The following is a 72,089-nucleotide window of genomic DNA, read 5'->3' on the forward strand; positions in this document are numbered from 1 at the left end:
TTCGCACATCCGATATGTTGTAGTATTCCTGTGTGTCGCACCGTTTACTTGTAGTCTGCAAACGCTTAGTGTGAGGTCATCAGATAATGTATTTTAGAAGTAAGTCAACTTGGTGCTGATAATGCTTTAGATAAGTAGGTTTGTTATACGTACAAATCTCTTCTCACAAGAATGACACTGTTTAAGTGTAATATATTTTGGAATAGATATCCACGTAATGTCTTCCAAAACAATTCAATTTTGTTTTGGTTTTTTCTTTTTAGATGGCGATCGGAAATGGACTTGCTGGAAGCTGATTTGGAGGAATATGTACTGGACATCGAGGCTGACCTGGCAGAAGAGCTGCATCTCTTCGAGGTGTTCCCTGACGAGATGGATTATTCAGATACAGATCTATGGTGGATTGACGAACTTATGCCAGAAGAAGATTGGTTAGCCGATGTGAGGGAGATGGTGGAGGACGAAGACGCTTCTCCTGAGGGAGAAGTAGTTGTCATACGGATACATTTCATTGGTGTAAAGGAATTTGTAATTCCAAAACGTAAAGTAATGGCTTTCTTTGAGTCTTTACTAGGTCAAGAAATAAATAACGTTTCTTAATTTTTTGTAACTGTTTTCATTACTTCCATGGACGAATAGCTGTAATAGTAATGTAAGTATTCTGTGTTCAGCCTCCAGAAAATACTAAAAGTTTCGTATTTTTTGCATCTCTATACAGTCGCTTCGTTCGCCTTTCGTCAATGAAAATTGAAGTATCGATGTGAAAATTATAACATCGAACAAAACAAGAGCAGACATTTCATTGACAAGCTATTTACTCTTAATTTTAATATTACAGCAAAATAATGGAATAACATTTTGATAATATTGATTTCAAAATATTCTGAGATTACATTAAATACATGGTGCGAAGCTTTGTGTACAGCTTGGATAGAAATCAGACTCTACTTGTAAAATTTAAAGAATACAAAATACACGCATCGGCTTAAAGAAGGGTAACACATCTTTCTAATCCATCCTTGCACGTGTTTTTCAACATACTTATGGAGGAAGAAATAAAGCAAACGAAAGATAATTTGGTATCTGAATTAAAGATGGGGACAAGAAATAAAAGCTTTAAGGTTTGCGGATAACATTGTCACTCTGTCAGAGACGGCAGTGAAGTTGAGGAAGATAACTTGAACCGAATGCATAGTGTGTAGGAAACGGGTTACGAGAACTTCAGTAAAAGTGCACATAGGTATGTTCTACCGACTAGATGCCTGTGTTGGACAGGGGGAGTTTAAGAAAAGTGTATTACCTGCAAGCATATAGCACCGTTCGCTGTTTCACATCAGAGTTCACTACACACGCCTACTAGAAATCACCCTACTGCCTGGATAACCGAAGCCAATACACGCTATCACAGCTGATGGAAAAAATGCGTCATAGTTATAACTATACTTCGAAATTCTCGCGAATAAAACTAGCACACGTACTGAACAGGTAATAATGCATCACATGTACTGGGGAAAGCGTCGTCCTAAAAGACTGCAGTGTAACATGTGTTCTCCACCATGTACAATCGCAGGCCCCAACGCCTCTAGATCTAAGAAAAATAAAAACTTTTGTTGAACGTCATGTAGGACACTCCAACAGGGACTGGACAAGAGCCACAGTATCGTGGAGAACTAATCAGCCATTCTGTGAGGGATTATTTAACATCAACTCTACTCCTATAATGAAGCAGATATCAACAAGGAGGGAAAAATCATTCACAATGATGATAAGTGTTCTCTTTCCACGAAAATAGACAAAGTCCAGTTTCACTTAGCTTTATTAGTAATATCTATATTGTTTTTCACATTCAGCTGAGAAACGTATCATGTCTGTTAATACATTTACATTGAAACTAGATAGAGAAAATAGAGAAAACTGATATTTTCACCCATGAACACTAATGTCTGTGACGTAATAGATTAGAAATCACCCCTATAATTTACATAGTCAAATAAGGTGTTTCTCACATCTAGAGAACCAGCACACGAGTCTTCCATGTGCTAGGTGCACACACCACAATGGATCTTCTCTCAACTCAATAATGACGTGAAATGCGAAGAAGCAGCCAGCAGAACAATTTACATGGGAGGGAATAATGCCCAGTGCTAACACACATCCATATTGAACCTTCTCAAATTACCACTTGATCACGAAAGCTGTCCAACACATACTAAATATTAGTTCGCTATTCGACTGTGTACAAGACTACACGGTTAACTGAACTACATTCCTGCATTGCAACAGCACTCTCGACTTAGACGGCACCTGCCATTAGCGGCAAACGTGAATCATTCCTGCCATAGGCCACTCATTGACAGAATCATCCTATGAAATCGGTTACATATATATTTGATCGCTATACTTAAATTCAATGTTACCATTGCGGATTCAGTTGAGTGACATTCAACAATGAGCGAAGTATTGGAAATACAACCTGTTGACGGCTGTGGCTCTGGAAATAGAAATATCTTACCATTCTTATGACTTTGCATACCCTTCCCTTTGCTATCACAGTATTTGACGTCAAATTCATACCTGCCTTATGACTGGACATAGTCATCTCGTTTGCACATGTCAGAACACAAACACATACTTCATAATCGTAATGCTCATGGTGACCTGTCATACATCCCCTACTACTAAGTGTAATACGTCGTCAATGGCTGATTGCCGACGATACGAAATAATACTGGCCGAAAATCAACCATTGGTGGGCATGTCTCACGAGTTTTTCTTGCGAGTGGTACCACTGTGTGTTAGAAAGCGAGGCGTAATCGTCTTACAAACCGTCAGATGTTAAAAAACACGACCATATTACCATCACAAGCAGTTTGCTTCTACAGGTGCATACAACTATCCATGTTAGAAGCTATACTGTCTGTATAAATCGAGGTACGACATAACCTGTGCATGAGGTGGTTCTTTTGTCCAGACAAATACCGTGACACAGAAGATAGACGGTGATCCCTGGAGTATATTGTGTCAGACCAGCAGTGAGGTTACAAGTCGCCGATGGTGCAACCTCGTAATACAATTACCCAATTTACAAAGTGATTCACCTAAGGAACGTGGTATGAAACCAGTATTTCTAACTCCCTCAGGCCACCGCCACTAGATGTTTCTCCAGTATCTGTAATGAATTCTGTCTCGATGCCATGACAGAGGTGATATATCCAGTGATATATCCACAGAGCTATAGGTGATGGTTGATTGAGAAGGGTCACAAACAGTAGATGCAGAGCTGATAGAGGTCATAAGAAATCTACACAAACTTTTCAGATCTCTAATGCCATGCTATCCGCTATCTCCCCATTGAAGCACATACATGCGTTGGACCCTATGGAGAAGTCCTTCAATGATTACAGTCCTTAGTGAACCATATTTTTGGCACTCTCATATCTCAAAATGAGTTACCTTTCTCGAACCTATCTGTACAGTAAAATTCCAGCCTCCTTTTTGGTAGTCCCTATGCATCCTGCAACAGCACTCTCAGACCTTGCGCTACCATCCCTGCAGCTTTGCGCATGTGATCGTTCCGATGTAAGTCGGAACTGAGCAGAAGTCGGACGTAATTACATCTACCACCTTCTGCATCCCGTGTAGAAACAGGCTAAGCTGCGTTACTGCGACAGGACTGTGTTTTGAGCTTTACATGGAAATGGAAACAGGTTGAAGAACAAACATTTTTGCTACTGCACTGTCGTGCGTCCGCAAACTACATACAAGTACCACAGATCCGTGACCATTCCCATCTATCTCCCCAATATGAAATCTTCGTTATCTGTACCAACCAACAGAGAAAAATTATGAACTATAAAAGCTCCACTAACTTCATCCGATAGATAACTCGATAAGATTTTAAGAGCGCCCCTTCCTCCCACATATCGAAAACTAATTCCACATGCATGCAGGTTTTGAGCGTACGTGACGATCCTATTAAATATAGAGGTATTAATCAACTGCACAGGCCAGTTTAATGTTTCATCACCTGTACTGTAGGAGGATGACCGTACCCACGGATTATGCTGTAAGTCGCAAGACCCTGTCACCCTGTCTCATTGTTTGAAACGTTGCTTTTTTCTCCTCTAACATGCTTTGTACACTGCCAAAGATTTGATTTTTCCGCCACGACTTCGAGGTCAGTATCATATTCTAAACTGACATTAACACGTTCTGGTCCGCGGCCTCTCGCAGAAAACAGAAACTATGAGCAGCCGACACTTTCTGCAGGACCTGACCATCATTTTGCACCCAAGTACATACAGTGCAACTTGTTCTTGATTTGTTTGATTGATGGAGCTGCTATCTGCTATACAAACTACTGTACTCCCCTCACTTACGCCCTCGTGAGTTCGACTAGATTTCTAAACTAAAGGAAACACTTCACAGCATTCGCTTCAGAACTGTTACGAATTCGTCTGCCAACAGACCGTGCCGCTCGAACTGTCAAGAATATCCTACGACTTCCACATTGCTGGCAACGGGTTATACACAATGATGGTGACTACTCTGAACGTCAGTAAAACTTTAAAACACGTATCTATTTTTTATGAGCTATAAATAAGTAGCTGCCTCTATTAAAGTTCCAACGCTCTTACTTAGAAAAAACATAATTTCTGTACAGTTGGGGTAGTTGGTCGATAGTACCCGTAAGGAGGGATCCACAACGCATTTTTCTTACTAGTGGAACGATGTAACATTCTAGAGAGAGAAGACGAAGTTGCCGCACTCCCACTAATTCTGTATTTGTAAGCAAGCTGTTGTGTTATTGTTTCGTGTATGTGTAATGTTTAATCCCATTTAGCCTACAATGAACTTTTTTCGATTGTTCTATCCGTTGGTATCAGTTGAGGGAGATTTACTGCTTTTGATGCATGTACCATGGAGGAGAATGAGCGATCAGCAAAGAGAGAGAGAGAGAGAGAGAGTGAGGGAGGGGGGGGGGGGGGGGGGAGGGAAAGGGAATCAAGGGTGGCGATCCTGAGATGCTGTCAGTCCCGACTGCGTGCCTACTCCTCGGTACGATTCTGTACGGTAGGTCGTGTCCATCACACAGCTGAATAATCAGGGTCGGTCAGATAGTTGTATCTGCCTGTCTGCCTGAGACATCTGTAGCTATTCACTTGCGAGGGTTCAGTTAGTTTACAAATTACCCCGTCGCTGCGCTTGACCGCCGAGGACACAGCTAAGTATGCGTTTTTGGTGTGCTGAGTAGCACTGTGCATATTGCTCGTTGCTGCTGGACGCTACACCCCCAACTCACGACTCTGGCGTATCCACCTCACGGCGCAAACATTATAGTATGCGTCCAATCAATTTTAGAGGATTGCCTGATCAATAGTGTAGAAATAACGACAAATATCTGATAGTATTCTGCTGTTATAGTGAATAATCATCGTCAGTAAAAAGCAGTTCCTCTTAGTGGTCGTATTGCCTGACAAAAACGCATTCCAGTGTTTGTCCTACATAGTTTTAGAAACACAAATACAGATTTATGTAAGGTCCAAACTGGCTTATTCCGGAGTATTAAATACTGTAACCTGTGTGGTAGTGCTATGTTCCATAAGATCAGAGTCTATGCCCTGTATGATTGTAGTTCTAATTATTTAACATGGGAACCCATTACATGAGCCACCAAACAGCGATGCTGACACCTCTACCGTGTACTGTACGTAGGATGGATGGCTGTCTTTCTGTCGAAAGCAAACCAGTGTGGGCCGCATTACTTTCTTAGTGGCTGTTCTGATAGTGTTAAGAATATTTGAGAGTCTAGTGACATCAAATATGAGAACGCACGGAATAACTATTCATCCCAAGCTGGAGTGACTGTCTTCGTGGCAGAAGTAGGCAAGAATTTATACGTCCCCGACGCGTAATGGAGATAATTATGTTGAGCAGACCTACACTATGTGATCAAAAGGGTCCTGGAAAACTCCAAAATCATACGTTTTTCACATTAGGTGCATTGAACTGCCACCTAGTGCCAGGTAATCCATATAAACGATGTCAGTAGTCAGTAGACATGGCAGAATAGGGTGCTTCCCGGAAATCACGGGCTTTGAATATGGTCAGGTGATATGGTGTCACATGTGTCATACGTCTGAAAGCGAGATTTCCACACTCCCTAGCCCCACTGTTGAAACGGTACAGCAGATTCCGCTCCATAAGCAGCAGGTTTCGCTGCTCGCTCGCACAGGGAAATAGAAACAGAGGCGGCTCCGCAGCCAATTTTATTACACGACGCCGCCGGCCGCGGGTGCAACAGAACCCATGTTGACGGGTGGAAAGAAATGTGTCAGGCTTCATAATACGTATTTCTATGTGTCGTGTATTATGCATTTCTTGTACGTAAATGAGACTCTGCACAAGAACTTTCCTAATCCTCCTCACATCTTTCTGTAAAGTGTGGCCAAATCTTTGTTGGGTAGTAGTTCTGTAATATAGTAGTGCCAACCATACTCCTGGTAGGGGATCAGAGAGACAGCACAGGCAGGTAAAAGTCAAAGACTTTCCAGTGTCACAAGATTTGAGGTGGAGAGGTTGGTCACGGCCAAGTGGTTCGACCACCCCCACCACCGGGGCCCAGGAAGACCTCCGGGTGCCCGCCATATTCTTGGAAGTGTTACAGAAGCCGGGTAAGTGAGCAGACGTGCCCTCAGTGCGTCTGTCTCAATGTTCAAGCATGGAAGAGAGGTATTTGAATATTTGTACTAATTATTTTATTTCCAGCTTCGGATTGTGTAACGTAATGAATGTGCTCGTTTAATTCCGGAAATTTGACCCCCTGTGATAAAGTATCTGGTCCCCAGTTTGCCCGTTTTCATCCTCACATCGTGAATGTCCTATGTAAAATATTGGGAGACTTTGGTGGTATACATTTGGCCAACGCAATTCGGTCTTACCCGTAGAAATGTGCGTGCAGATTACTATATAATATACACGAGCTATAAGTTGTAAAACTGTAATATCTGTAAACTGAAACAATTGCTGCAATCGCTGTAAAGTCGAGTGATAATGTTTAGAATAAATAGGAAATCAACTGTCATCAATCTTTAACATACGTTAAAAATCACAAAGAAGTCAAGGAAAAGGAATTTATTTAAAATAATAGCTATAGAATGCAGGGACACACACATCAGCGTGTGAGCCCTATAGCCCCTTGCCTAGTATCGTACAGAAAGGACACGCTCTCTAGGTAGCGCTCTCAAGCTCCTCTCCCCAGTTATCCGTTGCGCAATTTTGATTCAGGGCTTGACATCAACTTCCATCTGGCGAAAGTTGAAGATGGTCGTAATGTATAATAGGCAGACATCTACGCAGACCATCACACAGGAATTCAAAACTATATCAGGATCCACTGCAAGTACTATGACAGTTAGGCGGGAGGTGAGGAAACTTGGATTTCATGGTCGAGCCGCTGCTCATAAGTCCCATAGTGCTCAGAGCCATTTGAACCATTTTTTTTGCCCTTATCTAGAGATAAGTAACCAGTATAACTGATCCTGTAATCAAAAAAGCAGCAGCAAAACAATACAACATACTATACTGGTTCAGGTATATGAATGACATCCTCTACTTAATGGATGAACCACAAACAAGAAGTGAAGAATTACATACTGACTTCAACAAGGTGCATAGAAATATAAAATTCACTACACTTTCTGGATATAACAGTCATAAAGAAAAACAATAAGCACATGTCTGAAATTCACCATAAACCTACATCAACTGACATTGTTATCTGCCAGTAAATGAACCACCCACACTCACAACAGCAAGCATACTTCTACATATGCTCCATAGACTCAATACATTTTCACTCAACAAAGAAAACTACCAAAAAGAACTGGGGATAATAATGCAGATAGCCCGAAACAATGAGTATAATAGTGATATAGTCACAAAGCTGAACAACAAAATCAAAAGTAAAATATAATCACAAAAGGAAAAACCATTAACAACATCACAACAGGACCAAACACATCAAAAATCATTCAGTACCATAAAAAACAACACGAAATTATTAGGAAAACATAAGAGAAAACACAAGATGGCACATAATGACATAGAAACACTAACACAAAAAATCACCAACATTTTCGAAAAACAGGGAATATACACAGCATACACAACAAATAATTCTATCACAAAATACACCCCAAAACTGACAAAAATCCCAGACATATTCCAGAAATCAAGTATATTTGAATGAGAGTGTAACACTTGTGATGGCAGATATGTAGGACAAAAGGCAGAACGTTTGATGTGAGATACAAAGAACACATGAGAGCCTAGAAGTATGGACAAACCACTCTACATTTTTAGAACAATTGAGCGAACATAATCTCAAACAAATCACTAGAGAGAAAGATATGAAAATAATTAGAAGCAACAATGAAGGCCATTCATAACGCTGTTAGAAAATTACCACATACAGAGAACCAGAAAAGAAAACCCTGCTGAATGACCAAGTACACATACTAAACAACTCATTGTTTAATCTAATAAATAAAATAATAGAGGAACGCTACAACAGAGGACTATTGTTATGACAATAATGCCCCCAACCCCCATTCCACTCACTTACTGGTCCATGAAACATTTAAACCAAAACTCAAATCAAAAGGAAAAAAAATCCATGAATGTATATTGTCTGTTTCTCTCTCTCTCTCTCTCTCTGTCGATCACACACACACACACACACACACACATACACACACACACACATACACACACACACAGAACAGAGAGATAAAAACGTAAAAAACGAATAGGCGATAGTTTCAGCATATAATTCGCTTGGTTGGCAACATGTACGAGTATGTGTACGTAAACAAACCAAACAGGTTAAGATACACAGCGAACTCTCAGTAGTTATGACTACATCACTGTTATGTCTTCGTAATTGACAGAAGACTGAGTTTGATACTACATCACAAGAACAAGGGCAAACAAAATGAAAAGTGGGAATAAAAATATTCGCAACGCCAAAACATGCTTACGTTTTGTCAGTGGAACGGTAGTGGGACCTCCATTTGACCAGATTAGGGGAAACACCGATGCCAACTAAAAACAGGAAGAACCATAGGTAGTCAATTACTTACATAAAAAGCGAGATACATATCAATACAAAAGTATACAATAACTGTATCATTATAGATTCCAATGATGTGACTTAAAATGAAATAAGGCGAAACGCGTCTGTGAACAAAAAACACAATGCAGCAAGAGAAGGCGTTTTTCACTTACAAAACAAATATGCCGTGTAACATTCGATGTTATGCACATATAAGAGTGCAGACTCTCTCTCTCTTTCTGTCTCTCAGGGATGAGCTGTCATTATGAATTTACAAATTAAGCATCAAACATGCAAATGCGAATAAATATTCAAGACACATTGGTCATCTGCTGCAACAAATTATCACTCACAATAAAAAGCATAAAAAGACACATATACGCAAAAGAATTAAAACGTGACATACTTTTTGCCTAATTCTTGTAGGACACTTGTTTTTGAAACAGTAATGTCTTCAATTAAAGTGAACTTTTCACGACGAATTTTAGGTATCATCATTTCATTACAAAAAACTTTACCAACACGAACGCGCTTTCGAGCTGTTCAAAATCTGCTGGCATTTTGTAGCAGCTTTTATTCGTAGGACATATGATTAATGAGCTGCTGGTTTAATTCGTCTGCTAGAATGCCTACCCTCCATTTGTACGCTCATGTTGAGAACAAACAGATCATATTCAACGATTAGAGATAGGACGATTATAGTCTCAGGAATCGTACATTAGTACGTTCTGTAGAAATGATTAGCAGCTGACTCACCTCAGTTCAGCATGAGTCCTGTTGCCTAATCGGCACACGTTCTACCATGGGCCCTAATAACTTGTTCCTTGCATGATGGCATTGACGTGTAAAAGGTGTGAATAGTGTCCTTTGGTATAAACATCTACGCTACATTCAACTGGTTCTAAAGTTCGTCTCTGGTGGTTGTCAATTGGGCACAGAGCTGCACCTGTCGTTTCACCATATTCCACAGTTTTCCAATTGGCGACAAGTCTGGTGATCTGACGGGCCACTGCAAAAGCGGAACATCCTGTGATGCTAAGAAGACACGAGATCGTTCAGCAACATGTGATCGTGCATTGTCTTGCGGAAAAATGGCATCTGGGATGTTGCGAAGAAAGGGTATGGCAATGGTTCACAGGATGTCATTCACGTAGATCACAGTGCCCTGGACACAGCAGCTGTGATCTGTGGCTGTACCCAATAGTACCCCACACCAGAAGGCCTTGAGTTGGCGCTGATTGTCTTGTGTGAATGCGCTCACTGTGATGCCGCTACCCCTGTCTTCAACGAACCAAAATGTGCCACCATTTTCAAACAAACAGAAGCTGGATACGACCGAATACACTACCTGATGCCATTGCCACCTACCATATTTCTCCACATTCTTCAAAGTTACGCCGAGAAGTGGACGACAAGCATGTAACCCATGCCTTAATAAACGGCGATGGACTGTCATCCCTGATAGTGTACGATGTGTTACGCTTTGCAGCGTCGGTAGAGCCGAGGCGGACGCAGATCTGTCCTGCAACGCCATTTGGATGAGGAGTCAATCATCTCAGGGGTGTGGTCTGTTCTGATGCGACCTGACCCATCTCGTCGTGTTCCACAGCCTTCTATGAACCATTCTGCACACACCAGCTGCACTGCCCAAACACTTCGTCCCATACGACCAGCAATTTCTTGGATGGATGCATCACAGTCTATCATGCTAACAATGCGCCCTCTTTCAAACTCACTGATTTGACGTGAGACTTCGAGTATACATCTGCGAGGCAGTTGGCAGCTCGGTTCAAGTTACACTGATGCATTACCATCGGTTTATAGCGACAACGAGAGTCGGAGGCAAATTTTACTGGTAGGTGGTGTTGCACCGCGATATCGATGTTGACCTTGCAGCTGAAGGCCGTCATGGATCCAATTCTACTCATTTCTGCAGAACATACTATTTTAAATGTCCTGTGTATATCAGCGTCCTATCTCGAGTCGTTCACGGTGTTCTGTTTGGTCTGGAAGTGAGTGTAATTACAGTTCAATCCTGAAACTGGTTTCGGAGCTTTAAAAATAAACTTAATGTACACCGTTGAATATATACGATACTGAGTTCACCGCTGACTAGCTTTAGCTTGTTTTTTATTTGTAAATTGGCAAGTCGTCTCACTTTCGGAGCTGGTAAAGACGTTTTAGGTAAAATATTTGATAAAACTTTTACAGCAAGTTTCCGAGTTGATTCATGCACACACTTTAATCTCTCCCTTATTCAGAGTCTTGTCGGTATAAATGCAGAACTTTACACACCTTATTAACACAGTAACCACCAGGTTAATGAGCTCTGCAGTAAAGAAAAAGCCTAAGGTCCTCTCAACGTGAGGTGAGTGTTATTGTATTGAACGCCATGTTCCCCTCACGTGCTGCAAACAGAACCATCAAGAAAATCAAAATGACGTCACGATTACACTAAGGCCCGTGAACTGTAGGTTACCCTTCCTGCCTGTGGTGGTTTCGACCCTTTTGTAGGCGTCGCAGTTACTGTGGGACTTGCGACCAAGCATTTTCGCACCGTTGGTTTTCCGACCAGAGCCACCTGCTGATTTACACCAGTTGTCCACCAGCAGCGGAAGTGTTGCCACCGTCAGTGTGGCAGTGCCCTCGCCGACATCCTGCGTTTCTTTATACTTCCATAGAGCTAAGCTACTTGAATTCTATATAGGGCCGGTAATGAAAATAATTACGACGAAAGGGAAGGTATGCCTTCTGGAGGTTAGTTACCGCTATCAGGTATAGGGAAAACGTGATGCTTATACGAATTGCTCGTGCATGAACTCCGAATGGCGTGAGTGCCAAGCCCATTTAAAAATTGCAGATGGCAGAATAATGGGTGAACAGCGATGTTCTTGCCCATCTGACAAAGCAGATTTGCATTTTAAGAAAGGAATGTGTAACTGCAGGAAAAGAGTCCATGAAGAAAACACAGTGCTTGTTTTCCAAATTTTGTAAGAAGGGATTTCAAGATTTGAAAGGCAAAGTTTTAATTTCGTCATATGCAGCCCAAATTATGACTACAGCAAGACTTCATTGTGTAAAGCAAGTAGGCATGCTGTTGGGACGACCAAAAACCTTGGCTCGTAATAATACAGGTGAAGAGAACTTTTCATATAAAGTGTAAACCAAAGCTAGCGATTAATCTGGCGTCACTATACATGCATATACACAAAAAGACAGTGATAGCCAAGAGTATGCAGAGAAGCCGGCCGGGGTGGCCGAGCGGATCTAGGCGCTACAGTCTGGAACAGTGCGACTGCTACGGTCGCAGGTTCGAATCCTCCCTCGGGCATGGATATGTGTGATGTCCTTAGGTTGGTTAGGTTTATGTAGTTCTAAGTACTAGGGGACTGACGACGTCATAAATTAAGTCCCATAGTACTCAGAGCCATTTGAACCATTCTTTTTATGCAGATAAACACTAATAATACTACGTCTCACTTCAGAAAACATATTCTCACCGCAGAAGAAAGAAACGACCATACTAATGTAAATAAATGGCTAACTGGAGAATTAATAATAGCAGAAATTTAAAACACAGCAGCACAGATTAAAAAGAAAACTCAGAATGATTGTGATGATTCAAAACTTAAAAATGCGTAGAAGAAATTGGAAACAGAAAATACTGTTATAACAAAAGCTGATAAAGGTAACACTGCAGTGCTCATGAAAACAAAATGATACATAGAGCAAGTAGACGAATTCAACATCAAAAACACCATAAAAAATCTAATATTACATAATGTGAGCATATGAAGAGAAAATTTGTAGATAAAGTGAAATCAAAAGATAGTGGTTAAGTCGACACTATACACACAAAAAACACAGTCACTTGTTTATCCAGGAGTAAGCAACTAGACATTAGTAGCAGTGGCGGCTATTTTGTAAGAGCACAGGAGTACGTGAACACCCTAACTTTTTACATCTTGCGGCTTTATTGGTAATCTCTATTTGAATGTTGTTAAACGCAATGTAGATGTGGTAATCTGAAATACACAGTGCTAAGAATACCGGGCTATATTACATTGCTGTTGCCCTAGACTCGGTGAAACTTGGTATTAGAGTCGCAGGCCCGCCTTCAATGGTGCATGTTTTAAGGAGCTTTTGGGCATGCGCAACTGGCGTGGCGTAATTGTCTCAGCGGCTATATATATTCGACGTGAAGGAACAGCACACGAATTGCTACTTCTTCAAATCGGCATTCTTTAGCAACAGTTGCTGAAACTGATGAACAAAAATCTAAGTGACAAGAATCGTCTTTGCAGTGATAAGAGACGTATGAGGCGAAATGCTGACGTAATCGGCGCTCGGCGCTACCAACGCAAACTGCAACGTTTAACTTCACCACGCAATTTTGACAATACAACTGCTAGGTCGACAGCGTTTGCAGAAATGAAAAAGCAGGAAAGTCGACATGAAGTGCTCCAGACAAATCTGAATTGTGACGAAACCGACGCCGTTTATTGTGCCACTTACCTGCAGTTACCATTGTTAGTTAGCAAAGTGGCAAAATGAGTTAAGCATGCTGCAAGCTTGTTGATGTACTGAATTTCTAATAATAAATCAATACTTAAATGTGTTGTTGTTGTTGTGGTCTTCAGTCCTGAGACTGGTTTGATGCAGCTGTCCATGCTACCCTATCCTGTGCAAGTTCATTCATCTCCCAATGCGTACTGCAGCCTACATCCTTCTGAATCCGTTTAGTGTATTCATCTCTTGGTCTCCCTCTACGATTTTTACCCTCCACGTTGCACTCCAATACTAAGTTTGAGATCCCTTGGTGCCTCAGAATATGTCCTTCCAACTGATCCCTTCTTCTTGTCAAGTTGTGCCACAAACTCCTCTTCTCTCCAATCCTATTCAATACTTCCTCATTAGTTACGTGATCTATCCATCTAATCTTCAGCATTCTTCTCTAGCACCACATTTCGAAAGCTTCTATTCTCTTCTCGTCCAAACTATTTATTGTCCATGTTTCACTTCCATACATGGCTACACTCCATACAAATACTTTCAGAAACGACCTCCTGACATTTAAATCTATACTCGATGTTAACAAATTTCTCTTCTTCAGAAACGCTTTCCTTGCCATTGCCAGTCTACATTTTATATCCTCTCTACTTCGACCATCATCAGTTATTTTGCTCCCCAAATAGCAAAACTCATTTACTACTTCAAGTGTCTCATTTCCTAATGTAATTCCCCCAGCATCACCTGACTTAATTCGACTACATTCCATTATCTTATATCCTCCCTTCAAGACACTGTCCATTCCGTTCAACTGCTCTTCCAAGTCCTTTGCTGTCTCTGACAGGATTACAATGTCATCGGCGAACCTTAAAGTTTTTATTTCTTCTCCATGGATTTTAATACCTACTCCGTATTTTTCTTTTGTTTCCTTTACTGCTTGCTCAATATACAGATTGAATAACATCGGGGAGAGGCTACAACCCTGTCTCACTCTCTTCCCAACCACTGCTCCCTTTCATGTCCCTCAACTCTTATAACTGCCATCTGGTTTCTGTACAAATTGTAAATAGCTTTTCGCTCCCTGTATTTTATCCCTCCCACCTTCAGAATTTGAAAGAGATTATTCCAGTCAACATTGTCAAAAGCTTTCTCCAAGTCTACAAATGCTAGAAATGTAGGTTTGCCTTTTCTTAATCTAGCTTCTAAGATAAGCCGTAGGGTCAGTATTGCCTCACGTGTTCCCATATTTCTGCGGAATCCAAACTGATCTTCCCCGAGGTCAGCTTCTACCAGTTTTTCCATTCGTCTGTACAGAATTCGCGTTAGTATTTTGCAGCCGTGACTTATTAAACTGACAGTTCGGTAATTTTCACATCTGTCAGCGCCTGCTTTCTTTGGGATTGGAATTATTATATTCTTCTTGAAGTCTGAGGGTATTTCGCCTGTCTCATACATTTTGCTCACCACATGGTAGAGTTTTGTCAGGACTGACTCTCCCAAGGCTGTCAGTAGTTCTAATGGAATGTTGTCTACTCCCGGGGCCTTGTTTCGACTTAGGTCTTTCAGTGCTCTATCAAATTCTTCACGCAGTATCATATCTCCCATTTCATCTTCATCTACATCCTCTTCCATTTACATAGTATTGTCCTCAAGAACATCGCCCTTGTATAGTCCCTCTATATACTCCTTCCACCTTTCTGCTTTCCCTTCTTTGCTTAGAACTGGGTTTCCATCTGAGCCCTTGATATTCATACAAGTGGTTCTCTTATCTCCAAAGGTCTCTTTAATTTTTCTGTACGCAGTATCTATCTTATCCCTAGTGAGGTAAGCTTCTACATCCTTACATTTGCCCTCTAGCCATGCCTGCTTAGCCATTTTGCACATCCTGTCAATCTCATTTTTGAGACGTTTGTATTCCTTTTTGCCTGCTTCATTTAATGCATTTTTATATTTTCTCCTTTCATCAATTAAATTCAGTATTTCTTCTGTCACCCAAGGATTTCTACTAGCCTTCGTCTTTTTACCTACTTGATCCTCTGCTGCCTTCACCACTTCATCCCTCAAAGCTACCCACTCTTCTTCTATTGTATTTCATTCCCCCATTCTTGTCAATTGTTCCTTTATGCTCTTCCTGAAACTCTCTACAACTTCTGGTTCTTTCAGTTTATCCAGGTCCCATCTCCTCAAATTCCCACCTTTTTGCAGTTTCTTCAGTTTTAATCTAAAGTTCATAACCAATAGATTGTGGTCAGAGTCCACATCTGCCCCTGGAAATGTCTTACAATTTAAAACCTGGTTCCTAAGTCTCTGTCTTACCATTATATAATCTATCTGATATCTTCTAGTATCTCCAGTGTTCTTCCACGTATACAACCTTCTTTCATGATTCTTGAACCAAGTGTTAGCTATGATTAAGTTATGCTCTGCGCAAAATTCTACCAGGCGGCTTCCTCTTTCATTTCTTAGCCCCAATCCACATTCACCTACTATGTTTCCTTCTCTCCCTTTTCCTACTCTCGAATTCCAATCACCCATGACTATTAAATTTTCGTCTCCCTTCACTACCTGAATAATTTATTTTATCTCATCATACATTTCATCGATTTCTTCGTCATCTGCAGAGTTAGTTGGAATATAAACTTGTACTACTGTTGTAGGCGTGAGCTTTGTGTCTATCTTGGCCACAATAATGCGTTCACTATGTTGTTTGTAGTAGCTTACCCGAACTCCTATTTCTTTATTCTTTATTAAACCTACTCCTGCATTACCAGTTTTGTGGGATTCTTGATGAGATATATAATACAGCAAGTTCTGGATTTTATCGTATACTAACCCATTTGAGGCGCTGACAATCATAAAGGACATCATCGTCGATTGTGAGATTGTAGCATTTCTTCATGCTTCTGACATATGTTGGTCTTATAGTGGGTCAGGTTTAGCTGTGCTGAAGGCCCACATTACCTAATACGAGGTGTTCAAAAAGCCTCTCCGCAGTGCTGTATGATAGCCGCGCGTGCCGTATGATTGTTCGCCTGCCTGGGTTACTTCCCTTCAAGTGGACTCTCCCAACATTCCACTGTTTCGTTTATTACGAGTTAACGTGAACATTTAAGATTAGTTCCTTTGTTCGTTTGATTCGTTTTTGTTAGTGTTATAAGCTAACCATTGAAGAACATGTGTTATTAGTGTTCCAAGTGTTCAAAGCTGGCGGCAAATACACAGTTTCAGTTAGTCAGACATTTATTTCAGTTTTCCCGCATACAACACTCCCACATCGCGATACTGTGCGAGATTCGATTAACAAATTTCGAAGTATGGGTTCAGTGACAGATACGCGGAGAAGTGGTCGTTCTAGCGTTTTGTCTGAGGATAAACTACTCGATATTTCCGATAAAATGTCCATGAGTCCGAACAAGTCAGTAAGAAAACTCGCCCAGGAAATCGATGTTAGTGTCGGAACGGCCCACACAACTCTAAGGAAAAAATTAGAACTTTTCCCATACAGTGTGACAGTGGTGCATCTGCAGAACCTACATTGAAGCAGGAATGTAAGTACACTCATTACACTATATTTTATATATTTTCCATTCATTTTTCATAATTGTTCCATATTGTAACCGGAAGCTGTGTGATACTGAGTTGCATAGGAAAAGGTTGAAGGCTGTGCCTATTTGTCTATTTACACACATCAAAAAAAGTTTTGCATCACCCCAGTTCCCAGAACTCCTGTATTTAGACATTGACTGTGGATATTGTATCACTGTCCATTTGACTGATCAGAAACGTCACTGAACCCACCCACAGATGTAAACAACCATGCATGAGCAGCACATATTAGTCGGAGGGGGTCCAAAAGCCAATCAGTTTCAGTCATACCACCAGGAAGGAGGTACATGGCTTGTGTTGTCTGTAATTCAACCATTCCTAGACTTCGGTTCGATCACGTCCGCATTGTTACTTGGTGGTAGGAAGGGCTCTCAACAAAGGAAATGTCCAGGTGTCTCGGAGTGGACCAAGCTGATGTTGTCTGGACATGGAGGAGATACAGAGATACAGGAACTCAGGCTGCCCAAGGGCTACTACTGCACTGGATGACAGCTACCTACGGATTTTGACTCGGAGGAACCGTGACCGCAACGCCACCATGTTGAATAACGCTTTTCGTGCAGCCACATGACGTCGTTCTACGACTCAAACTGTGCGCAATAGGCTACATGATGCGCAACTTCACTCCCGACGTCCATGGCGAGGTCGATCTTCGCAACCACGACACCATGCAGCGTAGTACAGATGGCCCCAACAACATGCCGAACGGACGGCTCAGGTTTGGCATCACGTTCTCTTCAGCGATGAGTGTCGCATATGCCTTCAACCAGACAATCGTCTGAGACGTTTGGAGGCAACCAGGTCAGGCTGAACGCCTTAGACAACTATAACAGATGGATTTGGGGAAGTGTGCTTCAATATCAGTGTTATCTAATTAAAGTACGTACTGCAATGTGATTGCCTGAGAGCATTATGGCGTCGTCGCGACGTCTGGAAGTCAGCAGTGTATCTTGCGCAACTGCACAAAAGAACATCCAGAAAAGGTTGAAAATAAATATAATTGCGGAAAATGTGGGATAATATGGAATAAAAAGAGTACTTACATATCTGCCTGGCTGTATTCTTTAGTGGTTCCACTGACTAAAAAACTGTTGTTAACAAATAGATCCTAATTGATGTGACATAACGTAATTTGTTATAAACAAATAGACACAGGCTACAACTTCTCTCCCTACGCTACCCAGCTCCAGAATGGATCCAGTTATAAAGCAGGAACATTGTGGGAAATTGGTGAAAAATACGTAAAATGTGGGATAATGAGAGTACTCACATATCTGACTCGATGTGGTCTCTGCAGTTGTCATGTAATGCTGTTGTTGACAAATAGAACTCAGGTGATATAATTTGTTGTTAAGAGATAGATACATCCTCTTCCTATGCTGTCCAGCTCCACAATAACGCCTCGCACTTAAGTGTCCCAGTTAAAAAACTGTAACGTCTGATGAGGGAGCTTAATCCTCATGTTTGAAAGCGGCAGGGTGTGGAGAGGTAGAGGGTGTTGCCGCCATTTTTATGACATGTGACGACTTTAGAATTACATGATCTTGACTGTAACTTGCACAGTTTCCTTGGTGCATACCCAAGGTGATCTTGACTAGTTCCTGCTCATTCCCTGGGAATAGGGAATGGGAAAAGAAGGACCTCCAGTGTATAACCTGAGACCGGTTGTCCTTACCTAGAGAAAATGAACTAGTTATAACTTATCCAGTGATCACAAAACAGCAGCAAAAGAATCCAACATCCTGTACTGGTTCACGTATATGGATGACATCATCTGCTTAATAGATGAACCACAAACAAAAATTGAAGAATTACATACCGACATCAACAAGGTATATAAAAATATAAAATTCACACTGGAAAGAGAACAACCAAATTAACGTTCTGGATATAACAATGAAAAAGCAAAACAACAAGCATATGTTTGAAATTCACTGTTAACCGCTAGTAACTGACGCTATTATCCCCCAGTACTTCAACCACTCACACTCACAAAACCAAGCAGTACTTCAACAGGTGCTCCATAGACTCAATACAGTGTCAAACAACGAAATCTACCAAAACCAATTGGAGATCATAATGCAGATAGCCCGAAACAAGGAGTACAACAGTGACATAGTTACAACGTTAAACAACAAAATCTATAGTAAAATATAATCAGAAAAAGGCAAAACCATTGACCACATCACAACAGAACCACACACAGTCACAATCACTCAGTACTATAACAACTACGCAAAATTGTTAGGAAAACATAAAAGAAAACACAAGATGGCACATAATGACACACAAACACAAACTCACACAAAAAATCACCAAGTTTTTCAAAAGAAAAGGAATAAACTTAGGATGCACAACAGACGATTATATCAAAAAATACACCCCAAACCTGACAAAAACCGCAGATATATACCAGAAAGCAGATACATTTCAATTACAGTGTAACACTTGTGATGGCAGATACATAGAACAAACAGGCAGTACATTTTCTGTGCCGCACAAAGAACACATGAGAGCCTGGAAGTATGGACAAACCACTCCAAATTTGCAGAACAACTAAGAGAACACAATCACAAACCAACCACTTGAGAAGAAGACATGAAAATAATTAGAATCGTCAATAACAAACATGTCATAACCTTGCAATAAAATTACCACATACACAGAAACGAAGCAGAAAAGAAAACCCAGTTGAATGATGAAGTACACAAACCAAACAACTCATTTTTTACGCTAATAAATAAAATAATAGAGCAACGTCAGAACAGAGGACTATTATCATGACAATAATGCCCCCCAACCCGATTTCCACTCACTCACTGGTCCGTGAATGTCTCCTCAAAACATTTAAACCAAAACTCAAATCAAAATGGAAAAAATTCCGTGCATGTATATTCTCTGTCTCTCTCTCTATCTCTCTTTCTCTCTCTTTCGCTCACAAAAAAAAAAAACACACACACACACACACACACGACAACAGACGACATCAACGAAATAGAAACGAAAAGGCGCTAGTTTCAGCATATACTTCGTTCGGTTGGCAACATGTACGTGTATGTAAACAAACCAAACAGAATGAGATACACATTGAAGTCAAAGTAGTTAAGGCTACATTAATGTTATGTCTGTATAATTGACAGAAGACTGAGAGCGACAGTGCGTCACAAGAACAAGTGCAAACAATATGAAAAGTGGGAAGAAAAATGTTCGCAAGAGTAAAATATGCTTATGTTTTGTCAGTCGAAAGATAGTGCGACCTCCATTTGACCAGATGAGAGGAAACACCGTTGCCAACTAAAAACAGGAAGAACCATAGGTAGTCATTTATTTACATAAGAAGCAAGTATATATCAACACAAAAGTATGCAATAAATGTATTATTATAGATTCCACAGACGTGCCTTAAAAATGAGAAAGGTGAAACGCGTCTGTGAACATAAAACACAATGCAACAAGAGAAGGCGCTTTTTACTTACAAAACGAATACGTTGTGTAACATTCGATGTTATGCATATACACTCCTGGAAATTGAAATAAGAACACCGTGAATTCATTGTCCCAGGAAGGGGAAACTTTATTGACACATTCCTGGGGTCAGATACATCACATGATCACACTGACAGAACCACAGGCACATAGACACAGGCAACAGAGCATGCACAATGTCGGCACTAGTACAGTGTATATCCACCTTTCGCAGCAATGCAGGCTGCTATTCTCCCATGGAGACGATCGTAGAGATGCTGGATGTAGTCCTGTGGAACGGCTTGCCATGCCATTTCCACCTGGCGCCTCAGTTGGACCAGCGTTCGTGCTGGACGTGCAGACCGCGTGAGACGACGCTTCATCCAGTCCCAAACATGCTCAATGGGGGACAGATCCGGAGATCTTGCTGGCCAGGGTAGTTGCCTTACACCTTCTAGAGCACGTTGGGTGGCATGGGATACATGCGGACGTGCATTGTCCTGTTGGAACAGCAAGTTCCCTTGCCGGTCTAGGAATGGTAGAACGATGGGTTCGATGACGGTTTGGATGTACCGTGCACTATTCAGTGTCCCCTCGACGATCACCAGTGGTGTACGGCCAGTGTAGGAGATCGCTCCCCACACCATGATGCCGGGTGTTGGCCCTGTGTGCCTCGGTCGTATGCAGTCCTGATTGTGGCGCTCACCTGCACGGCGCCAAACACGCATACGACCATCATTGGCACCAAGGCAGAAGCGACTCTCATCGCTGAAGACGACACGTCTCCATTCGTCCCTCCATTCACGCCTGTCGCGACACCACTGGAGGCGGGCTGCACGATGTTGGGGCGTGAGCGGAAGACGGCCTAACGGTGTGCGGGACCGTAGCCCAGCTTCATGGAGACGGTTGCGAATGGTCCTCGCCGATACCCCAGGAGCAACAGTGTCCCTAATTTGCTGGGAAGTGGCGGTGTGGTCCCCTACGGCACTGCGTAGGATCCTACGGTCTTGGCGTGTATCCGTGCGTCGCTGCGGTCCGGTCCCAGGTCGACGGGCACGTGCACCTTCCGCCGACCACTGGCGACAACATCGATGTACTGTGGAGGCCTCACGCCCCACGTGTTGAGCAATTCGGCGGTACGTCCACCCGGCCTCCCGCATGCCCACTATACGCCCTATCTCAAAGTCCGTCAACTGCACATACGGTTCACGTCCATGCTGTCGCGGCATGCTACCAGTGTTAAAAGACTGCGATGGAGCTCCGTATGCCACGGCAAACTGGCTGACACTGACGGCGGCGGTGCACAAATGCTGCGCAGCTAGCGCCATTCGACGGTCAACACCGCGGTTCCTGGTGTGTCCGCTGTGCCGCGCGTGTGATCATTGCTTGTGCAGCCCTCTCGCAGTGTCCGGAGCAAGTATGGTGGGTCTGACACACCGGTGTCAATGTGTTCTTTTTTCCATTTCCAGGAGTGTATAAGAGTGGGGACACTATCTCTCTCTCTCTCTCTCTCTCTCTCTCTCTCTCTCTCTCTCTCTTTCCCTCAGGGATGATCTGTCATTATGAATAATTTACAAATTAAGCATCAAACATGCAAATGCAAATAAATATTCAAGACACATTGAACATATGCTGTAACAAACTATCACTCACAATGAAAAGCATAAAAAGACTGACACATTTGCAAAAGAATTAAAAGATCTCTTTCTTTTCGCCAAATTCTTTTAGGACAATTGTTTTTGAAACAATAGTGTCTTCAATTATAGTGCACGATTCAGCACCAATTTTAGGTTTATCTTCATTTCATTACAAAAAACTTTACCATTATGAACGCGTTTTCGAGCTGTTCAAAATGTGCTGGCATTTTGTAGCAGGATTTATTTATAGGACACAAGGTCAATGATCTGCTGGTTTAATTCGTCTCCTAGAATGCCTACCCACCATTTGTACACTCATGTTCAGAACACACAGAACACCTTCAACGACTGGAGATATGACGTTCATAGTCTGAGGAAATGTACATTAGTATGTTCTGTAGAAATGATTAGCGATTGCGTCACCTCAGTTCAGCATGTGTCCTGTTGCCTAATAGGCACAAGGTGCGACATGGGCCCTAATAACTTGTTCCATGCATGATGGAACTGACGTGTACAAGGTGTGAATGGCGTTCTTTGGTATAGACATCTACGCTACATTCAACTGGGTCTAAAGTTCATCTCTGGTGGTTGGCAATTGGGCACAGGGCTGCACCTGTCGTTCCACCATATCTCACAGTTTTCCAATTGGCGACAAGTCTGGTGATCTGACGGTCCATTGCAAAAGCGGAACATCCTGTGATACTAAGAAGACATGAGATAGCGCAGCAACATGTGATCGTGCATTGTCTTGTTGAAAAATGGCTTCTGGGATGTTGTGCAATGATTCACAGGATGCAGATCACACTGGTCACAGTGCCCTGGACACACACCAGCTGTGATTTGTGCCTGTACCCAATAGAACCCCACATCACAAGGCCTTGAGTTGGCACTGATTTTCTTGTGTGAATGCAGTCACTGTGATGGCGCTCCCCCAGCCAGCAGTGAACCAAAATGCGGCCATCATTTTCAAACAGAATCAGGATTGGACCGAATAAGGCTTCACTCAGAACTGCAGAAGTCTCATCTGTTACATCCCCTTTTTGCGTAATACTAGTGTCGATCGTCAATTAAAGCTCATGGTGTTCACATTTGCCACTTGAAGTAAAAATCTGAAACGCGATGATTTTTCTGTTATATAGTAATTGAGAAGCCAAATTAGCCACTGTAATTTACGACAAGTTAGATAAGTAATTAAAGATAATTGAGGGTCACTGTAGACCATTTTGATAATTTGCTTTTTTGTGAAACTTAATTTAAACCTATCGATGTGATATGGCATAGGTCATCCTGCGATCCATTGTAGAACTTGGAAACCCATTCAGGGAATATTCGTTCACATTTTTGTTGAACGCAGTTGGTTTTTACCATCCTGTATTAAAACATTTCCTTTTATCATTAGTGCAATTTATAAACGATGTTTTGTGAGTAGAATAAAATTTCCAATGGTGAACTTAGCTGCTTTTTCGACGTTATTTTACCAGCTAACTAAAAATAGGAAAGCCTTGAACCCCTTCCACTAAATTTAGTTAGTATTAAGATTCTTTTACAGGGAGTGCAGTGGAGCTGACGCTGAAATCATTAAGTATTTGGTTATATCATCGGTAGTCTCACTGGACTCTTCTGAATTCTACATGTCATGTGTGGTCTGGCGTCTCCTTACCAGCAACAGGTCCCAGGTTCAAACTAGTCAATTCCCTAAAAAACACGCTCAGAGCGTCGTTGCGCGAAAGTGGTAGGGAGACACGATATAGAACAAACAGACACCACGCAGGATGTTTAGAGACTGTGATCCCTGACGGTGTAAGATGTGTAAGTAAAGGAAAAGAGTCCACGAAGAAAACGCATTGCTTGTTTAACAAATTTTTTAAGGAGGGATTTCAAGGTTTGAAAGACAAAGTTTTAATTTCGACACATGTAGCCCAAGTTATGACAACAGCAAAACGGCATTGAGTAAAGTAAGGAGGGAAGCTGTTGAGGCGAACTAAAACCCTGGCACTATTTCGCAGATTCAACTGAGCGAGGACGTTTTGAAGCTGGATGAAGGTAACAGTTTTTTGAAAACTGACGATAGTTCCGTTTGTGACAAAATAATCCTGGTGTTCGATTGTGTAGAAGCTGGGAACGTTCTATGCGAGAAGGGAGCTATTTTTGAGCGTGGGGGGGGGGGGGGGTGTGAGAGAGGTCATCTGACAGCTGTTTGGAACAGTTCAAACCACTATACACGTTACATGTTGACATCGAAATCACAGAAGAAGAAACGAAGGGATTTCCTGTTTAATTTATTTTGCTCCCAGAAAAAAGGCAAAAAATACTTTGCTTATTAATAATGGAGAAAATGCCCTGTGTAGAAAAGGTCATGAAGTTAACTGACTATACATCAAATCAGTACACGGAACTACACGGTCAATCAGTACACATTACGTGATAGTATACCAATTAAAATATAGAATTTTTTTAACCAGTGGCACAGAACCACGAATTCTGTCGTAGGTGTGCGTTCAGTACGAAACTGAACTCTCCAATAAATCAAAAACATCAGAACATGTGAAGGAGGAAGCAGTAAATGCCACATTTGAAATTGAAGAAGGATTTAATTGCCCTGGAACTTGAGAAAAAAAGCTACATTGGATCTAGACAAAAGGTAAAAAGATATTTCAGTAACGAATTGTGCGACATAAGAAGAAGTTGGAGTCATGGCTTTGTTATAAAAACATTGAGTGAGAATTTAAAATGAATAAAGTAATAATTATAATTATTTTATCCAGTAATGTTGCAGAAGGGAACAACGGTAAAACTAAAAAGGAAAGAAATAGTCAGAAACAAAAAAATATTGGACATGCTTCTGTTGTAAGTGCATAAAAAGTCCTAAACATGGATAAAATGAGAAAGTGACTGTACATATTAAAAAGGGGTCAGCAGAGGCTCCCCCAGTATTAAGCTTTCATTGACGGTCGGTATAGTCACGGCTAAAATATTTGTGCTCGGAAACCCCACGTTGACGTTACAGGTCGCATAGCCCAGGGTCGGGAAGCCCAAGACACCGAATGCTTTCCTAACGGTTCCGGCTCGTGGCATCTCTAAAGCCGAAGACAGCGTGGAAATAAATGTGTTGGTTAACAAATTACACGTGATCATTATTCCAGGCTTTATTATAGAAAATATTAATTATTTTATTCACAATCTGGTTATACAGGGTGATTCAATAAGAATACCACAACTTTAGGAATTTAAAACTCTGCAACGACAAAAGGCAGAGCTAAGCACTGTCTGTCGGCGAATTAAGGGAGCTATAAAGTTTCATTTAGTTGTACATTTGTTAGCTTGGGGCGCTGTTGACTAGGCGTCAGCTTCAGTTGATGCTAAGATGGCGACCGCTCAACAGAAAGCTTTTTGTGTTATTGAGTACGGCAGAAGTGAATCGACGACAGTTGTTCAGCGTGCATTTCGAACGAAGTATGGTGTTAAACCTCCTGATAGGTGGTGTATTAAACGATGGTATAAACAGTTTACAGAGAATAGGTGTTTGTGCAAAGGGAAAAGTTCTGGACGGCCGAGAACGAGTGATGAAAATGTAGCACGCATCCAGCAAGCATTTGTTCGCAGCCCAGGAAAATCGACTCACAGAGCTAGCAGAGAGCTGCAAATTCCACAATCAACTGTATGGAGAGTCCTACGAAAAAGGTTAGTTATGAAACCTTATCGTCTGAAATTGGTTCAAGCACTGTCTGCAGCTGATAAGATTAAAAGAATCGACTTCTGTGATTTTATCCTTGCTCAAATGGAAACAGATGAATCTTTCGTTTCAAAGATTGTGTTTAGTGATGAAGCAACTTTCCACACTAACGGGAAAGTCAACCATCACAATGTCTGTATATGGGGCACTGAGAATCCGCGGGAAACAACTCAGTATGAACGTTACTCGCCTAAGGTGAACGTTTTCTGTGCCATTTCAGCCAATAAAGTTTTTGGTCCCTTTTTCTTAGAAGGTGCTACTGTAACTGGACTACAGTATCTGGAGATGTTAGAGAATTGGCTGTTCCCTCAGCTCGAACAAGAAGCACAACAATTCATATTTCAGCAGGATGGAGCGCCACCACATTGGCACTTATCTGTCCGTAACTACCTGAACGTCAACTACCCGAGGCGATGGATCGGCCGCCAGGCAGCCCGTGACAGAGCACTTCATCACTGGCCTCCAAGAAGCCCTGATCTTACCCCCTGCGATTTTTTCTTATGGGGGTATGTTAAGGATATGGTGTTTCGGCCACCTCTCCCAGCCACCATTGATGATTTGAAACGAGAAACAACAGAAGCTATCCAAACTGTTACGCCTGATATGCTACAGAGAGTGTGGAATGAGTTGGAGTATCGGGTTGATATTGCTCGAGTGTCTGGATGGGGCCATATTGAACATCTCTGAACTAGTTTTTGAGTGAAAAAACCTTTTTAAATACTCTTTGTAATGATGTATAACAGAAGGTTATATTATGTTTCTTTCATTAAATACACATTTTTAAAGTTGTGGTATTCTTTTTGAATCAAACTGTACATTAGACCTTCTGACAAAACCTTACACTCACCGCAGTTGATATATAGCAGCCTCTCACACGGATCGGTGTTGAGTCCCCATTTGTAAACAGTAAATGCAGGATACCTCGAAACGAGATTAAACATTTTTAACAAAGTACTGATGTGTGCCGGTTATATGTGTTTGTATACTTACTCGATTAATCTGAGGATGACACTTCTGTGACTGTAACGTGGGTTAAACAGTCTCTTTGTGTGAAAGAACTAAACCGCTCGTAGTAAAACTGTTATTAACTGTCATGTTCTAGTCTTCACATGGAAGTGCTAGACTATAACAGCACCAACGGGTCAGACAGGCCCATTCACAGTTTGGCCCAGAAGTTGGCTACACTGCTGGCAACGTTTGTTGACTGACAACCAACGAGGCGCCTACATCTTGAATCGTTAGCAAGCGACGTTGGACGGTTAGTTGTCATAGTGAGTGCAGCATCTCAGGTGTGGAGGTTTTGGCTTTATTTTCGCTTTACAGTGGCATTATACAATCGTCATCCAGTTACGGAATCATATTACGTATATGGTAGTGCCCTGAGCTATTTTCTAAGCGAGACAGAGAAGTCACACACCGTGCTGTAAGATCTTGCCATATTAGCGATCTTTACCGATGAGACACATGATAATGCTTGCATCAATTAAAACTGTAAACGTAGGTTTAGCTAGGATTGTGAAGCTATTGTCGTAATACCAGATCTTTTGTATCAGCGTGGAGGACAGTGTACACCAACAACCTCAGCTGTTACTACGACCGACCTCGTCCCGTCCACGTGGACAGCAACGCTCATATTTCTTTCATGTCGTGCGACTTGTATTGCGGAGGTACGCAAGCTAGGAAAATGTGCAAACTCCTGGTGGAAAGCAACATCTGTATTGGGGAAGTGTAAGCCACGAAGAAGGCCTCATTATGCGTCTAAACTGCCACCGACGTCGTCTTTCTAGTGAGTGATTCTAGAAGAACTGTAGATCTACTAGAAGAAAAGGAATGGAACTCAAAATGTAAGCGAGATTTCTCTAAAATATATTCACAAATACTTTGAATCGAAGGACACACCGCTATCACACAGCATGAGGTAATATGCCTAGTGGAAAAGCTGTGAGTGACAACACGTCACCGTTACTGTACTTTAATACCTCTGACGTCGTCTGTGCTTTGGTTTGGGTTGGGTTGTTTGGAGGAAGAGACCCAACAGCGAGGTCATGGGTCTCATTGGATTAGGGAAGGACGGGGAGAAATTCGGCCGTACCCTTTCAGAGGAACCATTCCAGCATTTGCGATTTAGGGAAATCACGTAAAACCTAAATCAGGATGGTCGGACGCGGGATTGGACCGTCGTCCTCCCGAATGCGAGTCCAGTGTGCTAACCACTGCGCCACCTCGCTCGGTCTCTCTGCCTTGAAGTAGCAGATTTTACTGGAATGGAAAGAAATGTGATAGTCGCTGCAATTCCAAGGATGCGACTCTATAGAATAATACAGCCTTTTGCATCTAAAAACCATGTATTTCTCAAGCTAGATTACTTAAACGTCTAACATCTACAATACTTTCCATCAGTTGGGACCAGATGTTACGCGTCACAGCTGTACAACCTACAAAGTATGGAATTTTCGAATTGTGTGTCACAGACCAACTTTCCGGTCCCGACCACTTGATAAGCGGAAAATGCTTGATACATTTTTAGACACTGCAGGAATGTGTCTACCCACGTCTATTATGAAAATGCCCTGGTAGGCAGGCACAGCGAAGCACGTCATCCTAACTACGTATTTGGTACGCGCTGGGTGGATACCAAAAGACAACCGAAAGAGGAGCCTCGGAACATCTGCGTAGTTTCTCTCAAAACGAACGTTTTTAAATCAAGTATCGGCATTTTCACCTTAACTTTATGCCGCGCTTACGGATATATGAAGAACAACCTTTAAACTATTATAATACTGCAATGTAAACTATGTCGGTCAGTGCAACAATCATTATATATGTTTTGTTAACACGCAGCGGCGAAATAAATATATGAATAAAAACAGTGATTCACTGAGAAGTTTTCTCACGCGACACTCGTGAGTGGTGAGCCTCCCTTGTCTCCTGTATCGACAATGGAGCTACAGCCAGGGTAACCGCGGAAACACTAATTTGGTGCTAAGCAGTCAGACAAGATGCTTGTTCTCGTGCTTATCACTGCGCTCGACAGCGTCGCATTCGCGATTCTGTGCTGGTAAGTCGGCGCCAGCTCTCTCATACTCGCACACTCGTCACTCTAAACGCATTTCGCCGGAATCGCTGGGTCAGTCTCGCGTTTTGGTCGTAGTCGAGCTGTCGTGTGGCTGGCGAGGCATACACGCAACAATTGCTCTCGCGTCTTGAAGTTCTTACTAAGTTTCACACCGAAATACATGTTTCGGAAAACCTTTCGCTCCTTTGAGCTCTTAGTATTGGTTATTGTTAGTAAACCTAACTAGTTACCCTTCGTCAATCGTAATTAAAATGCATGTTCTTCTCTTTTATATTTCAGGCTTTTATGGCAGCTCATACTCTCTACTGAAATGTAAGTACCAAGTCTTTCTGATTAATGGAAGATACGTTCTTTTAGTTATATATATTACGTATAATGGTTGACGATAGCGCGTCAGTGCTTGCAAAGAGGGGAGATACAGATAAGATCGCCACATACAGTGCTCAGGATGGACACAGCACAGAGGTAGAGGGTGTGTGGGGCCGGTCGTCTCACTGGTGACGTGACTGACGTAGAAGCAGTCCGTAACTGTCTCTGACATTGTAGTGTGACACACGGCAATATCTGTCTTCTTGGTGATGATAGCAAATTAAAACACGACCGATTTCAGTCCCCTTAGCAGACATGTAATGGTCAATGTGGCGACCACGATCGTATAGGCTAGCAACATGCAGTCCACGAAATATGCCGGAAATGAAACGACACACATGCAGCTAATCACTTTAGTAGTAGTTAACTATCAGCATGAGAGACCGACGTTCTTCCTTAAATTGTCTTGAAGCGTCGTTTTAACATATGTTCAATGTCGCTTCTGGCACAGTAAGTAGTACATGACCAATTCACACATCCGATATGTTGTAGTATTCCTCTGTGTCGCATCGTTTACTTGTAGTCTGCAAACGCTTAGTGTGAGGTCATCAGATAATTTATTTTAGAAATACGTCAGCTTGGTGCTGATAATGCTTTTGATAAATTGGTTTGTTATACGTACTCCTTAAAAGACGTGCCATGACACAGTCATAAATTTTTATAAGTTTGAAAAATCTCTTCACAGAAGAATGACACTGTTTAAGGGAAATAGATTTTAGGATAGTTCTCCACACAATATCTTCCAAAATATCAATTTTATCTTCGTTTCATTAGATGGCGATCGGAAATGGACTTGCTGGAAGCTGATTTGGAGGAGTATATACTGGACATCGAGGCTGACCTGGCAGAAGAGCTGCATCCCTTCGAGGTGCTCCCTGACGAGATGGATTATTCAGATACAGATCTATGGTGGATTGACGAACTGATGCCAGAAGAAGATTGGTTAGCCGATGTGAGGGAGATGGTGGAGGAGGAAGACGCTTCAACGGAGAAGTCGTTGTCATACGGATACATTTCATTGCTATAAAGGAATTTGTAATTTCAAAACGTAAAGTAATGGCTTTCTTGGAGTCTCTACTAGGTCAACAAATAAATAACGTTTCTTGATTTTTTTGTAACTGTTTTCGTTACGTCCATGGACGAATAGCTGTAATTGTAATGTAAGTATTCTGTGTTCAGCCTCCAGAAAATACTAAAAGTTTGGTAATTTTTGCATCTATATACAGTCGCTACGTTCACCTTTCGTCAATGAAAACTGAAGTATCGATGTGAAAATTATAACATCGAACAAAACAAAGGCAGACATTTCATAGAAAAATAATGGAATTTTGACAATATTGACTACAAAATGTTCTGAGATTACATTAAATACATGGTGCGAAGCTTTGTGTACAGCTTGGACAGAAATCAGACTTTACTTATAAAATTTAAAGAATACAAAATACACGCATGGAATTAAAGAAGGGTAACACATGTTTCTAAGTTATCATTTCCCGTGTTATTCAACCTACTTATGGAGGAAGAAATACAGCAAACCAAAAATAATTTGGAATGCGCATTAAAGATGGGGACAAGTGAGAAAAACTTTAAGGCTTGCCGATAACATTGTCACTCTGTCAGAGACGGCAGTGAACTTTAGGAAGATGACTTGAACCGAATGCATAGCGTGTAGGAAACGGGTTACGAGATGAACTTCAGTATAAGTGATCATGGGTACTAAGACGGTAAACAAAAGCACTAAAATAATATTCGTGTTTACTGTTTTCTCAGAAATGCCTTGCAACGTGCTGTTCAGAAGAGATCTCCACCTACTCCTCCTCTTACGGATTTATGGACAGGATTCATGGTGTCACTTCGCTCGGGCACCACTTCAGACAGTAGTCGACCCTATGCCCCGTCGTGTTGTAGCACTTCTGCATGCTCGCGGAGGCCCTACGCGATATTACGCATGTGTATCTGTTTTGCTCTCTGGTGTAGGTGGTTCGAGTAACCAATGAAGATGTGTTCAGCGATTGGGAATTTGAAGAGCTCTAAGCCACAACGTGACTAAAAGAAGCTACGTACGAAGGGCGACCGTCAATAATGGGCCAGAAGCGCGCTATATGACAAAGGGAACCGATGCTTTACAGCCTGAACACCACCATATCGGCAGTAGAATAGCCCTGTAGAGCTCGACAGTGCAGGGCTATCGTCAGTCCATTACCTATATATGGTACCAGAAAAGACGACAGACAGATGGGGCTGGCAAGACGACGCCGACGGCAAACTTCTCCCAAGCAGGTTGGGCTGACTGTGAAGGTGATTCGCTGACGGTAGCAACAGACAACCCAGCAGCGTCGGTGCCACTTTAAGTTAGAACTATAACCAACGCCAGCAGGCACGGCAGAGCCACACAATGTGCCAATACAAATTCAAATGACATAAGCTTCTATGAGCGATAGATACATAGGCATAGGAACGAAGACAAGCATATTGGCTTGCCTCTCTCAATATCGACGCCATTCAGTCGCAGAAAATGATATCTTTACCTAAAGCTGTGATACAAACGGCGACGGCGGACATAGACATCCTCCTTCTACAAGAAGTGCACAGCGACGAATTTCCCATATGTGCAGATACAAAGCCTTAGTATTCCGTGCCTTCAAAACATTACACAACGTCTTACTAAAGGCATCAGGGTAGGGGATATCTTGAAACGTTCAGGGGGGGGGGGGGGGGAGAATTGGCAGCGACGACGGTGCTTGGCGGACGGCTCATTATATCTATGAACTGTCGAGTACAGGCAGAACAGAAGAGCGTTCCCGCTTCTTCACAGAGGGAATTGCCCCTCCGTTACAATGACTCCACGACTATTTTATCCTAGGCGGCGATTTTAATTGTGTACTTGCACTGAATGATCACTTTCCTCGATGCACTCCGTTGCAAGAACTATGAATATTGACACAGAACATGCATTTTTTTGACATGTGGGATCATGACCATGGCCTCCACCCTGCATACACCCATGTAACGAGTTATTCCGATAGTCGTCTCGATGGAGTGTACACTGGTCCTCCACATCATTATGAATACCTACCTAATAACCGGTGTGTCTACCTTTGACACGGATAACAACAGCGAAGTGTTGTGGCGTGGAAGCAGTGAGGCCTTGGTAGGTCCATGGAGGCAGTTGGCACCACATCTACACACACAAGTCACTTAATTCTGCAATCAGTTTATGATGCTCATTTGCCATCATGGTGCCTTACATGTGAATGTTCGCCACACCATTATGGAACCACCACCAGTTTGTCTCCATCCTGCAGTACAGGTGTCAAGGAACTGCTCACCTGAAAGACGAAGCATTGTCGCTCCAGCATCGGCGTGATTAGGAAGGTATCAGGATTCATCAGACCATACAACGCTCTGTCACTGCACCAACGTCCATAGCCGATGGTCATGTGCCCGTTTCAGTCATAGTTGCTGATGTGTTGTTAACATTGATACATGCATGGGTCGTTCTGCGGTGGCGCATCGTTACCAGTGTTCAGACTCACTTGTACTGTGCTTAGCATTAAAATCTGAAGTTCATTCCGCCACAGTTCGCTGCCTGTCCTGTTTCACCAGTCTGCACAGCCTACGACGTGTTACTACTGTAATGAGGGGTGACCGCCCAACCCACGACGTCTCGACATGGTTTCACCTTGTTTCCACCATGTGTTGAAGAAACTCTACACAGCACTTCTCGAACAACCGAAAAGTCGTGCAGTTTCCGAAATACTCGTGCTGACCCTCCAAGCCGTCACATCTGCCCTCGGCCAGACTCATATAGATTGCGCATATTCCTGATGCCACGCATGAACAATACACTCAGCGATACCACATGCAACATGCGTGTGTCTGATTAGCAGTCGTTCCTACCAGGTGACGCTGTTATCGCCTGGAGGGTTTATATCGATAGCAAGTCAGAATGTTCTGGCTGACCAGAGTTTGTAACACACAATGTTAACACTGAGGTCCTCAATGCGGACATGTAGCCTTTTGCCTACATTGACCATAAGACATCTAATGTATAATCTCCCTCCAGCAGCAGTACGTATGGCGGAGGTACAGTCTTTGGAAATAGAAGGTCGCCGACCTCAGAGACAATCCTTGCTTGGAAATCTTATGAACGACGCCGTTGGGCGTATGTCACGACGCTACATTAGCGGATGGTTTTTGCCAAACTGGTGCTACGTTGTGAAAAGATAATATATGATCGTGAGCAGGCAGTGTGGCGACTTCATACGATGGACTTCTATTACAGAGTGTTGTAGGAAGGCACTCACCAAGCACCTTCTCCAGAGTGGCAAATGGGGATACAACGAGTTAAACCAAAACTAAACCCATCATGCCACCCCAAAGGTTCACTGCTTCAGGCATGAAAACTAAACTAGGATATAGGAGGACACCCATTAACGTATCATATCATCAGGAAATTCAAAAGACGACGAAGAGCTCTGGTACAAGCACTGAATAATGGAGCACACCTAATGTTGCAATACGAAATGGGCAATGACTCTGAAGATCATTACAGTGAATTTGATGCTGCAGTGGATATCGATATGGCAGCCATTACACATACGATTTTCGGCACCATTGAACTAGGTGGGTTAGGTTACTTAGGGAGATGACCATTGATGGGGAGAGCAGTGAATAAATCACTGGAATCAAATGGATCCCCTTGAAATTTTATAGGATCACCAGATACATGACAGCATCCCGATGGACTGATATCTGCCATGAAATAATGTCTCCTGACCTTACCGGCAGCTTTGTGGAGGGGCTGCTTATTGCGATGCACAAACCTTCAAGTGGCACCCAGATAACGGACTAACGTCAGCTGATACTGCTTAACTGCGACTTTAAAATATCTCAGTCTATTAACAGCATGCATCCATTGAAAATTGCACCGGGTTATCTCACTCGATCATATAGCGAGTGGCGGAGATATCGACATCTAGAAGAGCTTGGTGACTATCACGATATGATCGGCCTAGCAAAGGCGTGCCGCCGCCACGGAGCACTATTGTCAATACGTTTTGATCAAGCTTTCAATGGCGTGAGTCTGAGTCTTGATGCACACGTGGTTTCCATGGCATTTATCACTGTCGTGATGTGGTTACTCCACCATGATTTCTCCATAGTGCTTCTCAGTAGGTGTACGACGAAATCCCTCATTGTATCGAGATACGACAGAAAATGGTGTCCCCTGATCTGTTACTCTGTGGCTCTCGTCACTGATCGACAGGTTTGAATTTCTGATGATATACGTTTAAGTGTGAACCATATACTGATGGCCTGGTGCTGGCAGTGCCGACTGATAACGACATGCATGTGGCTTTAGATTGGATCCACAAATATAGAACGGCCAATAGCAGCCATATAAATGTGGACAAATTGGTTGGTGATGTGTATTGCTGTCAGGCTATTGGAAGAACATGTAGCACGTTTATGGCTCATTGATACCTTGAAACGCCTAGGAATTGTTGTTACCAACGGCACATGACGTACAGCAGTGTACAAATGCAACAGACTGCTACAAGCAGTCCACACAGGTGTCAACACGAACATCACGCAGGCCTTACACATCCTCCAGCAGGTCAAACATGTAAACACGTATCTGGTGTTACGGATTCTGCACTTTGCCCAGGTACTCCAGACGTTGGCGGTAGTAGCGCAACTCATATTGGCATACTTTGGTTCCTTTATGAGTGCAGGTCTACTTTTTAAAGTGAGATACATGTCCCAGGCCCTTGTCTTAGTATGAGTTGATCGGGTCCAGTACATGTTCATGAAAGAGTGTTGGTGCTATGCATCAGCACAAAGTTATAACTTTGGAGATGATATGAGACATGACTGATCAGAAATTTAATAGAATAATTACCACCAGTGGCTTTTCATCACATTTAACAGTCACTTCACCCTATACACAGTCTTTTTTATGTCGTATGTAGCTATATTCAGATAGCTCTGCCAGTAACCAGACCTGTGACTCAAGGTGATGCCTATCAGATACTAACTACAGGACAGCCTAGCAGCCCCATTCTCAGGAGATATCCACATACCAATTGGCATGTGGTATGGCGATCAGTACAGTGTGTTTCCTTAGACACAGAGGCACAGACATGTGCAGTGTTGTACCTGACATACATGGTATACCTGTGACCTGATGGAGGTTCATCTGATTGATTGATCATTATGCTCTATGTTCCAAACTCTAGACAATGATGAATACTGAATTGCACCCAGTCGCTAGGCAGAAGTGTGGAGCTTAATGGCACAGATGATCATTTGTTTTTCTGTGAGTGGGACAAGACATTGGACCAGCATTCCCAGACAGGACATACTTTCCATGCACTAAAACGAACCAAGTAACGTGGCTTCGATGCCACATGATTCTCTATTTGTTCAGGGACTGCACAGAGAACACGCTGAAGTTTTGGGGCTTCTTGCAGCGATGGCATCTGAAGATCGTGTGCAGCCTGAATCACCAACAGCAGTTTCCTGACTTCTTATGGAGTTCTTTTCAGGACCTCTCACATAGCTTTAACGTCCAGGGTACGAGAAGTTAAATTATCTTTGGATGGAAGAATGAATGGGATATGAGACTCGATAAGTAATATATATATATGAGAGGATATACTCAGGCCAATGAGCAGCAGGCGGACAGGAAATCATGTTATTCATTATGCTGTGTGTTTGTACCTTTACGATAAGCGACAATAGTGTTCAGTTTATTATGTGATGTGCATATGAGTGCCAAGGGCCTTGCCAGTTCCCATCAAATCACCAAAGTTAAGTGCTGTCAGGCTGGACAAGCGCTTGGATGGGTGGCCATCCAGTTTGCTGAGCACTGTTGGCAAGTGGGGTGCACTCAGCCCTTGTGAGGCAAACTGAGGAGCTACATGATTGAGAAGTAGCGGCTCCGGTCTCATAAACTGACATACAGCTGGGAGAACGGTGTGGCGACCACATGCTGCCACATATCCGTGTCCAGTGATGCCTGTGGGCTGAGGGTGACGTGACAGTTGGTCAGTACTGTGGGGCTACCACGGCCTGTTCAGGAGGAGTATATTTTTAGTTTTGCGCATGAGTAGGGCAGCTTTGCATGTTGAGGCCCCAGATCTGATATAACTGTTTTGTGATCTCTAGATAAGTTAAAAACATCTGCTGTCAGGTTATATACTTCTGCTCTTTGGTTCCCCCACTCTCTCTCCCCTGTGGATCTGTCAGTTGATCAAGGTCACACAGGAGAAACATAATGAGAATTGTGAGAGTTATATTCAAGGTGAAGATGTGACTCTATAGTTGTATGGAATATTGTTTAAATAATTTAGACAATCCGTGGATTATTGGTTATTTCAACAATTTAGAGGATTCGAGGCAGTGTATGGAATATATGAAAATTGGCGGCTCTTTGGTGGGGAGGAAGTATCGCATGCTTTTGAACCCCCTTCAACTATTGTACTATGTCTTGCGTAAAATTATGAAAATTAACCTATTGTTCTGCACTTAGAAATCCAGTGTGCACTCCGTGTGCATTCCGGGTGGAGTCATTTTTGATGTGGAAAGGGTCCTTCCGGATGCCATGAAGAGCACAGGGTGCAGCCAGCTGCAGGTGGTGGCACATGTCGGCACTAATGACGTGTGTCGCTTTTGATCTGAGGAAATTCTCTCTGGATTCCAGCGGCTATCTGATTTGGTGACGGCTGCCTGACTTGCTTACGAAATGAAGGCAGAGCTCACCATCTGCAGCATCGTTGACAAAACCGACTGCGGACCTTTGGTGCAGAGCCGGGTGGAGAGTCTGAATCAGAGGCTGAGACGGTTTTGCGACCGTGTTGGCTGCAGATTCCTTGACTTGCGCCATAGGGCGGTGGGGTTTCGGGTTCCGCTGAATAGGTCAGGAGCACTACACTCAGCTGGCGGCTACACGAGTAGCGGAGGCTGTGTGGCGTGGACTGGGCGGTTTTTTTAGGTTAGAAGGCCTCGGTAAAGTACGGGGTGGGCTGCAATCTCAAAGGGTGCATGGCAAATACAGGACGTGCTTGCATCAAGGAACAGTCGGAATTGTAGTTGTAAATTGTTGTAGTTGTGCTGGGAAAGTCCCTGAGCTTGAAGCGCTAATAGAAAGCACAGAAGTTGAAATCGTTATAGGTACAGAAAGCTGGCTAAAGCCTGAAATAAGTTCTGCAGAAATTTTTACAAAGTCTCAGACGGTGTTCAGGGAAGATAGATTACGCAGAATTGGTTGTGGAGTGTTTGTGTCTGTCAGTAGTGGTTTATCTTGTAGTGAAGTCGAAGTAGATACTCCGTGCGAATTGGTATGGGTGGAGGTTATACTTAACAGCCGAACTACGTTAATAATTGGCTCCTTCTACCGACCCCCAGACTCCGATGATATAGTTACTGAACAGTTCAGAGAAAATTTGAGTCTCGTAACAAATAAATACCCCACTCATACGGTTATGGTTGGTGGGGACTTCAATCTTCCCTCGATATGTTGCCAAAAATACTTGTTCAAAACCGGTGGTAGGCAGAAAACACCTTCCGAGATTGTCCTAAATGCTTTCTCCGAAAATTATTTCGAGCAGTTAGTCCACGAACCCACGAGAATTGTAAATGGTTGAGAAAACACACTTGACCTCTTAGCCACAAACAATCCAGAGCTGATAGAGACCATCATGACTGAAACAGGGATTAGTGATCACAAGGTCGTTGTAGCTAGGCTCAATACCGTTTCTTCCAAATCCACCAGAAACAAACGCAAAATAATTTTATTTAAAAACGCGGATAAAGTGTCACTAGAAGCCTTCCTAAGAGACAATCTCGATTCCTTCCGAACTGACTATGCAAATGTAGACGAGATGCCGCTCAAATTCAAAGATATAGTAGCAACAGCAATTGGGAGATTCATACCTCATAAATTGGTAAGAGATTGAACTGATCAACCATGGTACACAAAACAGGTCCGAACGCTGTTGCAGAGGCAACGGAGAAAGCATGCGAAGTTCAGAAGAACGCGAAATACCGAAGACTGGCTAAAATTTACAGACGCGCGAAATTTGGCACGGACTTCAATGCGAGATGCCTTTAATAGGTTCCACAACAAAACATTGTCTCGAAATTTGGTAGAAAATCCGAAGAAATTCTGGTCGTATGTAAAGTACACAAGCGGTAAGACGCAGTCAATACCTTCGCTACGCAGTGCCGATGGTACTGTTACCGACGACTGTGCCGCTAAAGCGGAGTTATTGAACGCAGTTTTCCCAAATTCCTTCACCAGGTAAGACGAATGGAATATTCCAGAATTTGAAACACGATCAGCTGCTAGCATGAGTTTCTTAGAAGTAGACACCTTAGGTATTGAGAAGCAACTCAAATCGCTTGATACGGGCAAGATTGTATACCGATTAGGTTCCTTTCAGATTACGCTGATACGATAGCTCCCTACTTAGAAATCATATACAACAGCTCGCTCACCGATAGATCTGTACCTACAGATTGGAAAATTGCGCAGGTCGCACCAGTGTTTAAGAAGGGTAGTAGGAGGAATCCATCGAACTTCAGACCTATATCATTGACGTCGGTTTGCAGTGGGGTTTTGGAGCATATACTGTATTCAAACATTATGAATCACCTCGAGGGGAGCGATCTATTGACACGCAATGTTTCAGAAAACATCGTTCTTGTGCAACGCAGCTAGCTCTTTATTCCCCGAAGTAATGGGTGCTATCGACAGGGTATTTCAAGTTGACTCCGTATTTCTAGATTTCCGGAAAACTTTTGACACCGTTCCTCACAATCGACTTCTAATCAAGCTGTTGGCCTACGGGGTATCGTCTCAGTTGTGCGACTGGATTCGTGATTTCCTGTCAGGAAGGTCGTAGTTCGTAGTAATAGACGGCAAATTATCGAGTAAAACTGAAGTGATATCAGGTGTTCCCCAGGGAAGCGTCCTGGGACCTCTGCTGTTCCTGATCTATATAAATGACCTGGATGACAATCTGAGCAGTTCTCTAAGGTTGTTCGCAGATGATGCTGTAATTTACCGTCTAGTAAGGTCATCCGAAGACCAGTATCAGTTGCAAAACGATTTAGAAAAGATTGCTGTATGGTGTGGCAGGTGGCAGTTGACGCTAAATAACGAAAAGTGTGAGGTGATCCACATGAGTTCCAAAAGAAATCCGTTGGAATTCGATTACTCGATAAATAGTACAATTCTCAAGGCTGTCAATTCAACTAAGTACCTGGGTGTGGGATCCTTACCAGGCGGGACTGACGGAGGACATCGAAAGGGTGCAAAAGAGGGCAGCTCGTTTTGTATTATCAAGTAATAGGTGAGAGAGTGTGACAGATATGATACGCGAATTGGGGTGGAAGTCATTAAAGCACAGACGTTTTTCGTCGCGGCGAGATCTATTTACGAAATTTCAGTCACCAACTTTCTCTTCCGAATGCGAAAATATTTTGTTGAGCCCAACCTACATAGGTAGGAATGATCATCAAAATAAAGTAAGGGAAATCAGAGCTCGAACAGAAAGGTTTAGGTGTTCGTTTTTCCCGCGCGTTTTTCGGATGTGGAATAGTAGAGAGATAGTATGATTGTGGTTCGATGAACCCTCTGCCAAGCACTTAAATGGGAATTGCAGAGTAGTCATGTAGATGTAGATGTAGATGTAGCCTGCTCTTCTGCTCCATGTCACCCAACCACGCACACCCTCCCCGTAACTCTTGTACCACTAACATTACATTGATACAAAAAATTATGCAAATTATGTAAATCTATATTCTTCACATGCATGGGGTAGTTTTTTTAAAAAATTGGTAGCATCCTAATGATCAGTTAAATCGATTGACTATTGTTAAAACAAAAGATCGCTAATAAAAAAAACTCATCCCACCAATGGACGTGTTATGCCATTGCCAGAGTCTTGGTGCACCAGTGGTCCCCACGAAGTGACGATGCAACTGTCAGCTACTAAGCAATGCACAGGTGTCTGTTCGGGTCACATAAGCATGAGGCAGTGGCATCCCTTTCATAATTGACACCTCAGTATTTTCTAAGACTGCTCATGATGTCATTAAATTCGAATTTGTTTAAATATCTTTAAATTTGTATAAATTTGCTGAAATCTTCTTAGATTTGTTGAAATTTATTATGTACCTACAGCATTAGTGTCGTGTTACCGCCACAAGAGCCTTTGATATCAGTGCTTGTTGAGCTGTCGGTGAACAATTAGCGAGATGCTGGTACCAGACAGGTGGAATCTTTATAGTTGTATTCCATGCACTCATTCAGCTGAGGAGTGTATCGACAGCAGAATGGAAGCGAGCATTAGTGCTTGAACATATGAAGAGGAAGAATACGTTCCTGCAAATAAATGCTTTGCATTAAAAATGCATAACACAATGGATGGAAACATCTGAGTCTGCTGGAATTGTCTGTCATTTGTAAAACCTGCTTATAAACTCCCACCACACAAGACACAACTGCCTCCGATCCACCAGACCAAAGAACTGTCCTAGTTCGCGAGTTCATTGCTAGAGGGCGCGACGGTGGATGACATGATCGTGCGTTCAGTCCATAGGAGAACATCATCATCATGACGTCACGTGTTTCTCTGAGCTGCACAACTGCCCCAGCCTCCTCATCCCCCTGCCGGTCTGGAGGGGAAAACTGGTGGTAGAAGGAATCAGCCTGTTTATTTAGGAACACATTTCACCTATGTTCCATCATCTTTCGGGCGTGCACTCGGGACAGCGACAATTCTTCTTGCGACATTTCGGCTAGAAACCTCCCAGCCATCTTCAAGGTGAGTCGGAGACGGAGTTCATAGCGTTTGCGCGTGCCTATTCAAGAATCACATTTCACCTAGTTTATTTATTACGCTGATACAAAACACTCACCCTGCCGGCGGTCTGAAGGAGGAAAATTGGCCCTAATTGGAATCAGCCTGTTCTGGGCTGATGAAGAAAGAAACAATTGCACTTTATTGTTTTGTGGAACAATTTATTCAGCGACGGATTTCACCTAGTTTATTTATTACACTGATGCAAAACACTCACCCTGATGTGCTTGGGGTCACAATATACAGATTACAAACATGGAAACTACTCATAAATAATACATTACGCTGATGTACAGAGATGCAGACAACTGGTAAATTACCGAAATAATCCAGTACACACCATACAGAATTGCAAACTACTCGTAGATCACCGAAATAATACACGCAAACACGTTCAGAATGCTTAAACATCCGAAAATAATTCCACAAACACTCAGTGCGCGTAAGAAACACAACTTATCAGTGACTCCAACACTGATTCTACTGGATGGAAAGCCTATGTGCACCCCCCTAACACCTGGGAACTGTACAGATGGGGGAGAGGAAGGTTAGGTTAGTGTACTTTATTTATTTTGCTCGGGACACTGTCGCAAATAACCATCCTAAATACGTAATTAATCACAAAGTTCCGCCATAATTACACAACTTTATGCATAGTGCTGCACAAGTACGGCTTAAAATCCCTATATAGCGCAAAAACTGACCATACCATTCCAGAATTTGTCTATTGAAGATGTATTACTAGCTTAGATGGCGTTGATTATAACGCCTTTCATCACCCATAAAATTCAAATACGTAGGTGCTTTATTTTTTGCTGGATGCTTACGTGTTCTGAAAGACTAGCTTTAACGGATTATTCTGTAGTGACAGGATGTAATACTTCGAACTATACTTGAAAGAAAGACAGTCATGATCTATGTTGCTGTATAAAGTTAATCTCTGTAGAAATCGGTAGCGCGTATAGAGTTCTCTATGAAGTCACTATTTGTACGAATGATTACTTTTATAACACTATGGCGTCCAACACTAGTAATGGAATGGTGTCTCAGCAACGAAAAATAAATCGGCAACATTCTGCATTGTTCTCGACTGACAAATTCACGACGTCTACGCAACGCGTCACGACGTGCTACGACACGGTGCGTCACTGTGATGTGACGTCATGACGTGACGTGACGTATGTGACGTGACATTTTGTCTCGATGCGAGGCGATGTTAACACCATGTTGACACATAACTCGCATCATTGGGTACAATGTTTAAAACTGCGTAAAATACGGAAAAAATTCATAAAATAAGGATGAATGAGATTACTTACGTATGTGTGTCAGTGACGTTTCGGCTAGTGGTTGTAAGGACGAAATATTAATCTGTTACAAATGAAATACATCTCAAGTAACATAATTTGTTATTAACAAACAGACACGGAATACAACCTAACCGTATGCTGTTCAACTCCAGAGTGTCACAACTATAACAGATGGATTTGGGAAAGTGTGCTTTAATATCAGTGATATCTAATTAAAGCCCATACTGCATTGTGATTACCTGAGAGCATCAGGACGTCGTCGCGATCTCGGGAAGAGAGCAGTGTACCATGCGTAACTGGACAAAAGAAAATCCCGGAAAAGAGTGAAAACAGGTAAAATTTGTGAAAATGTGAGATTATATGGAGTAATTAGAGTGCTTACATATCTGCCTGGGTGCAGTCTCTGCTGGTTCCTGCTAATAGAAAACTCTTGTTAACAAATAGAACCCAATTGATGTGACATAACGATATAAAAAAGGCACAGGCTACAACTTGTCTCCCTACGCTACCCAGCTCAAGAATGCATTCAGTTATAAAACAGGAACATTGTGGGAAATTGGTGATAAATACGTAAAATATGGTATAACGAGAGTACTTACAGATCTGACTCGTTATGGTCTGTGCAGGAGTTACGTAACACGGTTGTTAACAAATCCAACTCAGGTGACATAATTTGTTATTAAGAGATAGTCACATCCTCTTGCTATACAGTCCAGCTCCATAACATCGCCTCACACTTCAGTGTCCCAGTTAAAAAAGAGTGATTAACCCTCATGCTTCAAAGGGGTGGGGTGAGGAAAGGTAGACGGGGTTTTCGCCATTTTTATGACATGTGATGTCTGTCGAATTACTTCATGATCTTGAATATCACTTGCACAGTTGCCTGAGTGCATCACCTAGGTGACCTTGAGAAAGTTCCGGTCGATTCTGGGGAATAGCGAATGGGGATACAAGGACCTGCAGTGTATAACCTGAGACCGGTTATCTATGTCTCGAGATAAGGAACCAGTTATAACTGACACATTGATTACAAAAACAGCTGCAAAAGAATACAACATACTATACTGTTTTAGGTAATGGATGACGTCCTCTGCTTAATAGACGAACCACGAACAAAAATTGAAGAACTACGTACAGAAATCAACAAGCTACATAAAAATACAAAAACCACAATGGAATGAGAAGAGAACAACCAAATCAACATTCTGGATATAACAAACAAAAAGCAAAACAATATGCATACGTTTGAAATTCACCGTACACCAACAGCAACTGAGCTTATTACCCCCTACTCACAAAAGCAAACAATACTTCTACACATTCTCCACAGACACATTACAGTTTCACTTAACAAAGAAAACTACTAAAAAGAACTGGAGATAATAACGTAGATAGCCTGAAACAATGAGTAAAATAGTGATATAGTCACAAAACTAAACAACAAAATCAAAATTAAAATATAATCAGAAAAGGCAAAACCATTAACAGTATCGCAACAGGACCATACACAATCACAATCACTCATTACCATAACGACTACACAAAATTATTAGGAAAACATAAGAGAAAATCACAAACGTTTTCAAAAGACAGGGAATAAACATAGCATACACAACAGACACGTCTATCAAAAAATACACCCCAAATCTGACCAAACACACGGATATATACGAGAAAGCAGGTATATTTCAATTACAGTGTAACACTTGTGTTGGTAGATACATAGGACAAACAGGCAGAACGTTTGATGCGAGATACAAAAAATACATTAGAGCCTGGAGGTATGGACAAACCACTCCACATTTGCAGAACGACTAAGTGAACACAATCACAAACCAAACACTAGAGAAGAAGACATAAAAATAATTAGAACCAACAATAAAAGACATCTCATAACCCTGCAAGAAAATTATCACATACAGAGAACCGAACCAGAAAAGTAAAGCGTGATGAATGATCAAATACTAATACCAAACAACTCGTTGTTTACAGTAATAAATAAAATAATAGGGGAAAGCTACAGCAGAGGATTATTATCATGACAATAATGCCTCCCAACCCAATTTCCATTCACTCACTGGTCCTTGAACATACCCGCGAACATTTAACCAAAACTCAAATCAAATGGTAAAAAAATCCATGCATGTATTTTTTTTTTTTCTCTCTCTCTCTCTCTCTCTCTCTCTCTCTTTCTGTCTCTCTCTCTCTCACTTTCTCTCTCTCTCTCTCTCTCTCTCTCTCTCGCTCTCACACACACAGACAACAAAGAGATATAAACGTCATACCAACAAATACGCGTTAGTTTCAGCATATACATCGTTCGGTTGGCTACATGTACGTGTATGGAAACAAACCAAACAGGACGAGATATACAGTGAACTCAAAGTGGTTATGAGTACATTAATGTTACGTGTATATAACTGACAAAAGACTGACAGTGATAGTACATCACAAGAAGAAATTCAAACAAAATGAAAGGTGGGCAGAAAAATGTTCCCAACGCCAAAACATGCTTATGTTTTGTCAATGGAACGGTAGTGCGACCTCCATTTGACCAGATGAGGGGAAACACCGATGCCAACTAAAAACAGGGAGAACCATAGGTAGTCACTTATTTACATAAAAAGCGAGATACATATCAAAATAAAAGTATACCATAACTGCATCATTATAGAGTCCAATGACGTGTCTTAAAATGGAATAATGCGAAACGCGTCTGTGAACATAAAATACAAAGCAGCGAGAGAAGGCCTTTTTGACTTACAAAACAAGTATGCCGTGTAACATTCGATGTTATGCACATATCAGGGTACAGACTCTCTCTCTTTCTGTCTCTCAGGGATGAGCTGTCATTATGAATTTACAAATTAAGCGTCAAACATGCAAATGCGAATAAATATTCAAGACACATTGATCGTCTGATGCGACAAGCTATCACTCACCATAAAAAGTATAAAAAGAGCGACATATATGCAAAAGAATCAAAAACTGGCTTACTTTTTGCCTAATTCTTGTAGGACACTTGTTTTTCAAACAGTCATGTCTTCAATTGAAGTGCACCTTTCACCACCAATTTTAGGCTTCTTGTCATTTCATTACAAAGAACTTTACCAACACGAACTCGTTTTTGAGCTTTTCAAAATCTGCTGGCATTTGATAGCAGCATTTAGTCATAGGAAATTAATGAGCTGCTGGTTTAATTCGTCTCCTTGAATGGCTACCCATCATTTGTACACTCATGTTGAGAAAAAACTGAACACCTTCAACGACTAGAGATAGGACGATCATAGTCTCAGGAAACGTACATTAGTATGTTCTGTAGAAATGATTAGCAGCTGAGTCACCTCAGTTCAGCATGTGTCCTGTTGTCTAATAGGCACACATTCGGCTATGGTCCCTAATAACTTGTTTCATGCAAGATGGCTTTGACGTGTATAAGGTGCGAAAGGCGTCCTTTGGTATAGACAAATGGTTCAAATGGCTCTGAGCACTATGGGACTTAACATCTGAGGTCATCAGTCCCTTGAACTTAGAACTACTTAAACCTAACTAACCTAAGGACTTCACACACATCCATGCCTAGGCAGGATCCGAACCTGCGACCGTAGCGTTCGCGTGGTTTCAGACTGAAGCGCCTACAACCGCTCGGTGACAACGGCGGGCTGGTGTAGACATCTGCGCTGCATTAAACTGGTACTAAAGTTCATCTCTGGTGGTTGGCAATTGGGCACAGGGCTACACCTGTCATTTCATCATATCCCATTCTTTTCCAATTGGCGACAAGTCTGGTGATCTGACGGGCCACTGCAAAAGCGGAACATCCTGTGATGCAAAGAAGACACGAGATCGTTCAGGAACATGTGATCGTGCATTGTCTTGCTGAAAAATGGCATCTGGGATGTTGTGGAGAAAGGGTATGGCAATGGTTCACAGGATGTCAGTGACGTAGATCACACTGGTCGCAGTGACCTGGACACACACCAGCTGTGATTCGTGGCTGTACCCAATAGCACCCCACACCACAAGGTCTTGAGTTGGCGCTGATTGTCTTGTGTGAATGCAGTCAATGTGATGCCGCTCCCCCTGCCTGCAGTGAACCAAAATGCAGCCATCATAATAAAAAAAAAAACAGAACCTAGATTAGACCGAATACACTACCTGATCCCATTGCCGTCTTTCATGTATGTTTCCCCACATTCGTCAAAGGTAGGACGATGAGTATCTAACCCATGCCTTAATAAACGGCGACGGACTGTCATCCCTGATAGTGTACGATGTGTTACACTATTCCACTGTTGCCCTAGAGCAGATCTGTCCTGCAATGGCATTTGGATGAGGCGTCAATATTCTCAGGATGTGTGGTCAGTTCCGGTGCGACCTGATCCGATTCGTCGTGTTACACGGTCTTCTGTGAACCATTCTGCACACACCAGCTGCACTGCCGAAACACTTCGTCCAATACGACCAGCAATTTTTTGGATGGACGCATCACAGTCTTTTGTGCCAACAATGCGCCCTCTTCCAAGCTCACTGATTTGACTTTACAGTTTGAGCACTCATTAGCGAGGCGTCCGGCAGCTCTGCTCAAGTTACACTGATCCATTACCTTCCGTTTACAGCGACAACGAGAGCCGCAGGCAAATTTTACTGGTAGAAGGTGTTGCACCGCGATATCGATGTTGCCCTTGCAGCTGCAAGCCGACATGGATCAAATTCTACGCACTTCTGCAGAACATACTATTGTACATGTCCTGTGAATATCAGCGTCCTAACTCGAGTCATTCACGGCGTTCTGTTTCTTTCGAAAGTGAATGTAATTACAGTTCAATCCTGAAACTGGTTTCGGAGTTTTAAAAATAAACTTATTGTACATCGTTGAATATATTCGATACTGAGTTCAACTCTGACTGGCTTTAGCTTGTTTCTTTTTTCTAAAGATGAAGACGTTTAGGGAACATGGTTCCTAGGGCTAGATTTGTGATATATGTTATGTTGAAAGGGAATTAACTGTACCATACTCAAGAGAGCTTTTAGTTTGTTTTAGGTCTGTACATGGAATGATGTTGATATTTTGTCGATTGCGGCAATAACATCCTGTGTGGGGAGATCCTCTGAGGGACTTGTATTGTACTGTTGCAGTGCAGTCCATGTGAAACGTGCTGCTTAAAGCTTGGGACTGCAGCTCTCTGATGTTATTTATCACTGTTTAATCTTAAATGTCTTGGATGTAAAATGGTTGTTGAGGATTATGTAATTAATTTTGGTCCCGGGTTCCTTAAAGGAAGTATTTCGTTTTAAAATACGTGCTCGGTCAGAGCCTATTTAAATATGATTTTAACTTATCATTCAAAATTTCTAGTCTTGCTTTCTTAAAAGGCTTTCAGTTAAATGACTGCCATTTGCCTGTTTAAATGTTTGAGTGACTTAAAGGAAAAGAATATTATTTTGTAATTTTGTACTGATTGTTCCTATTGGGTAATACTTGACTTATATGTTCAATAAATGAGTGTCTAGTAAATGGTGATGCACTGTTCTATTGCTAGCCTACCCCTTCCACTCCACAGCCGATTGAGCTGCTTTGTGTCGAAATTGTGTTCAGAACTGTCCGCTGACCTGACACCTCACTCCCACTTATTCAGAGTCTATGTGAATATTGAACTTTACACATCTTATTAACAAAGTAACCGCCAGGTTAATGAACGCTGCAGTAAAGAAAAATCGTAACGTCTTCTCTACTTGAGATGAATGCTATTGTTTTCAGCGCCATGTTCGCCTCACGTGCTGCATGCAAACAGAACGACCACGAAAGTCAAAATGACGTCACATTTACACGAAGGCTCGTGAACTGTAGGTTACCCATCCTGACTGTGGTGATTTCGACCCTTTTGTAGGTGTCGCAGGTAGTGTGGGACATGCGACCAAGCATTTTCGTACCGTTAGTTTTCCGACAAGAGCCACCTGCTGATTTACACCAGTGGTCCACCAGCAGAAGAAGTGTTGCCACAGTCAAGGAGACAGTGCCCTCGCCGATAGCCTTTGTTCCCGTAAACTTCCATAGGCCTGAGCTATTTGAATTCTATGTAGGATGGGTAATGAAGATAATTACGACGAAAGGGAAGGTATGCCGTCTGGAGGTTAGTTACCGCTACCGGTAGACGGAAAACGTGATGCTTATACGAACTGCTTGTGCATGAACTCCGAATGGTGTGAGTGCCGAGGCCGTTTAAAAATTGCAGATGGCAGAATAATGGATGAACAGTGACGTTCTTGCCCATCTGACAAAGCAGATTTGCATTTTAAGAAAGGAATGTGTAGGTGCAGGAAAACAGTGACTGATTCTAGAAGTACTGTAGATTTACTAGAAGATAAGGAATGGACTTCAAAGTGCAAGAAACATTTCTCTACAATACAGACATCCACAATTACTTTGAATCAAAGGACACACCGCTATCACACAGCATGAGGTAATAGGCCAAGTGAAAAAGTCGTGTGTGACAGGAGGTCACCGTTTCTTTACTTTAATACCACTAACGATGTCTCTGCCTTGAGTAGCAGACATTACTGGAATGAAAAGAAATGTGATAGTCGCTGCAATTCCAAAGATACGACTCTATAGAACAGTACAGCTTCCTGCATATAGAAGAGCCTCATGCATCTAGAAACCATGTATCTCTCAAGCTAGATGATTCAAACTTCAAACATCTAAATTACTTGCCATCAGTTGGGACTAGATGTTACGCGTCACAGATGTACAACTTAAAAAGTATGGAATTATCGTATTGTGTGTCACAGACGAACTTTCCGGCCTCGACCACTTGATAAGCGGAAAATGCTTGATACATTTTTAGACACTGCAGGAATTTGTCTACCCACGTCTATTATGAAAATCCCCTGGTAGGCAGGCACAGCGAAGAACGTCATCCTACCTACATATTTGGTACGCGCTGGGTGGATACCAAAAGACAACCGAAAGAGGAACCTCGGAACATCTGCGTAGTTTCTATCAAAACCAACGTTTATACATGAAGTATCGGCATTTTCACCTTAACTTTATGCCGCGCTTACGGATATATGAAGAACAATTATTAAACTATTATAAAACTGCAATGTAAACTATGTTGGTCAGTGCAACAATGATTAAATATGCTTTATTAACACGCTGCGGCGAAGTAAATATGTGAATAAAAACAGTGAACCGTTGAGAAGTTTTTTCGTGCGACACTCGTGAATGGTGAGCCTTCCTTGTCTCTTGTATCGACAATGGAGCTACAGCCGGGGTAACCGCGGAAACACTAATTTGGTGCTAAGCAGTCAGACAAGATGCTTGTTCTCGTGCTTATCACTGCGCTCGACAGCGTCGCATTCGCGATTCTGTGCTGGTAAGTCGCCGCCAGCTCTCGCATACTCGCACACTCGTCACTCTAAACGCTGTTGGCCGGAATCGCTGCGTCAGTCTCGCGTTTTGTTCGTAGTCGAGCTGTCGTGTGGCTGGCGAGGCATACAGGCAACAATTGCTCTCACGTCTCGAAGCTCTTACAAAGTTTCACACCGAAATACATGTTTCGAAAAACCTTTCGATCCTTTGAGCTCTTAGTATTGCTTATTGTTAGTAAACCTAGCTAGTTACGCTTCGTCAATCGTAATTAAAATGCATGTTCTTCTCTTTTCTATTTCAGGCTTTTATGGCAGCTGATACTCTATACTGAAATGTAAGTACCAAGTCTTTCTGATTAATAGAAGATAAGTTCTTTTAGTTATATATGTTACGTATAATGGTTTACGATAGCTCGTCAGTGCTTGCAAAGAGGGGAGATACACACACACAGCGCTCAGGGTGGACACAGCGCAGAGGTAGAGGGTGTGTGGGGCTGGTCGTCTCACTGGTGACGTCACTGACGTAGAAGCAGTTCCGTAACTGACTCTGACGTTGTAGTGTGACACGCGGCAATATCTGTCTTCTTGGTGATGATAGCAAATTAAAACACGACCGATTTCAGGCCCCTTAGCAGACGTCATGTAATGATCAATGTGGCGAGCGCGATCGTATAGGGTAGCAACATGTAGTCCATGAGATATGCCGGAAATCTCACGATACACATGCAGCTAATCACTTTAGTAGTAGTTAACTACCAGCATGAGAGACCGACGTACTTCGTTAAATTGTACTGAAGCATCGTTTTAACATATGTTAAATGTCGCTTGTGGCACAGTAATTAGTACATGACAAATTCGCACATCCGATATGTTGTAGTATTCCTGTGTGTCGCACCGTTTACTCGTAGTCTGCAAACGCTTAGTGTGAGGTCATCAGATAATGTATTTTAGAAATAAGTCAGCTTGGTGCTGATAATGCTTTTGATAAGTAGGTTTGTTATACGTACAAATCTCTTCTCACAAGAATGACACTGTTTAAGTGTAATATATTTTGGAATAGTTATGCACATAATGTCTTCCAAAACAATTCAATTTTGTTTCGGTTTTTTTCTTTTTAGATGGCGATCGGAAATGGACTTGCTGGAAGCTAATTTGGAGGAATATGTACTGGACATCGAGGCTGACCTGGCAGAAGAGGTGCATCTCTTCGAGGTGTTCCCTGACGAGATGGATTATTCAGATACAGATCTATGGTGGATTGACGAACTTATGCCAGAAGAAGATTGGTTAGCCGATGTGAGGGAGATGGTGGAGGACGAAGACGCTTCTCCTGAGGGAGAAGTAGTTGTCATACAGTCGCTTCGTTCGCCTTTCGTCAATGAAAATTGAAGTATCGATGTGAAAATTATAACATCGAACAAAACAAGAGCAGACATTTCATTGACAAGCTGTTTACTCTTAATTTTAATATTACAGCAAAATAATGGAATAACATTTTGATAATACTGATTTCAAAATATTCTGAGATTACATTAAATACATGGTGCGAAGCTTTGTGTACAGCTTGGATAGAAATCAGACTTTACTTGTAAAATTTCAAGAATACAAAATACACACATGGGCTGAAAGAAGGGTAACACATGTTTCTAATCTATCCTTGCACGTGTTTTTCAACATACTTATGGAGGAAGAAATAAAGCAAACCAAAGATAATTTGGAATCTGAAATAAAGATGGGGACAAGAAATAAAAACTTTAAGGCTTGCCGATAACATTGTCACTCTGTCAGAGACGGCAGTGAACTTGAGGAAGATAACTTGAACCGAATGCATAGTGTGTAGGAAACGGGTTACGAGATCTTCAGTAAAAGTGAACATAGGTATGTTCTACCGACTAGATGCCTGTGTTGGACAGGGGGAGTTTAAGAAAAGTGTATTACCTGCAAGCATATAGCACCGTTCGCTGTTTCACATCAGAGTTCACTACACACGCCTACTAAAAATCACCCTACTGCCTGGATAACCGAAGCCAATACACGCTATCACAGCTGATGGAAAAAAAGGCGTCATAGTTATAACTATACTTCGAAATTCTCGCGAAAAAAACTAGCACACGTACTGAACAGGTAATAATGCATCACATGTACTGGGGAAAGCGTCGTCCTAAAAGACTGCAGTGTAACATGTGTTCTCCACCATGTACAATCGCAGGCCCCAACGCCTCTAGATCTAAGAAAAATAAAAACTTTTGTTTAACGTCATGTAGGGCACTCCAGCAGGGACTGGACAAGAGCCACAGTATCGTGGAGAACTCATCAGCCATTCTGTGAGGGATTATTTAACATCAACTCTACTCCTATAATGAAGCAGATATCAACAAAAGGAGGGAAAAATCATTCACAATGACGATAAGTGTTCTCTTTCCACGAAAATAGACAAAGTCCAGTTTCACTTAGCTTTATTAGTAATATCTATATTGTTTTTCACATTCAGCTGAGAAACGTATCATGTCTGTTAATACATTTACATTGAAACTAGATAGAGAAAATAGAGAAAACTGATATTTTCACCCATGAACACTAATGTCAGTGACGTAATAGATTAGAAATCACCCCTATAATTTACATAGTCAAATAAGGTGTTTCTCACATCTAGAGAACCAGCACACGAGTCTTCCATGTGCTAGATGTACACACCACAATGGATCTTCTCTCAACTCAATAATGACGTGAAATGCGAAGAAGCAGCCAGCAGAACAATTTACATGGGGGGGAATAATGCCTAGTGCTAACACACATCCATATTGAACCTTCTCAAATTACCACTTGATCACGAAAGCTGTCCCACGCATACTAAATATTAGTTCGCTATTCGACTGTCTACAAGACTACACGGTTAACTGAACTACATTCCTGCATTGCAACAGCACTCTTCACTTGGACGGCACCTGCCATTAGCGGCAAACGTGAATCATTCCTGCCATAGGCCACTCATTGACAGAATCATCCTATGAAATCGGTTACATATATATTTGATCGCTATACTTACAATTCAATGTTACCATTGCGGATTCAGTTGAGTGACATTCAACAATGAGCGAAGTATCGGAAATACACCCTGTTGACGGCTGTGGCTCTGGAAATAGAAATATCTTACCATTCTTATGACTTTACATACTCTTCCCTTTGCTATCACAGTATTTGACGTCAAATCCATACCTTCCTTATGACTGGGCATAGTCATCTCGTTTGCACATGTCAGAACACAAACACATACTTCATAATCGTGATGCTCATGGTGAACCTGTCATACATCCCCTACTACTAAGTATAATACGTCGTCAATGGCTGATTGCCGACGATACGAAATAATACTGGCCGAAAATCAACCATTGGTGGGCATGTCTCATGAGTTTTTCTTGCGAGTGGTACCACTGTGTGTTAGAAAGCGAGGCGTAATCGTCTTACAAACCGTCAGATGTTAAAAAACACGACCATATTACCATCACAAGCAGTTTGCTTCTACAGGTGCATACAAGTATCCATGTTAGAAGCTATACTGTCTGTATAAATCGAGGTACGACATAACCTGTGCATGAGGTGGTTCTTTTGTCCAGACAAATACCGTGACACAGAAGATAGACGGTGATCCCTGGAGTATATTGTATCAGACCAGCACTGATGTTACAAGTCGCCGATGATGCAACCTCGTAATACAATTACCCAATTTACAAAGTGATTCACCTAAGGAACGTGGTATGAAACCAGTATTTCTAACTCCCTCACGCCACCGCCACTAGATGTTTCTCCAGTTTTTGTAATGAATTCTATCTCGATGCCATGACAGAGGTGATATATCCAGTGATATATCCACAGAGCTATAGGTGATGGTTGATTTAGAAGGGTCACAAACAGTAGATGGAGAGCTGATAGAGGTCATAAGAAATCTACACTAACTTTTCGGATCTCTAATGCCATGCTATCCGCTATCTCCCCATTGAAGCACATACATGCGTTGGACCCTATGGAGAAGTCCATCAGTGATTACAGTCCTTAGTGAACCATATTTTTGGCACGCTCATATCTCAAAATGAGTTACCTTTCTCGAACCTATCTGTACAGTAAAATTCCAGCCTCGTTTTTGGTAGTCCCTATGCATCCTGCAACAGCACCCTCAGACCCTGCGCTTCCATCCCTGCAGCTTTGCGCATGTGATCGTTCCAATGTAAGTCCGAACTGAGCAGAAGTCGGACGTAATTATGACTACCACCTTCTGCATCCCGTGTGGAAACAGGCTAAGCTGCGTTACTGCGACAGGACTGTGTTTTGAGCTTTACATGGAAATGGAAACGGGTTGAAGGACAAGGATTTTTGCTACTGCACTGTCGTGCGTCCGCAAACTACATACAAGTACTACAGATCCGTGTTCATTCCCATCTATCTCCCCAACATGACATCTTCGTTATTTTGTACCATCCAACAGAGAAAAGTTATGAAGTATAAAAGCTCCACTAACTTCATCCGATAGATAACTCCATAAGATTTTAACCGCGCCCCTTCCTCCACATATCGAAAACAAATACCGCATGCATGCAGGTTTTGAGCGTACGTGACGATCCTATTAAATATAGAGGTATTAATCAACTGCACAGGCCAGTTTAATGTTTCATCACCTGTACTGTAGGAGGATGACCGTACCCCACGGATTATGCTGTAAGTCGCAAGACCCTGTCACCCTGTCTCATTGTTTGAAACGTTGATTTTTTCTCCCCTAACATGCTTTGTACACTGCCAAAGATTATATTTTTCCGCCACGACTTCGAGGTCAGTGTCATGTTCTAAACTGACATTAACACGATCTGATCCACGGCCTCTCGCAGAAAACAGAAACTATGAGCAGCCGACACTTTCTGCAGGACCTGACCATCATTTTGCACTCAAGCACATACAGTGCAACTTGTTCTTGATTTGTTTGATTGATGGAGCTGCTATCTGCTATACAACCTACTGTACTCCCCTCACTTACGCCCTCGTGAGTTCGACTAGATTTCTAAACTAAAGGAAACACTTCACAGCATTCGCTTCAGAACTGTTACGAATTCGTCGGCCAACAGACCGCGCCGCTCGAACTGTCAACACAGCTGCCACTGCTAAGAATATCCTACGGGTTCCACATTGCTGGCAACGGGTTATACACAATGATGGTGACTACTCTGAACGTCAGTAAAACTTTAAAACTCGTATATATTAATTATGAGCTATAAATAAGTAGTTGCCTCTATTAAAGTTCCAACCCTCGTACTTAGAAAAAAAATAATTACTGTACATTTGGGGTAATTGGTCGATAGTACCCGTAAGGACGGATCCACAGAGCATTTTTCATACTAGCGGAACGATGGAACATTCTAGAGAGAGAAGACGAAGTTGCTGCAATTCTACTAATTCTGTATTTGTAAGCAGGCTGTTGTGTTATTGTTTCGTGTATGTGTAATGTTTAATCCCATTTAGCCTACATTGAACTTTTTTCGATTGTTTTATCCGTTGGTATCAGTTGAGGGAGATTTACTGCTTTTGATGCATGTACCATGGAGGAGAATGAGCGATCACCAAAGAGTGAGAGAGAGAGAGGGGGGGGGGGGGAGGGAAAGGGAATCAAGGGTGGCGATCCTGAGATGTTGTCAGTTCCGACTGCGTGCCTACTCCTCGCTACGATTCTGTACGGTAGGTCGTGTCCATCACACAGCTGAATAATCAGGCTCGGTCACATAGTTGTATCTGCCTCTCTGCCTGAGACATCTGTAGCTATTCACTTGCGAGGGTTCACTTAGTTTACAAATTACCCCGTCGCTGCGCTTGAGCTCCGAGGACACAGCTAAGTATGCGTTTTTGGTGTGCTGAGTAGCACTGTGGATATTGTTCGTTGCTGCTGGACGCTACACCCCCAACTCACGACTCTCGCGTATCCACATCACGGCGCAAACAATACAGTGTGCGTCCAATCAATTTTAGAGGATTGCCTGATCAATAGTGTAGAAATAATGACCAATATCTGATAGTATTCTGCTGTTATAGTGAATAATCATCGTCAGTAAAAAGCAGTTGCTCTTAGTGGTCGTATTGCCTGGCAAAAACGCATTCCAGTGTTTGTCCTACATTGTTTTAGAAACACAAATACAGATTTATGTAAGGTCCAAACTAGCTTTTTCCGGAGTATTAAATGCTGTAACCTGTGTGGTAGTGTTATGTTCCATAAATCAGAGTCTATGCCCTGTTTGATTGTAGTTCTAATTATTTAACATGGGAACCCATTACATGAGCCTCCAAACAGCGATGCTGACACCTCTACCGTGTACTGTACGTAGGATGGATGGCTGTCTTTCTGTCGAAAGCAAACCAGTGTGGGCCGCATTACTTTCTTAGTGGCTGTTCTGATAGTGTTAAGAATATTCGAGAGTCTACTGGCATCAAATACGTGAACGCATGGAATAACTATTCACCCCAAGAGGGAGTGACTGTCTTCGTCGCAGAAGTAGGCAAGAATTTATATTTTCCTGATGCGTGAGGGAGATAATTACGTTGAGCAGACCTACACTATGTGATCAAAAGTATCCCGGAAAACTCCAAAATTATACGTTTTTCACATTGGGTGCATTGAACTGCCACCTACTGCCAGGTAATCCATATAAGCGATGTCAGTAGTAAGTAGACATGGTGACAGAGCAGAATGGGGTGCTTCCCGGAAATCACGGGCTTTGAATATGGTCAGGTGATATAGTGTCACATGTGTCATACGTCTGAAAGCGAGATTTCCACACTCCCTAGGCCCACTGTTGAAACGGTACAGTAGATTCCGCTCCATAAGCAGCAGGTTTCGCTGCTCGCTCGCACCGGGAAATAGAAACAGAGGCGGCTCCGCAGCCAATTTTATTACACGACGCGGCCGGCCGCGGGTGCAACAGAACCCATGTGGATGGGTGGAAAGAAATGTGTCAGGCTTCATAATACGTATTTATATGCGTCGTGTATCATGCATTTCTGGTACGTGAATGTGAATCTGCACATGAGCTTTCCTAATCCTCCTCACACCTTTCCGTAAAGCGTGGCCAAATCTTTGTTGGGAAGTAGTTCGGTAATATAGTACTGCCAACCTTACTCCTGGTAGGGGATCAGAGAGACAGCACAGGCAGGTAAAAGTCAAAGACTTTCCAGTGTCACAAGATTTGGGGTGGAGAGGTTGGTCACGGTCAAGTGGTTCGACCACCCCCTACACTGGGGACCAGGAAGACTTCTGGGTGCCCGCCATAATCTTGTAAGTGTTACAGGAGCTGGGCAAGTGAGCAGACGTGCCCTCAGTGCGTCAGTCTCAATGTTCAAGCATGGAAGAGCCGTATTTCAATATTTGTACTAATTCTTTTATTTCCAGCTTCGGATTGTGTAAGGTAATGAATGTCCTCGTTTAATTCCGGAAATTTGACCCCCTGTGTTAAAGTATCTGTTCCCCAGTTTGCCCGTTATCCTCCTCACATAGTGAATGTTCTATGTAAAATATTGGGAGACTTTGGTGGTATACATTTGGCCAACGCAATTCCGTCTTACCCGTAGAAATGTGCGTGCAGATTACTATATAATATACCCGAGCTATAAGTTGTAAAACTGTAATATCTGTAAACTGAAACAATTGCTGCTATCGCTGTAAAGTCGAGTGATAATGTTAAGAATAAATAGGAAATCAACTGTCATCAATCTTTAACATACCTCACAAATCACAAAGAAGTCAAGTTAAAGGAATTTATTTAAAATAAAAGCTATAGAATGCAGGGACACACACACCAGCGTGTGAGACCTCCAGACCCTTGCCTAGTATCGTACAGAAAGGACACGCTCTCTAGGTAGCGCTCTCAAGCTCCTCTCCCCAGTTATCCGTTGCGCAATTTTGATTCAGGGCTTGACATCAACTTTCATCTGGCGAAAGTTGCAGATGGTCGTAATGTATAATAGGCAGACATCTGCGCAGGCCATCACACAGGAATTCAAAACTACATCAGGATCCACTGCAAGTACTATGACAGCTAGGCGGGAGGTGAGGAAACTTGGAATTCATGGTCGAGCTGCTGCTCATAAGCCCCTTGTGCTCAGAGCCATTTGAACCATTTTTTTAGCCTTATCTAGAGATAAGGAACCAGTATAACTGATCCTGTGATCAAAAAAGCAGCAGCAAAAGAATACAACATACTATACTGGTTCAGGTGTATGAATGACATCCTCTACTTAATGGATGAACCACAAACAAAAAGTGAAGAATTACATACTGACTTCAACAAGATGCATAGAAATATAAAATTCACTACACTTTCTGGATATAACAGTGAAAAGGAGAAACAATAAGCACATGTCTGAAATTCACCATGAACCTACATCAACTGACATTGTTATCTGCCAGTACTTGAACCACCCACACTCACAACAGCAAGCAAACTTCTACATATGCTCCATAGACTCAATACATTTCCACTAAACAAAGAAAACTACCAAAAAGAACTGGAGATAATAATGCAGATAGCCCGAAACAATGAGTATAATAGTGATATAGTCACAAAGCTGAACAACATAATCAAAAGTAAAATATAATCAGAAAGGGAAAAACCATTGACAACATCACAACAGGACCAAACACAACAAAAATCACTCAGTACCATAAAAAACTACACAAAATTCTTAGGAAAACATAAGAGAAAACACAAGATGGCACATAATGAAATAGAAACACTAACTCACACAAAAAATCACCAAAATTTTCGAAAGACAGGGACTATACACAGCATACACAACAAATAATTCTATCAAAAAATACACCCCAAAACTGACAATAAACCCAGATATATTCCAGAAATCAGGTATATTTGAATGAGAGTGTAACACTTGTGATGGCAGATATGTAGGACAAAAGGCAGAACGTTTGATGTGAGATACAAAGAACACATGAGAGCCTAGAAGTATGGACAAACCACTCTACATTTTCAGAACAATTGAGCGAACATTATCTCAAACCAATCACTAGAGGGAAAGATATGAAAATAATTAGAAGCAACAATGAAGGATATGTCATAACCCTGTTAGAAAATTACCACATACAGAGAACCAGAAAAGAAAACCCTGTTGAATGACCAAGTACACATACCAAACAACTCATTGTTTAATCTAATAAATAAAATAATAGAGGGCCGCTAGAACAGAGGACTATTGTTATGACAATAATACCCCCAACCCCCTTTCCACTCACTCACTGGTCCATGAAACATTTAAACCAAAACTCAAATCGAAAGGAAAAAAAATTCATGAATGTATATTCTCTGTTTCTCTCTCTCTCTGTCGATCACACACACACACACACACACACACACATACACACACACACACACACACACAGAAAACAGAGAGATATAAACGTAATAGAAAGAATAGGCGTTAGTTTCAACATATAATTCGCTTGGTTGGCAACATGTACGAGTATGTGTACGTGAACAAACCAAACAGTTTGAGATACACAGCGAACTCTGAGTAGTTATGGCTACATCAGTGTTATGTGTACGTAATTGACGGAAGACTGAGATTGATACTACATCACAAGATCAAGGGCAAACAAAACGAAAAGTCGGAAGAAAAATGTTCGCAACGCCAAAACATGCTTATGTTTTGTCAGTGGAACGGTAGTGCGACCTCCATTTGACCAGATGAGGGGAAACACCGATGCCAACTAAATACAGGAAGAACCATAGGTAGTCACTTATTTACACAAAAAGCGAGACACATATCAATACAAAAGTATACAAAAACTATATCATTATAGATTCCAATGATGTGCCTTAAAATGAAAAAAATCGAAACGCGTCTGTGAACAAAAAACACAATGCAGCAAGAGAAGGCGTTTTTTACTTACAAAACAAATATGCCGTGTAACATTCGACGTTATGCACATATAAGAGTGCAGACTCTCTCTCTCTTTCTGTCTCTCAGGGATGAGCTGTCATTATGAATTTACAAATTAAGCATCAAACATGCAAAGGCGAATAAATATTCAAGACACAGTGGTCGTCTGCTGCAACAAATTATCACTCACAATAAAAAGCATAAAAAGACACATATACGCAAAAGAATTGAAACGTGACATACTTGTTGCCTAATTCTTGTAGGACCCTTTTTTGTAAACAGTAGTGTCTTTATTTAAAGTGAACCTTTCACGACGAATTTTAGGTATCATCATTTCATTACAAAATACTTTACCAACACGAACGCGTTTCGGAGCTGTTCAAAATCTGCTGGCATTTTGTTGCAGCTTTTATTCGTAGGACATATGATTAATGAGCTGCTGGTTTAATTCGTCTCCTAGAATGCCTACCCTCCATTTGTCCACTCATGTTGAGAACAAACAGAACATATTCAACGACTAGAGATAGGACGATAATAGTCTCAGTATGTTCTGTAGAAATGATTAGCTGCTGAGTCACCTCAGTTCAGAATGTGTCCTGTTGCCTAATCGGCACACGTTCTACCATGGGCCCTAATAATTTGTTCCATGCATGATGGCATTGACTTGTAAAAGGTGTGAATGGCGTCCTTTGGTATAGACATCTACGCTACATTCAACTGGTTCTAAAGTTCATCTCTGGTGGTTGGCAATTGGGCACAGAGCTGCACCTGTCGTTTCACCATATCCCACAGTTTTCCAATTGGCGTCAAATCTGGTGATCTGACGGGCCACTGCAAAAGCGGAACATCCTGTGATGCTAAGAAGACACGAGGTCGTTCAGCAACATGTGATCGTGCATTGTCTTGCTGAAAAATGGCATCTGGGATGTTGTGGAGAAAGGGTATGGCAATGGTTCACAGGATGTCAGTGACGTAGATCACACTGGTCGCAGTGACCTGGACACACACCAGCTGTGATTCGTGGCTGTACCCAATAGCACCCCACACCACAAGGTCTTGAGTTGGCGCTGATTGTCTTGTGTGAATGCAGTCAATGTGATGCCGCTCCCCCTGCCTGCAGTGAACCAAAATGCAGCCATCATAATAAAAAAAAAAAAACAGAACCTAGATTAGACCGAATACACTACGTGATGCCACATTCTTCAAAGTTACACTGAGAAGTGGACTACAAGCATGTAACCCATGCCTTAATAAACGGCGATGGACTGTCATCCCTGATAGTGTACGATGTGTTACTGTTTCCAGCGTCGGTAGAGCTGAGGAGGACGCAGATCTGTCCTGCAACGCCACTTGGCTGAGGAGTCAATCATCTCAGGGGTGTGGTCTGTTCTGGTGCGACGTGACCCGTCTCGTCGTGTTCTACGGTGTTCCGGGAACCATTCTGCACACACCAGCTGCACTGCCCAAACACTTCGTCCCACACGACCAGCAATTTCTTGGATGGAAGCATCACAGTCTTTCGTGCTAACAATGCGCCCTCTTTCAAACTCACTGATTTGACGTGAGACTTCGAGTATACATCTGCGAGGAAGTTGTTAGCTCGGTTCAAGTTACACTGATCCATTACCATCGGTTTATAGCGACAACGAGAGTCGGAGGCGAATTTTACAGGTTAGTGGTGTTGCACCGCGATATCGATGTTGACCTTGCAGCTGAAGGCCGTCATGGATCCAATTCTACTCATTTATGCAGAACATACTATTTTAAATGTCCTGTGTATATCAGCGTCCTAACTCGAGTCTTTCACGGTGTTCAGTTTGGTCTGAAAGTGAGTGTAATTACAGTTCAATCCTGAAACTGACTTCGGAGTTTTAAAAATGAACTTAATGTACACCGTTGAATATACACGATACTGAGTTCACCGCTTTAGCTTGTTTTTTACTTGTAAAGTGGCAAGTCGTCTCACTTTCGAAGCTGGTAAAGACGTTTTAGGTAAAATAGTTGATAAAACTTTTTCAGTAAGTTTCCGAGTTGATTCATGCACACACTTTAATCTCTCCCATATTCAGAGTCTAGTCGATATAAATGCAGAACTTTACACACCTTATTAACAAAGTAACCACCAGGTTAATGAGCCCTGCAGTAAAGAAAAAGCCTAAGGTCCTCTCAACGTGAGGCGAGTGTTATTGTTTTGAACGCCATGTTCCCCTCACGTGCTGCAAACAGAACCATCAAGAAAATCAAAATGACGTCACGATTACACTAAGGCCCGTGAACTGTAGGTTACCCTTCCTGCCTGTGGTGGTTTCGACCCTTTTGTAGGTGTCGCAGTTACTGTGGGACTTGCGACCAAGCATTTTCGCACCGTTGGTTTTCCGACCAGAGCCACCGGCTGATTTACACCAGCTGTCCACCAGCAGCGGAAGTGTTGCCACCGTCAGTGTGGCAGTGCCCTCGCCGACATCCTTTGTTCCCGTACACTTCCATAGGCCTTTATACTTCCATAGAGCTAAGCTACTTGAATTCTATATAGGGCCGGTAATGAAAATAGTTACGACGAAAGGGAAGGTATGCCTTCTGGAGGTTAGTTACCGCTATCAGGTATACGGAAAACGTGATGCTTATACGAACTGCTTGTGCATGAACTCCGAATGGGGTGAGTGCCAAGGCCGTTTAAAAATTGCAGATGGTAGAATAATGGGTGAACAGTGACGTTCTTGCCCTTCTGACAAAGCAGATTTGCATTTTAAGAAAGGAATGTGTAACTGCAGGAAAAGAGTCCACGAAGAAAACACAGTGCTTGTTTGCAAATTTTGTAAGAAGGGATTTCAAGATTTGAAAGGCAAAGTTTTAATTTCGTCGTATGCAGCCCAAATTATGACTACAGCAAGACTTCATTGTGTAAAGTAAGTACGCATGCTGTTGGGACGAAAAAACCTTGGCTCTAGTTCACAGATTCAAGCGAGCGAAGACGTTTTGTAACTGACTGGAGGTAATAGTTTTTTTTAAAACTGACGATGGCTCCGTTTTTGACGAAATAAGCCTGGTGTTCGATTGTATAGAAGCTGGGAAAATTCTGTATGAAAAGGGAACTATTCTTCCGAAGGGAGGTTGGGGGGGGGGGGAGGGTGCGGCGGACGTCATCTGACAGTTGTTTGGAACAATTCAAACAAACAATTATATACGTTCCACGTTGACATCGAAATCACAGAAGAAGGGATATGCCGATTTATTTATTTTGCTCCCAGACAAAAGTCGAAAAACATACTCCATGCGGCTGTGGTTATTAATAATGGAGAAAATGCCCAGTGGAGAAAAGGTAATGAAGTTAACTGACAATATGTCAATCACTACACAGAGAGACAGAACCACGAACTCTGTGGAACTTTGGCGTACGGTATGAAAGTAAACTCCCCAATAAAAATATCTGAACGTATGAAGGATAAAGCAGTAAATGCTACCTTTGAAATTAAAGAACGATTTCATTGCCCTGCCCCTTCAGGAAAGAAAAAAAAATATCGATAGATCTAGACAAAAGGTAAAAAGATATTGCAATAACGAGATGGGTGACATATGAGGATGATGAAAACATTGCTTTGTTACAAAAAAATTGAGTGGAAATTTGAAATGGATAGAATAAAATGATAACTTTAATCATTATATCCGGTAATGTTAACTCACCAGGTTAGCCGAGAGCGCTAATGCGCTGCTTCCTGGACTCGGGCAGGCGCGCTTGCCCCCGATCCAACCCACCTGGCAGATTAACTACAAGGGCCAGTATACCGCCCAGCGTGGATGTGGTTTTCAGGCGGTTTTTTCACATCCCACTAGATGAATAAGAGGTTGATCCCCACTGCCAGCCTCTTTTACACGACTCGTAGACTTTTGAAAGGATTTGCACTATTTCACGATTTACACTAGACGCAGACAGCCGGGGTCCACTAATTCCGTCCTGGGGGGTTCGTGGTGGCGACAGGGATGGCATCTGGCCACCCTCCGACACCAACATGGCCAAATCCATAGTCACAGGTCGACGCCGCGATGAAGTGGGACATAGGCCCAAATGATATGATGATGTTTTTATCGAGTTATGCTCTAGAAAGGAGCAAAGGTGAAGGTAAAAAGAAAATAAAACAAGAAAAAATTGACCATGCCTCTGTATCCGCTAGTCCTATGCCTGGATAAAATGTGAAAGGGACTGTCTTATTGAAAAACGGTCAGCAGAGGCTCCACCACCATTAAGCTTTCATTGACGGTAGGTGTAGCCACGGCTAAAATATTTGTGCTCCGAAACACCACAATGACGTAATAAGTCGCAAAGCCCAAGGTCGGGAAGACCACGACACTGAATGCTTTCCTAACGGTCCCGGCTCACGGCGCCTCTGAAGCCGAAGACAGTGTGGAAATAAATGTGTGGGTTAACAATTTACATGTGATCGTTATTGCAGGCTTTATTGTCGAAAAGCTTATATATTTTCTTCAAAATAATGTTTATACATTAGACTCTCTCACAAATGCTTACACTCACCGCAGTTGGTATATTGGAGCCTCACACACGGAACTTTATTGAGTTCCCTTTTGTATACGGTAAATACAGGGTATTTTGTAACGACATTAAGCATGTTTCTAAAAGTACTGATGTGTGCCGGTTATATGTGCATGTATACTTACTCGATTTGTCTGAGGATGACACTTCTGTGACTGAATCGATGGTTAAATAGTCTCTTTGTCTAAAAGAACAAAACCACTCGAAGTCAAGCTGTTATTAACTGTCCAGTTCTAGTTTTCACAACGAAGTGCTGGACTATAACAACACCAACGGGTCACCCAGGCCATTTCACAGTTTCGCCTAAAGTTCGGCTAAATTGCTAGCGATGTTTGTTGACTGTCAAACGACGAGAGGCCTACATCTTGAATGCTTAGCAAGGGCGATTGGACAGTACCCGTCATAGTAAGAGCGGAATCTCAGGTGTGGTGGTTTTGGTTTTATTTACGCTTTAACGTGGCAGTATACAATCACCGTCCAGTTATCGATGGATATTAAGTATATCGTAGTGCCTTGAACTATTTCCTAAGAGAGACGGAGAACTCTTGCCATACTATCGATCTTTACCGATGAGACACCTGATCATGCCTGCAGCAAATGAAACTGTAAACCTATGTTTAGCTAGGATTGTGAAGCTAATGTCGTACAACCAGATCTTTTCTATCAGCGTGGAGGACAGTCTACACCAACAACCTCAGCTGTTAGTACGACTCACTTCGTCCCGTCCACGAGGACAACAACGCTCATAATTCTTTCCTGCCGTGCGACTTATATTGCGGAGGCACGCAAGTTAGGAATGTGTGCAAACTCCTGGCGGAAACCAGCATTTGTATAGGGGAAGCGTAAGCGACGAAGGTGGCCTTATTATGCGTCTAAACTGCCGCCGACGTCGTCTTTATAGTGACTGAATAGAAGTATTGTAGGTCTAATGGAAGATAAGGAATGGAACTCAAAATGCAAGCGACATTTCTTTACAATATAGACGTTTACGATTACCTTGGATCAAAGGACACACCGCTATCACACAGCATGAGATAATAGGACAAGTGGTACAATGGAGTGTGACCGGTCACGTTTACTGCACTTTAATACCACTGACTTTGTCTCTGCCTTGAAGTAGCAGACTTTACTGGAATGGAGAGAAATGTGATAGTAGCTGCAATTCCAAAGTTACGACTATATAGAACATTACAGCCTCCTGCATCTAAAAACAATCCATCTCCCAAGCTAGATTTTTGGAACGCGCTCGGTGGATACCAAAAGACAATCGAAAGAGGAACCTCGGGACATCTATCGAGTTTCTATCAAATCCAACGTTTATCTATCAAGTTGAGGCATTATCACCTTAACATTATATCGCGCTTATGGATATATGAAGAACAATCTTTAAACTACTGTAAAAGTGCAAGGAAAAGTATTTCGGCAAGTGCAACAGTTATTAAGTAAGTTTTGTTATCACACAGAGGCCCAATAAATATGTGAATAAAAGCAATCATTCGTTGAGCAGTTTTCTTACGCGACACTCCTGAGTGGCGAGCCTCCCTTGTCTCCTGTATCGACAATGGAGCTACAGCCGGGGTAACCACGGAAACACAAATTTGGTGCTAAGCAGTCAGACAAGATGCTTGTTCTCGTGCTTATCACTGCGCTCGACAGCGTCGCATTCGCGATTCTGTGCTGGTAAGTCGCCGCCAGCTCTCCCATACTCGCACACTCGTCACTCTAAACGCTGTAGGCCGGAATCGCTGCGTCAGTTTCGCGTTTTGGTCGTAGTCGAGCTGTCGTGTGGCTGGCGAGGCATACAGGCAACAATTGCTCTCGCGTCTCGAAGTTCTTACAAAGTTTCACACCGAAATACATGTTTCAGAAAACCTTTCGCTCCATTGAGCTCTTAGTACTGCTTATTGTTAGTAAATCTAACTACTTACCCTTCGTAAATCGTAATTTAAATGCATGTTCTTCTCTTTTCTATTTCAGGCTTTTATGGCAGCTCATACTCTCTACTGAAATGTAAGTACCAAGTCTTTCTGAATAATAGAAGATATGTTCCTTTAGTTATATATGTTACGTATAATGGTTAACGATAGCTCGTCAGTGCTTGCAAAGAGGGGAGATACAGATAAGATCGCCACACACAGTGCTCAGGGTGGACACAGCGCAGAGGTAGAGGGTGTGTGGGGCTGGTCGACTCACTGGTGACGTCACTGACGTAGAAGCAGTCCGTAACTGACTCTGACATTGTAGTGTGACACGCGGCAATATGTGTCTTCTTGGTGATGATGGCAAATTAAAACACGACCGATTTCAGTCCCCTTAACAGACGTCATGTAATGGTCAATGTGGCGAGCACGATCGTATAGGCTAGCAACACGCAGTCCAGAAGATATGCCAGTAGTGTCACGATACACATGCAGCTAATCACTTTAGTAGTAGTTAACTACCAGCATGACAGAACGACGTACTTCGTTAAATTGTATTGAACCATCGTCTTAACATATGTTCAATGTCGCTTGTGGCACAGTAAGTAGTACATGGCAAATTCGCACATCCGATATGTAGTAGTATTCCTGTGTGTCGCACCGTTTACTTGTAGTCTGCAATCGCTTAGTGTGAGGTCATCAGATAATGTATTTTAGAAATAAGTCAGCTTGGTGCTGATAATGCTTTTGATAAGTAGGTTTGTTATACGTACAAATCTCTTCTCACAAGAATGACACTGTTTAAGAGTAATATATTTTGGAATAGTTATCCACATAATGTCTTGCAAAACAATTTAATTTTGTTTTGGTTTTTTCTTTTTAGATGGCGATCGGAAATGGACTTGCTGGAAGCTGATTTGGAGGAATATGTACTGGACATCGAGGCTGACCTGGCAGAAGAGCTGCATCTCTTCGAGGTGTTCCCTGACGAGATGGATTATTCAGATACAGATCTATGGTGGATTGACGAACTTATGCCAGAAGAAGATTGGTTAGCCGATATGAGGGAGATGGTGGAGGACGAAGACGCTTCTCCTGAGGGAGAAGTTGTTGTCATACGAATACATTTCATTGCTATAAAGGAATTTGTAATTCCAAAACGTAAACTAATGGCTTTCCTTGAGTCTTTACTAGGTCAAGAAATAAATAACGTTTCTTAATTTTTTGTAACTGTTTTCATTACTTCCATGGACGAATAACTGTAATAGTAATGTAAGTATTCTGTGTCCAGCCTCCAGAAAATACTAAAAGTTTGGTATTTTTTGCATCTCTATACAGTCGCTACGTTCGCCTTCCGTCAATGAAAATTGAAGTATCGATGTGAAAATTATAACATCGAACAAAACAAGGCAGACATTTCATTGAGAAGCTGTTTACTCTTAATTTTAATATTACAGCAAAATAATGGAATAATATTTTGACAATATTGACTACAAAATACTCTGAGATTACATTAAATACATGGTGCGAAGCTTTGTGTACAGCTTGGAAAGAAATCAGACTTTACTTATAAATTTTAAAGAATACAAAATAAATGCTTGGGCTGAAGGAAGGCTAACACATGTTTCTAATCTATCCTTGCCCGTGTTATTCAACCTACTGATGGAGGAAGAAATAAAGCAAACCAAATATAATTTGGAATCTGAATTAAAGATGGGGATAAGAAAGATAAACTTTAAAGCTTGCCGTTAACATTGTCACTATGTCAGAGACGGCAGTGAACTTGAGGAAGATAACTTGAACCGAATGCGTAGTGTGTAGGAAACGGGTTACGAGATCTTCAGTAAAAGTGAACATGGGTATGTTCTACCGACTAGATACCTGTGTTGGACAGGGGGAGTTTAAGAAAAGTGTATTACCTGCAAGCATATAGCACCGTTCGCTGTTTCACATCAGAGTTCACTACACACGCCTACTAACAATCACCCTATTGCCTGGATAACCGAAGTCAATACACGCTATCACAGCTGATGGAAAAAAATGCGTCATAGTCATAACTATACTTGGAAATTCTCGCGAAAAAAACTAGCAACAGGTCATAATGCATCACATGTACTGGGGAAAGTGTCGTCCTAAAATACTGCAGTTTAACATGTGTTCTCCAACGTGTACAATCACAGACCCCAACGCCTCTAGATCTGAGAAAAATAAAAACTTTTGTTTTACGTCATGTAAGATACTCCAGCAGCGACTGGACAAGAGCCACAGTATCGTGGAGAACTCATCAGCCATTCTGTGACGGATTATTTAACATCAACTCTACTCCTATAATGAAGCAGATATCAACAAAATGAGGGAAAAAAACATTCACAATGATAGTAAGTGTTCTCTTTCCACGAAAATAGACAAAGGCCAGTTTCACTTAGCTTTATAAGCAAAATCTATATAGTTTTTCACATTCAACTGAGAAACGTATCATGTCTGTTAATACATTTACATTGAAACTAGATAGAGAAAATAGAGAAAACTGATATTTTCACCCATGAACACTAATGTCGGTGACGTAACAGATTCCAAATCACCCCTATCATTTACAAAGTCAAGTAAGGTGTTTCTCACATCTAGAGAACCAGCACACGAGTCTTCCGTGTGCTAGATGCACACACCATAATGGATCTTCTCTCAACTCAATAATGACGTGAAATGCGAAGAAGCAGCCAGCAGAACAATTTACATGGGAGGGAATAATGCCTAGCGCCAACACACATCCATACTGAATCTTCTCAAATTTCCACTTGGTCACGAAAGCTGTCCAACACATACTAAATATTAGTTCGCTATTCGACTGTCTAGAAGACTACACGGTTAACTGAACTACATTCCTGCATTGCAACAGCACTCTCCACTTGGACGGCACCTGCCATTAGCGGCAAACGTGAATCATTCCTGCCATAGGCCACTCATAGACAGAGTCATCCTATGAAATCGGTTACATATATATATATTTGATCGCTATACTTACTATTCAATGTTACCATTGCGGATTCAGTTGAGTGACATTCAACAATGAGCGAAGTATCGGAAATACACCCTGTTGACGGCTGTGGCTCTGGAAATAGAAATATCTTACCATTCTTATGACTTTACATACTCTTCCCTTTGCTATCACAGTATTTGACGTCAAATCCATACCTTCCTTATGACTGGACATAGTCATCTCGTTTTCACATGTCAGAACACAAACACATACTTCATAATCGTGATGCTCATGCTGAACCTGTCATACATCCCCTACTACTAAGTATAATACGTCGTCAATAGCTGATTGCTGACGATACGAAATAATACTGGCCGAAAATCAACCATTGGTGGGCATGTGTCATGAGTTTTTCTTGCGAGTGGTACCACTGTGTGTTAGAAAGCGAGGCGTAACCGTCTTACAAACCGTCAGATGTTAAAAACCACGACCTTATTACCATCACAAGCAGTTTGCTTCTACAGGTGCATACAAGTATCCATGTTAGAAGCTATACTGTCTGTATAAATCGAGGTACGACACAACCTGTGCATGAGGTGGTTCTTTTGTCCAGACAAATACCGTGACACAGAAGTATATTGTATGAGACCAGCAGTGAGGTTACAAGTCCCCAATGGTGCAACCTCATAATAAAATTACCCAATTTACAAAGTGATTCACCTAAGGAACGTGGTATGAAACCAGTATTTCTAACTCCCTCACGCCACCGCCACTAGATGTTTCTCCAGTATTTGTAATGAATTCTGTCTCGATGCCATGACAGAGGTGATATATTCAGTGATATATCCACAGAGCTATAGGTGATGGTTGATTGAGAAGGGTCACAAACAGTAGATGGAGAGCTGATAGAGGTCATAAGAAATCTACACTAACTTTTCGGATCTCTAATGCCATGCTATCCGCTATCTCCCCATTGAAGCACATACATGCGTTGGACCCTATGGAGAAGTCCTTCAATGATTACAGTCCTTAGTGAACCATATTTTTGGCACGCTCGTATCTCAAAATGAGTTACCTTTCTCGAACCTATCTGTACAGTAAAATTCCAGCCTCGTTTTTGGTAGTCCCTATGCATCCTGCAACAGCACCATCAGGCTCTGCACTACCATCCCTGCAGCTTTGCGCATGTGACCGTTCCAGTGTAAGTCGGAACTGAGCAGAAGTCGGACGTAATTATATCTACAACCTTCTGCATCCCGTGTAGAAACAGGCTAAGCTGCGTTACTGCGACAGGACTGTGTTTTGAACTTTACATGGAAATGGAAACAGGTTGAAGGACAAGGATTTTTGCTACTGCACTGTCGTGCGTCCGCAAACTACATACAAGTACTACAGATCCGTGTCCATTACCATCTATCTCCCCAATATGACATCTTCGTTATTTTGTACCACCCAACAGAGAAAAATTATGAAGTATAAAAGCTCCACTAACTTCATCCGATAGATAACTCGATAAGATTTTAACCGCACCCCTTCCTCCCACATATCGAAAACAAATACCGCATGCATGCAGGTCTTGAGCGTACGTGACGATCCTATTAAATATAGAGGTATTAATCAACTGCACAGGCCAGTTTAATGTTTCATCACCTGTACTGTAGGAGGATGACCGTACTCCACGGATTATGCTGTAAGTCGCAAGACCCTGTCACCCTGTCTCATTGTTTGAAACGTTGCTTTTTGCTCCTCTAACATGCTTTGTACACTGCCAAAGATTTTATTTTTTTGCTGCGACTTCGAGGTCAGTGTCATGTTCTAAACTGACATTAACACGTTCTGATCCACGGCCTCTCGCAGAAAACAGAAACTATGAGCAGCCGACACTTTCTGCAGGACCTGACCATCATTTTGCACTCAAGCACATACAGTGCAACTTGTTCTCGACTTGTTTGATCGATGGAGCTGCTATCTGCTATACAACCTACTGTACTCCCCTCACTTACGCCCTCGTGAGTTCGACTAGATTTCTAAACTAAAGAAAGCACTTCACAGCATTCGCTTCAGAACTGTTACGAATTCGTCGGGCAACAGACCGTGCCGCTCGAACTGTCAACACAGCTGCCACTGCTAAGAACATCCTACGACTTCCACATTGCTGGCAACGGGTTATGCACAATGATGGTGACTACTCTGAACGTCAGTAAAACTTTAAAACACGTATCTATTTTTTATGAGCTATAAATAAGTAGTTGCCTCTATTAAAGTTCCAACCCTCGTACTTAGAAAAAACATAATTACTGTACAGTTGGGGTAATTGGTCGATAGTACCCGTAAGGAGGGATCCACAGCGCATTTTTCTTACTAGTGGAACGATGGAACATTCTAGAGAGGGAAGACGAAGTTGCCGCACTCCCACTAATTCTGTATTTGTAAGCAAGCTGTTGTGTTACTGTTTCGTGTATGTGTAATGTTTAATCCCATTTAGCCTACATTGAACTTTTTTCGATTGTTCTATTCGTTGGTATCAGTTTAGGGAGATTTACTGCTTTTGATGCATGTACCATGGAGGAGAATGAGCGATCAGCAAAGAGAGCGAGAGAGAGAGAGAGAGAGAGAGAGAGAGAGAGAGAGAGAGAGAGTGGGAGGGGGGGGGGGG

The sequence above is a fragment of the Schistocerca piceifrons genome, chromosome 5, assembly GCF_021461385.2.
Source record: "Schistocerca piceifrons isolate TAMUIC-IGC-003096 chromosome 5, iqSchPice1.1, whole genome shotgun sequence".
NCBI lineage: Eukaryota > Metazoa > Arthropoda > Insecta > Orthoptera > Acrididae > Schistocerca > Schistocerca piceifrons.